The sequence below is a fragment of the Oreochromis niloticus genome, unplaced genomic scaffold, assembly GCF_001858045.2.
Source record: "Oreochromis niloticus isolate F11D_XX unplaced genomic scaffold, O_niloticus_UMD_NMBU tig00007510_pilon, whole genome shotgun sequence".
Classification (NCBI taxonomy): domain Eukaryota; kingdom Metazoa; phylum Chordata; class Actinopteri; order Cichliformes; family Cichlidae; genus Oreochromis; species Oreochromis niloticus.
Genome location: NW_020328614.1, coordinates 1091503 through 1163171, shown reverse-complemented (window position 1 = coordinate 1163171; position 71669 = coordinate 1091503). Strand labels below are relative to the sequence as shown.

At 41.6% G+C, this 71669-nt stretch overlaps 3 protein-coding genes and 1 long non-coding RNA gene across 4 annotated transcripts; all 4 read left to right on the top strand.

Moving 5' to 3' along the window:
* Positions 1 to 8372: 8372 nt before the first annotated feature.
* LOC106097800 (uncharacterized) lies at positions 8373 to 9975 on the top strand. The gene is made up of 4 exons (XR_002061576.2): positions 8373 to 8810; positions 8883 to 8968; positions 9041 to 9419; positions 9545 to 9975. It is a non-coding gene; the product is annotated as an uncharacterized LOC106097800 (long non-coding RNA).
* Positions 9976 to 19795: 9820 nt separating this feature from the next.
* Positions 19796 to 58296, top strand: LOC106097181 (alpha-2-macroglobulin-like). The gene is made up of 37 exons (XM_025904893.1): positions 19796 to 19862; positions 20201 to 20282; positions 20362 to 20542; positions 20641 to 20794; positions 22750 to 22802; positions 22908 to 22928; positions 23478 to 23643; positions 23719 to 23803; positions 23902 to 24052; positions 31266 to 31383; positions 31477 to 31586; positions 31674 to 31841; positions 32077 to 32304; positions 39237 to 39300; positions 39395 to 39540; positions 39947 to 40096; positions 40835 to 40978; positions 41085 to 41184; positions 41280 to 41415; positions 41820 to 42045; positions 42488 to 42614; positions 43566 to 43687; positions 43785 to 43836; positions 44096 to 44179; positions 47291 to 47467; positions 47718 to 47793; positions 48641 to 48797; positions 52184 to 52258; positions 54558 to 54720; positions 54795 to 54982; positions 55493 to 55705; positions 56201 to 56325; positions 57493 to 57583; positions 57671 to 57739; positions 57820 to 57925; positions 58073 to 58117; positions 58230 to 58296. Exons 2-36 carry the CDS (start codon positions 20203 to 20205, stop codon positions 58108 to 58110), a joined length of 4344 nt encoding a protein of 1447 aa, XP_025760678.1. The 5' UTR covers positions 19796 to 19862; positions 20201 to 20202; the 3' UTR covers positions 58111 to 58117; positions 58230 to 58296.
* LOC109201501 (uncharacterized) lies at positions 25672 to 27932 on the top strand. The gene is made up of 2 exons (XM_019357207.2): positions 25672 to 27647; positions 27762 to 27932. The coding sequence occupies exon 1, from the start codon at positions 25914 to 25916 to the stop codon at positions 27309 to 27311; it is 1398 nt and encodes a 465-aa protein (XP_019212752.1). The 5' UTR covers positions 25672 to 25913; the 3' UTR covers positions 27312 to 27647; positions 27762 to 27932.
* Positions 58297 to 61436: 3140 nt separating the features above from the next.
* Positions 61437 to 63211, top strand: LOC112845470 (uncharacterized). Its single transcript, XM_025904897.1, has 2 exons — positions 61437 to 62835; positions 63084 to 63211. Exons 1-2 carry the CDS (start codon positions 61602 to 61604, stop codon positions 63104 to 63106), a joined length of 1257 nt encoding a protein of 418 aa, XP_025760682.1. The 5' UTR covers positions 61437 to 61601; the 3' UTR covers positions 63107 to 63211.
* Positions 63212 to 71669: the final 8458 nt, after the last annotated feature.

Sequence of the window (71669 nt, the reverse complement as noted above, 5' to 3'; positions counted from 1 at the left end):
CGTTTTGCTTCCTTTTCATGTGTCCAGACACCCCAGATGTCATCCAGAGATTTGTAATAGTATAACAGTTTCAGGGGGGATTTTGCTAATGCCGTTTCCTTCCAATCAGCCATAAAAATACTGGCATACGAGGGCGCAAATGTTTTGCCCAATGCTGCCCCACTGATTTGTAGATGAAATTCATCATTAAATTCAAAGTCATTCCTGGTTAGGTTGATCTCTAAAAGCTGGATTAGGATTGTTGTATCTTTGTAACCCTTTCTTTTCTTTTTTTTAACACTTACCGTATTTTCACGACCATAAGACGCACTGTACTAAAAGGCGCAGTCTCAGTTATGTGTGCCATTACTGTATTTAACACACACATAAGGCGCACTGGATTATAGGGCGCATACAAGTACCGTATGCGTATTTAAAAATAAAGCGGGAGCAAACCTGAGTTCGGTACCTTACTCACATTTCTATTACCAGTAATCGTCATCATCAACAACACACAAGCATACAAGTGTGCATATTTAAAAATAAAGCAGGAGCAAAACAAAGTTTGGTACTCACATTTTTATCATCAATCAAACCCATCGAAGTCCTCATCCTCTGTGTCTGAATTGAACAGCTGCGCTAAATCTCCATCAAACATGCCAGGTTCACTTTCTTCACTGTCAGAGTCACTTTTTACAACAGTAAAAGAAGACTTTTCATACCCCATTGTGCGTATCGCTACTGTGCTGGTCCCCTTCTTCTCCACAGTGTGACTCACCGGGATGTCAAAAGTGAGCGGGACCTCGTCCATGTTTGTGAAGTGGCTGGGCTGGATGTTTCTGTCGCCGATGTGTTTGCTGCAGTAGGAGCGCAAGATGGCCAGCTTTTCCTTATACCGGTAATCCCCTGGAAGTTGCTGCGCTACTGTAGTCCTGGTCCGGATGGAAAAATGGCACCGTTTCATAAAACGAAAGCACCAAGACGGGCCTCCTTGGAAATGTTCAATGTTCATCTCTTCAGCTAGTGAAACTGCTTTTAGCCGAATGGTGACCGTCGAAACGCTTCTCCCGCTCGTTCTTTGCTCGATGATCCACCGCTCTCGAGTCTTTCCTCCAACTCGGGCCACCTCGCCTTATGTCCGCGGAAACTCAGCTGCGTTTTCTTGACCTGCCGGAGCTTGTTTTCTAGCTTCCTCCACTTGCGAACCATCGATTCGTTAATCTTAAATTCTCTCGCGGCTGCTCGATTTCCATGTTCCTCCGCGTAGCTGATGGCCTTCAGTTTAAACTGTGCTTCGTAAGCGTGTCTCTTTGCCATTTTCAGGGTTGTTAAAACAACGATGTCCTGCATAACGCACATACCTGTTCTTTTATACAGCTATGTGCGATAAAGTCAACGCCCACACTTCACCCTTTAGCGTTCTCATGGTGTTCTCTACTACGTCCTCATTACAACACACAGGGCGCACTGCGCTATAGGGCGCGCCGTACTTTTTGAAGAAAATCTAAGACTTTTAAGTGTGCCTTATGGTCGTGAAAATACGGTATATCTCTGATAGTCACTACACCTACATTGTAACCAGATCAATGTCTATGGTGAATAGCATTGAGTCCCCAGGGATGTCAAGGTTGCTGATTTTTGCCAGGAAATCTGGTGTATCCTTGATGTAGCTGGGATGCTTGTTCGGGGTTAGGTAAGAGGCAAGCTAGGTCTTATAAAGTAATTTCCGGTGCACTAGCAAATCATGGCCTGGCCACTGTTGCATTTTCCTTACCCCTTGTGTCACATGGGTCCATCTTATCCCAGATAGCAAATATTCATTGAAACAATGTTAAATCAATATCAGGCAATTCCACTGAATCAACATTGAAATCTGAAATTGAATTTACATCACTTTTGCACCCTCTGTTAATATTAAAACAATTTCAGAATTTGATATTGAATCATTGTTTATTTCTTAGCAAAAACAATTTCAAGTACAAAGTCATGGAAAGACAAAATTACATATACTCATGACTTTTTTTTAAGTCTTTGTAAACTTACACTATTGGATAGAAAAAAATACTTTACATAATATTACATAATATTTGAGTTATTTCAAATTTTTGAACCACAATATGTTTTGATATCACTGTATGCATGTACCATACAAATGTATAAAAGGGAAGAACATACATTGCTGAAATTGAAAATCATTATTTTGAAAAAGAAGTTTTACTTAGGCTGTCTTTTAAGATACAGTAGCTTGCAAAAGTATTCGGCCCCCTTGAACTTTTCCACATTTTGTCACATTACAGCCACAAACATGAATCAATTTTATTGGAATTCCACGTGAAAGACCAATACAAAGTGGTGTACACGTGAGAAGTGGAACGAAAATCATACATGATTCCAAACATTTTTATACGAATAAATAACTGCAAAGTGGGGTGTGCGTAATACAAAGAATACCCCTAACCCCCCGTCTTCATGCTAGACGGATTTGTTACAGACCTCCTAGGATGAGACATTCTTTCAATCTACAAATGATTATATACTTCTAAGCATATATAAATATATATTTCTAGGCATAAATGACAATCCAACAATACAAATCTAACAGTTATTATCAGTTAGGTGTAGATGGACTTGTGAAGCAACTACTTTTCAAGAATTTTTGAGAGAAATGGTAGATTGGAGATAGGACGAAAATTGTTAAAGTTGTTGGGATCTAGACCTGTTTTTTTTTTTTTTCAGGATTAGGGTGATGGTGGCAACTTTGAAGGCGTCAGGAACAGTTCCAGCAGTGAGTGAAGAGTGAATAATAGCAGATATGAGGGGAAGGAGAGGGGTAGACAGGCTTTGACAAGGACTGTGGGAATAGGATCAAGCTGGCAGGTAGAAGGCTTTGATTTGTGGATGAGATCAGCGATATCAGTAAGAGACGGAAGTTGAAAAACTGAAAGGAAGTTAAAAGGGGGTTGAATTAAGACGGAGGAGCTACATTGAGCAGAATTAGAGAGTCGCAGAAGTTAGATGAATAGATATGAGTGGGCAGAGAATCAGGTGGCCTGTAAAAGGAGTTGAATAATGAGAATAGGGTCTTGGTGGAGTCCTCACTTGAACAGATAATGTTAGAGTAATAGGCAGATTTAGTTTGATTGATACATTCCTGATAAAACAGAACATGATTGTTAAACATTTCCTTATGAATAGTGAGGCTGGTTTTCTTATAGAGACGTTCAAGCCATCGGCCTTTAGCTTTCAATAGTCGGAGTTCGGGGGTGTACCAGGGTGCTGAACGAGAGAAGGATACAGGTCTGTTTTTTTGTGGAGCAAGAGAATTCAAAATAGTACTGAGGCTATGATTATAATAAAATACCAGATCATCTTTTTGATTTGATTGATTTTATTGATTAGCATTCAAATATCTCAGTGAATATAGAATACAGAATAAAGATTACTACAAAGCAAAAAAGCACGAGACAAGGATAATCAAAAGGTATTGGCTGAAGCATTTTCTTATTACGCCAACCCTTATAACAAAAAATCTTTTGCATGCAGCTCCTGTACACAGGGCTCGAAGCAAAGAATAAAACAAAGCAAAGCAAAAACAAACAAACAAACAAACAAACAAAAAAACTTTCCACCTTAGATAACTACATCAAAGCAAAACAATCAAGAGTTTCAGAATTATTATTTTTGCTCTTTTCATTCTTGATTAATATATTTTTCTAATACTCTATTTTTAAACATGTTTTTAAACAAGGAAAATGAACTACACCTTTTTAAATCACTGTCATAACTATTCCACAGGTTAACTCCTCTAACAGAAACACATCTCTGCTTTATGTTTGTCCTTATCTTGTTTGTTTTAAAGACATCTGTTCCCCTTAAGTCATATTGACTCTCTCTGACTTTGAACAGCTTCTGAGTACTGTGGCAAAGCAAGTTATTTTGTGCTTTATACATTATCTGTGCCATTTTATATTCGACCAAATCATAAAATTTTAGGGTATTCAGATTAATAAAAAAAAATGTTATTTGGTTCTATATAGTTTGATTGATTTATAATTCTTATAGCTCTTTTTTGTAACTTGAAAATAGGAAGAGTATTTGTTTTATATGCATTACCCCATATCTCCAGACAATAAGTCACATATGGAAGCAACAGAGAACAATAAAGTGTGTATAATGATTTTTTGTTCAGGACATGCTTTGTTTTGTAGAGAATAGCAATGGTTTTTGACATTTTTGTTGTCACATGATTTATATGAGACTTCCAGCTCAGCTTATCATCAATTAGCACTCCAAGAAATTTATTTTCATACACTCTTTCAATTTCAATTCCATTAACCCTGATTATAGATACATTTACCATTTGTCTAGTGCCAAAAATAATCAATTTTGTTTTCTTTATATTTAATGATAACTTATTTACATCAAACCAGTTTTTTAATATATTTAACTCCTTTTCCGCTGTAGTCAGAAGCTGTTCTAGGTCTTTACCTGAGCAATACAGAGTGGTATCATCAGCAAACAATACACATTTTAACATTTTGGAAACACTACATATGTCATTTAGATATAATATGAATAATTTAGGGCCCAGCACAGAGCCCTGAGGAACACCACAAGTTACCTTCAACTGATTAGATTTTACATTATTGATTTCAACATATTGATATCTGTCATCCAGGTAACTTTTCATCCACTTATATGCTATCCCTCTTATACCATATCTCTCTAGTTTATTCATTAATATAGAATGATCAATTGTATCAAACGCCTTTTGTAAGTCTATAAAAACACCAACACTATATTCCTTATTATCTATTGCATTAGATATCCCTTCTACAAGTTCCATCACTGCCATCGAAGTGGACCTTTTCACTTTAAAGCCATATTGGTTATCACTTAGGAGATTATGCTTCTCTATATATTTATCAAGTCTATTAACAAATAACTTTTCTAAAATTTTTGAGAACTGTGGGAGTAGTGATATTGGCCTGTAATTGGTAAACTGACATCTCTCTCCGTTTTTATGGACTGGAATAACTTTTGCTATTTTCATTTGTGAGGGAAACACACCAGTTCGAAAGGACAGATTACAAATGTATGCGAAAGGTTGCACTATATATTCTATAATACTCTTAACTAATGTGAGATTATTCGGTTATCATATGTTACCTTATATATGTAATCAAAGTAGTTGAATTATGATACTGCTGTAGATCATATTATACCCCTTAATATAGAGTGTGTGATCAGTATGTAGTTTTAGTTTGCATTATACTTCTGACCTAAAAGAGTGTGAAAATCATTAGATCTATTGGATTGACCTGTATTATTCGACACTGTTGAATGTGTTACACTGTTTCTTGACATTTCATACTGCTGAATCATGAAGAGAATGTTGGGTGCAGAGGACCTTGTGCTGATAATAGAAGAGACAGACCACATTCCATACCCCCACCTTTACAGAGAGCAGAAAGACAGGGAGCCGAGGTCATAACTTAGGCGCCGTAAGAGAGAAAGAATGTGAATGTTTAGGCTTTTACAACTAGGTGGGGGCTACTAGAGGCTATAAGAAGCTGAGTAACCCGTCACCATTTTGAGACTTGCTGTGACCCTCTGCAGGCAGGTCTCCCCATCATGATGGTTCTTATGCTCTTAAGGGTTGAATTGTATGGAAATAAATAATTGTTGATTGAGCATTTATACACCGAGTATTGTCCTTCCTTCAGCCCAAAGATTAAAAGAATTGGGAGATTTTAACAACTTGGTGCCTGGTGACCCGGATCTTTGGTGTGCTGAGGAGGTGCAGATTTGGCCTGTGGTGAGATCGTGGGGCGAGGCGAACAGAGGGCCGGCCTAAACAGAAAGGTAAGCACAGCCTGTTGTATTATAAATACCAAATGTGCATATTGGGCTTTCCAAATTAATCTGGTCGCTGAGTTACACGTATTTTCACATTAAATTTGTCGGTGTCTGGTTTTACTAACAACATAAGTTGAGGCTGAATTCCAGTGTGTCAGATAAACTGCTTCTACCAAGATACTAATAACATACTACGTTGAGTCTAGTTGCAGCCCACTTTACCTTCCACATTTAACTTTGTCTAAGACTGGCTTCTGTAGCAATAAGATATTAGAATCTCTTTGGTTGATGTGGCCATAAGTCCAGTACATTGAATAGAGGCAATAATAAGCTTCCGCTGGTGAGAGGCGCTCTCTGTGTGTCTTACTGCTGGTGAAACGCGTTGTGTGTGTGGGTGTGTTTCTGTGTGTGAGACGCGCTCTGGGTGTGTTTCTGGGTGTGAAGCATGAACACAGGGACAGTGACGGTTGATGTGTGAATTGGAGGACACTAGAGCAAAGACACATTTTAGGATCAAAGGTTGATGTCTAGTGTACCTGTGGAAATTAATTTGTTCATGGTGTGGCAACCCCAGTCTGTGGACGCACAGGCCGGTCCAGCGTCGTCTGGGTGCCGAGGTGGTGACTTGGGAACTGAGGACTCCCGCATAGCTACAGAATAACACTGGAACGGCCGTGTAATCACGGGTTCACATTTATTCTGGACTAGAACAAGACACATTTTGCGATCAAAGGTTGAGTTCTAGAGTAGTCGAAAAAAAGAAAGGCTGAATTCCTCGATTCAGTGGTTGAAATTGTTGTGTGCCTGTCCCCTGACGAGTGTGAAATTAAATAAAGAGGGAATTTGGAGCCACATAGAGATAGACGGGCATAATTGGGTGTATTACTCTGTGGTGTAATAGAAATAAAAATAAAAAAGAGAGAGAGTAAGAGGTGTGTAGTGGAGAATTATTGAGAAGCAGAGAGAGGAATGTGTTGGGAGACTGGCGTGCAGTTTGCGCTGTCAAGGTGGGCGTGTTGCCTGCTTATCTGTTTAACAATGATGAAAATGATATTAAATAAATCTCTTCGTGTGTTAATACAGGAAGCTACGGACCTGGACCAACTGCCCCCACAAGCACAGCGGCCGAAGCAAAATTATAAGTAATGGGAACCACACCCAGCAAGAATCAGCAGCTGTGAAACAGACAGCAGCGAGGAGAGAATTAGAGGAGAAATGAAGGTTTTAAGAGCACATGAAATTGGGTTGAATTTTGGGGCCAACAGACTTGTGGAGGTTGGGAAGGCGTCCGGAGCATCACAACAAGAGGTGAAACAAAAACACACACAAGCAGAGAAATGTGAGAGAACGGCTCCTTTTAAGGTAATGCCTTGTTTGAGAAAAAGTTAAAATTAACCTGCCTGCCTACAAATGCACACACATGCAATGAAAAAAACAGCTTACACTCATGAACATGTGAAGATTTTCCAGCAAGGTTAAAGCAGCAAAAATTAACATACACCTGTTTTTTGTTTTTTTAATGATGAAGTTTATCCATTACTAACAAATAAACCCTCTGGGTTGCAGGACAACAATTTAGCTTCAAAGAAAAAAAGAAAATAAAAAGACTGGTATGACCAACTAATGATGAAATAACAAATTTAGTGGTTAACAGTCAAATTGTGAGATGTTTTCTGATGATTGAACAACACAAGTGATTACTGACGGAAAGAAAATTCTCTTTTGTGAGTTTAAACATGATCTTAAGAATTTGAACATGTGCATGTTGTCCTGTCAACTTGGTGGGTTATGAGTTGATTATATTGTGAGGAAAAAAAAAAAAAAAAAGGGGGGGAGAGAAGGCTGACACAGGGCCTGGCCCGGTGTTTCTCCCCTCTCGTTGTAACACAGCCAACACGACATCATTTTCCTGTTCGTACACTTCTGTTTGTTTTTGTTTTGGTTTTTTGTTTTTCTCTTTATGTTTAATTACAGGCTGCTTTGCCGGCCCTGAAAGCCGAGGCTGACCTGGACTCCTGCTCTCCCCTCTACGTGACCCTGACCAAATGCTGCAACAGCTGGACCCACAACAACAACCTGAAAATGTCAACAGTGCTGCAGGAATGCGATCTCATGCAGCAGAGACGGAGAGCATTAAAACCAAGGCCCGTTTCACTACACGGGGGAAAATTCTCCGACAGCTTCAGCTGACAGAGCTGTGACGAGACGCCCGCCAAACCCGAATGAAAAGTAAGGCCGAGCAAAAGAATGCTGACCTTGATAACTCTGCATTCAAACTGTGCAGGACAGTGATGGACCAACACGGCAGCGAAAAGGGCGTGACCGAAGGACCAACTGAGGTCAAAAGGCACCTCAGAATGGACAAAAAACACAGAAGAAGAAGATGCAGGTTTCACCTACGGTGAGCATGGACATTGGAGAAAGGACTGCCCCAATTGGGGTCAGAACCAGGACAGACTGAACTTTGAACAGCAGCAGCAGCAGCAATGGTCGCAAACGGACTGAAAAGGAGGAGGGCAGGACCCCAGGGCACGCTTCAGGCCATGGTTTACCCAAGACACCAGAACAGGAAAGTGATGAGCACAAACACACACATCTACATACACTGACTCAGAATGAAGAGAAACACATACACTGATTGCTTCAGTGAAAAATCACACACACACACACACTGAAATGCTGATTCACTGAGAAGTGATCCACACACATGTAGCCGGATGGGCTACTCGCCTTTCTTTTCTCTCTCTCGCTCGCTCGCTCTACTGCTCTCGCTCTCTCCTCCGCTCGCTCTTACTGCAAAACTAGGTCAATTGGGAACCCACCTGCATATTGATTGCAGGCTGGCATCAGGTATAAAGCTGAGCTGGTGCTTCTCTGAACTATTCCTCCCATGCATTCAGCGCAAAGCAGCAGTAAATGCTGGCACTCTGCGACGGACTGATCAGCAAGAGTAGATCATATGACAGCCACAGGTATGCTCTCGCTTAACCTCAGATTCCTCAGAGTACCTGAATTTGTGTTAATAGTTTTGCGGCCTGTTGTAGCGCGGCAGTTTATTTTATTCCGGCGTTGCGGAGAGAGGTGCTCGTGTGATCCCCACCAGTGAGAGTATAGCGCCTCCGGTCCTGGGGTAAGCCGTTAAAACTATTTTTTATTAGCATTCACAGCTACCAGAGGCTAAGGTTGCATTTATCTGTTTTAGGGTTTGATTGCTGCATTCATCTCTCCGTGGCAAATCGCCCCAACCTAAATCGGAAGAGTGAAACGCCTGCTTAGCCGTTGTTGTGAGGGCTCCTCCTCGGTGGAGCCTGCTGTCTTGTCTTGTCTTGTTTGGTTTTATTAAGTAGGCCTACCATTTCCTGGTTCGCCTGGTTTTATTTTATTTTATTTCTGAACTGTGGCGTGTGCCCACGCTTCTGTGATCGGGCTGAAGCAATCCTTTGCCCGAGTGTCGTGCCGGGAATTTTAAATTGCCTCCGTTGCTGGTCTTAGCCTGTGGGGAGCCAGACCAGCTGGCGATTGAGGCTGGGACGACTACTACCAGTACGAGTGGACCCGTGGGGCATAAGCCTTCCATTGTGGTGTGTGTGCGTGTGTGTGTGGTTTCTTTTATTAAAGTGTGTTTTAGTTTTTTTTATTATCTGTAGCGAGCCAGACACTCAGTGTCCCTTTTATTCTGTTAACATATTTCTGTGTTTTATTTCAGTGGACGAAGGACGTGCCAGTGGCCCTGGGACCTCAGGTGGTGGGTCGTTTTCACACTTTCTTTTGTACAGCACCGGGTGGGCTGCAGTGATTTTCGTTTTGTGTGATTTTCTTTTGGGTCCACGGCTGCTGGTAAGTCCAAGTTCCATGATTGTTTTATTTTCATTTTAGGACCCTGTCAACAATGACGCTACATCTTGGTTTCTAAATATTTTATTTATTTTTACTATAAATAAAACTGTTTTAATATTGGAGCCAACCTGCCTCAGTGTGCATCCTTGAATCTGTGTGGCCTCCTTTTATTCTTTTTTTTATCTATTTTTCTTAAATATATTTCCTGGGGGTGAAATTCCCCTAGGTGGCGTTGTCATTTTATTATTTCTTTTATAACCCCGCCGACCACTTGGTCACACACATACACATACACATGCACACGCTTGTGCAACGAAGAGTGATGCACATACACACACACACACGCTGATGCAATGAAGAATGCTTTGCTAACAAATGCTTATGCTGATATGCAAAATGCTGCACACAAATATCCCAATACATAATTGTTATGAGGAGCCATTGATTACCATTGATTACTTAAAATGTGTTTTATGTCACCCAGAGGATATTTATGTAGATTTTAGGGGTAAGGTCTGAAACAGTTTGGTTATGAAAACAATGTCTGTGCGTGATGTCTGTTTATGGTTCATGGCCTTGACTGGATTCTTTGCACAGCCTGATGAGGAGCAGAGGCACAGAGTGAAAATGTTGAATTAATAGTGTAAGTTTTAGGTCGGAGTACTGCATTTTCTGTGATTGAGATTTAATTCAAGGAGGAACAAAAGGTGCTACGGCACCTGAGGTTCTCATTCCTACACAATATTGTCCCGGCAGGAAGCAAAATGTTCCTGTGAATTTCTGGTTGATTTTTGGGTTTTGCTTAGCGCTAGCTTGATTTTATCAGTGAGCTTTGGCTTGTGTTCTTTCTCGTAAGCGAGAGAGGGATAGTTTTATGCTTGGACATGTCTGCAACGGGCCCTAGTTTGTGTTATTTTTATTAGTATTTTGTTGGTTACGTCTGTTTTCGTTTTTGTTACAGTGCACTGAGGAAAAACATCTGAGAGGTGTGATCCACCGGTGGTGATATTTTGTGAGTTCATGATTTAACAATCAGCGCTTTAAACCAGGCCTGAAAGATTGAGATTTAAAGCGGTATAAAATATTATTACTGTAAACAGTTGCAAAGTGTGTTTCTCCATGATTGTAATTGGCTTGAGAGAAATTCACTTATATGGGACACTGATCACGTGAGAAGTCCTGAGTCTAAAAGGATTGCAGCGAGTCAATCCAGTCCAAAAAACAAGGAATTGTTTTCTTTTAAAATGATGACGTCATCTTGCTGGTGATGGATACTCGAATAGGTCGCGCGTGAGACTCCATTATCAGCAACATCTGGTATGAATGTGTGTGAATGAATGCATGTGACTGGACTGTGATGGACGGACTAAAAGTTTTGACTGACTTGATACTGAGACAATGACTGCACCAACTTTAGGATTAGTAAATGCCAACAAACAATTCACCCAGCCGGCAAGAGAAGGGTGGATGCTTCGCTTTGTTTTGTTTTGTTCTTGCAGGAGCAGGAGGATAAGAGAGACCAGAGGAGGAGACGGTAGCTTCACATGAGAGTGTGGAACTGCAGATTAACCCATTGGTTGCTAATGCTAATTTTGAGTTTTGAGATATGATGTCACTAACCTTCTCTTTTGATTTTCCAGCTCCGATGAATTGACACATGGGAGTGTGTCAAAAAGGGGGAAGTTGAGTCTGAACATCAAACAATGGTTTTATGAACATTTTATGACCTTATTTGTGTGTTTGATAATTTAGGTATGGTAAAACTTAAGCTTATACTGTGTTAGACTTAGAAATGGTTCATTAATTTTTGATTTCTTTTACACACACATAGATAATGATTAGAATAAGTTCCTTGGTCAGAGAGTCCTGAACATGATATTTTAAACCAAATTTGCATCACTGGAAGAACAATGGATAACAACATTGGATTATCAAGGCTAGGGAGAGAGGTGTTTTGGTTTTCTGCTTTGCAGGGAAGTGAGCGGACACCAGACGAGGTCACGGAGATACGAGGACCCTTCACAGCAGAGACAGATGTAGGGACTCCCGAGACAGCAACTGGGGTCAAGTGTCATGGCGTTTGGGCTCCTCGAGAAGATGGATCCCATAAACACAGCAATAACCATGAAGGGGTTGGCCAAATCTAGGAACACCAGACCAACGAGGTTCGAGAGGCTCTTGGCAAAAAGGGGGACACGGCGGTGACCCCAAAATACACAGATCTTTGTTTGAAATCGGGGCAGAATAATCCCCTGATCTGTGCAACGACTAAAGGGTGGTCTAACCCCGGAGGTCGAAGAAAGAAGCTGAGAATCACCCAACTGGAAGATACTGGTAGCTGCAGCAATAAAATAAAGGTTAAAAGCTCCTTAGACAGAGGTTCTAGTCTGAGTACATTTGAAAGGTATAAGGTGGCACCAAAATGGGGGTGGGAAACTGGAGCACCAAAATAAAGCTGTGGGAGAACTGGAAAGTGATGGGAGTGTCATCTGTACTTGGTTGTTGTAATCATAGTTTTTCTTGCATTTGACATGCGCAAACACAGAGGTCATTCTACATATGGTCCACCCGTTAGAGGGGGACAGAGGGCCTCAGGACCAAGAAGAACTGGACCTTGCAATGCTGGAGTGTATGTTATAAGTGATCTCTTTTTAAGAGGGGGAATTGTGAGATTATTCTGTTATCATATGTTACCTTATATCTGTAATTAGAGCAGGGCGATATGACCAAAAATATTTATCACGATATACATTTGAAAATTTGCGATAACGATATAACTGACGATATAATTGACACTAGACAAAATACTTTACAACTCCACAACTTTATTAGTGCAAAAAACCCCATCAATGTATTTTCACTTAAACAAGCAGCTGTTTTTTTATGTGCAATAAAGTTATATAAAAATGTAACAGTGCAAATGCAAATTCCTTGCTGACAGTTTAACCAAAAGGCATTTCCAGTGGAAATTGGCCGACATATCCTCAGCATAACCATGTATAATATCCACAAAACTTAAAAAGAGGTTATACACACACACAATACGGTAATATTATGTTGAAGCACAGTACGTATCACTCCGCGAGGCGCCTGCGTACGATAGCCGTAATGCTCTGACAATCCATCAAGCCGTGCGTGCGGCTTCGTAGCTTAGCAAAGTCGTACTAAAACATTTGACAGATTTTCGAGCGCCGTGTACCACATAAAATCGTTTCGAGGTCAGTAAACACAACCAGAATTCATACATAAGGCACACGGGATTATAAGGGGCACTGTCGATTTTCAGAAAAATCAAAGGATTGATTTTAAGTGTGCCGTATTTTCCAAACAACACGGTAATAACGACGGCCCGCTAGCATGCGCTACCAAAAATAGTGCTTTGTTGTGTATCTGACGGACGAAAGCTAAACCAGTTCCACACCACTGAAGTTGCAGCATTTTTACAAACCAGTTCTGGTTCATCCGTTTCATTTAACGATCCACTTTCGCTCTTGTCATTCTGCGTCGCCGCCATGTGCGTATGTAAACATAGGCACTGCGCATGCGCGTTTTACCCATATTCTATCGCGATATTTCATTTTCCTATCGTTGCCCAACATTATACCGGTATTACCGGGAACGGTATGATATAGCCCAGCCCTATCTGTAATCAAAGTAGTTGAATTATGATACTGCTGTAGATCATATTATGCCCCTTAATATAGAGTGTGTGATCAGTATGTAGTTTTAGTTTGCATTATACTTCTGACTTAAAAGAGTGTGAAAATCATTAGATCTATTGGATTGACCTGTATTACTCAACACTGTTGAATGTGTTACACTGTTTCTTGACATTTCATACTGCTGAATCATGAAGAGAATGTTGGGTGCAGAAGACCTTGTGCCTATAATAGAAGAGACAGACCACATTCCATACCCCCACCTTTACAGAGAGCAGAAAGACAGGGAGCCGAGGTCATAACTTAGGTGCCGTGTGAGAGAAAGAATGTGAATGTTTAGGCTTTTACGACTAGGTGGGGGCCACTAGAGGCTATAAGAAGCTGAGTAACCCGTCACCATTTTGAGACTTGCTGTGACCCTCTGCAGGCAGGTCTCCCCATCATGATGGTTCTTATGCTCTTAAGGGTTGAATTGTATGGAAATAAATAATTGTTGATTGAGCATTTATACACCGAGTATTGTCCTTCCTTCAGCCCAAAGATTAAAAGAACTGGGAGATTTTAACACTAATTTCATGTCAATACCAAAACAGTCGGTGGACTTTTTATTTTTAAATGTCTTCACAATGTTAATTATTTCTCTATGAGTTACAGCACCAATAAACATGGAGGACACATTCTGAGTAATATGTTTATTTAGGTCATTATTATTTCTTGACTCTGGAATTTCTTTTGCTAAATTAAAGCCAACATTTACAAAGAAATCATTAAATTCATTTGCAATGTCTTTAGTTTTATCAAGCACAATATCTTTATCTTTTTTAAAATAGTCTGGATAATTCTTATTTTTTGAGCCCTTTTTGATTATACTATTTAATATCCTCCATGTTTCTTGTGTGTTACTTCTATTTTGCTCCAATAATGTGTGGTAATATTCTTTCTTACTTGTTCTTATAATATTTACTAATCTATTTTTATATAACTTGTACTTTATCTCAGCATCTTTCGTCCTCTGTTTTATGAATCTCTTATATAGATTATTTTTCTTTTTACATGCATCTTCTATCCCCTTTGTGATCCATGGCTTATTTGATCTGTGATGCTTTCTAGTGATTTTCTTGTTGTTCTATGCCGTATCATATCAAATGTTTGATTCTTTTTTTTAGTTTTAATCCCAAAATAATTTTGAAAAATTGCAAAAACAGGAAGATGATCGCTTATATCAGTTATAAGAAGTCCACCTACTATTTCATGGTCAATTTTATTTGTGAATATATAATCTATCAATGTAGCTGTATCAATTGTTATTCTACTTGGTTTTATAATTACAGGGAAAAGGCAGTTACTATACATTGTACTGATGAAATCTGTTGTTTTCTGATGTCCGTTTGGGTTTAGCAAATCTATATTAAAATCACCACAAATTATTTGCACTTTTTTATCATTTAGGTTGCTAAACATAGCAGCAAGCTTTTCACTGAATGTCTCAAGGCATGATCCTGGTGTCCTATAGATGCAACTTATAATTATATTGCTAGCTTTTTCAACATGGATTTCAATAGTAACACATTCCATTACGTCATCTATGATGCTTGACATACATTCAATCAGATTACATTTCAAAACTTTATCTACATATAAAGCAACACCGCCTCCTTTTTTATTCACCCTGTTCATTGTAAATAATTCGTATCCTTCCAGTCCCATTTCACTAACTTTCTCATTATCGAGCCATGTTTCTGATATTGCAATTATATTAAACTTTTTTAACTTACTTAAACATTCCGTAATTTTAGAAAAATTTTTATACAGGCTTCTACTATTGAAATGTATGACCGACAATGCATTTGCCATTTTAATATTCATATTAAATTGGTCATCTGTATAGTACTCACAAGTACTATTATTGTTATTGTAGAAGTGATTATCTGGGTCAATGTTACTTTCAGGGTCATGCATGTTGTGCTCTGCATAGTTAAACGTTTTGAAGTTCATCTTCTCAGCGTGTGTGGCAAAATAACCTCCTTGACAGTCCTTCTCATAATCAAAGTCTTCCTCTTCAATATCTCTGAATGGAAACCTATAATCTGTGTCCAAACTTGTCATTTATGTGTTTTTGTTGTTGTTTTTTCCATTGTTTTTTGAGCCATAAGGCCAGAAACACTTTCCATACCCATTGTTCATTATCCAATCGTCACTTTTCCAATAGATTCAATAGCAGATTCCTGATTATTTATATTGCTCTAAGTCTTTGAGTTCTCTTATCATCACAACTTTCGCTTCTTCTGGATTGCCATTTAGTCTTATCATTACTTTGCAGTTCCTCGTCCATGTCGCTTGTATCTTATTTTGTTTTCTCAGGCTGCGTGCCTGTCTTGCAATTTCAGCAGTCTTTTTCATTAAATGTTCATTTAAATACACACCGGTCCCTTTTAGCTTCTTTCCCTGTTTCAGTAACTCAATCTTTGTTTTGCGACTCACAAACCGAAGAATAATTGCTGGCTTTGTTTTACTGTCTTTTCTGGGGAGCGTGTGGCATGCTGCGATATGATGGCTCTGAATACTTACATTCTTCGTTTGAAGGAATTTTATCACTTGCTGTTCAAGCGTTTGCAGCTCCTCTACCGGGGCATCTTCACCGTCTTTACCTCTGCCAGCTGTTACTCTGGCGTAGGTTCAGTGTTGCGTCTCCAGTTCACTTATGACTAAGTCATCCATTCTTGTGTACTGTTCAAGGTCCTCGAGTCGCCGTTCCAAGTCGTCTATTTTCTTGTCCTTTATCAAGTTTTTTAGTTGTTTTATTTCATCCATTAGGTCATGTAGCATACCTTGTTGTTTAGCCACTTTGCTCAGTTCATCAGACATGAAATTAAGCGATTTCCTAATCTCCTCCAACTCCTCTTCAACTCCTGGGTTTGCTTTTTTAGGCGGCATTTTGAAAATGGTGAGATTGGTATTACCTTGTGATGGCCCGTTGAAGTCACTGTCGATTTACTTGTTGGTGCCTTGCTAGAGGAGCCTGGGCCCAGTGGTTGCTGGAGGATCCTGGGCCTGGTGGAGCAGGAGGATCCTGGGCCTAGCAGCTGCTGGAGGATCCTGGGCCTAGTGGCTGCTGGTGGATCCTGGGCCTGGTGGAGCAGGCAACATCTTGAATAGACAGATTGTTAAGAGACAAGCAGCTAGAGAGAGCAGAAGAACGGATATCAAGATTTATATTCTTGATATTCCAGAAAGACATTAAAGGAGAGAAGGAGATGATCAGAGACTGGCAGCTCATCAGCTGTGCAATTGGAGGGGGTAAGTCCAGAACAGCAGACTAGGTCCAAAGTATGGCCCTTAGTGTGAGTAGGGAAGTTCATGTGTTGTTTAAGGCTGAAGCTATCAAGGCAGGGTAAAAGGTCTTTGGTAAGAGGATGATCGCAGTTATCCACATGGACATTGAAGTCACTCAGCAGTATTATATTAGGGGGAAACAGTAGCTAGGTTAGTCAGCAGATCAGCAAAGTCACTTATAAAAACAGAATTACATTTTGGGGGGTGGTCAATGACAGCTATGACAGTTGGAGCAGGTCCTGAAAGTTGACAAACAACAGATTCAAAGGAGCTGTAGGTAGGGACAGACAGCGGCGAGACTTTCCAGTCCTCGCGATAAATTACCGCGAGGCCACCACCACGGCCGGACACACGAGGTTGGCAGGTGTAAACAAACCCCGGGGAGGGGGGGGTGGAGTCGTTAAGTTGTGAAAAGTCATTGGGCTGTTGCCATGTCTCAGTCAAGCAGAAAACGTCAAACTTACCGTCTGTTAGGAGATCCTGGATGAGATGTCCTTTGTTCGTAAGCGAACAAATATTAAGCAGGCCAAGCTTTGAGCTTCTCAAATTGTTGTTTAGGGTTTGAGAACCCAGTGGCTGCGCCCCTTCATCACCACTCCATTGTACTGCGGCAATTCAGTTCTGACCAACATGTCTTTAAGGTTTTTATTCCTCATGTGGGCCAATATGACCCTGTAATTTTGAAGTGAATGTAGATCAGACAGATCTTTCAAAATTTAGTTTGTTGTCTCTGTAAAGAAAGAGTGAGAATAAGTGGTGAAAGCGGGCACAAGTCAAGCTGGCCTTTCAATCCAGGCCTCCTCCAGTGTGCGCTGTCCCATCCCATTTGTCCATGGAACTGAATTTGTGTTGCTGGAGTCCGGTTTGTATTTCTCTGAGAAACCTCCGGGGGAGTATCCCCTTTTCCTGAGGCTGCGAACCAGAATGGTGATGGACTCCTGGAGAGCTCCGTGTTTTGGAAGGGATTCTGTGGAACCTGATTGAGATTTTTACAATGCCTTTGTTTTGTGTTTCCTTTTTTGTTGTTGTTGCTGTTCTGTTTGAAGATCACCTGCTCGGGATGCAACTTATTAAGAACCGCAACTGGCAGATGCACATAAACAGTTTTGGTCAAGTTACTTGAAAATAGTAATTAGTTATTAATTACTTCTTCAAGAAAGTAAACCAGTTACTTTACTGATTACTTATTTAATTAGTTACTTAGTTAGTTACTTTTTAAAAACACGTCACACAACCGGAATACGTAATAAAGCAATAGACCTTTCAGCACAATTCTATTTTTTTCTGTTTAATCATATAAAATGTAATCAAATGAAAAAGTCTGTGGGGGGGATCCGGGGGTTTCTTTGTGAAAAAATCAACTACAGCAAGAAATAAAGACAATATAGAAAATTTAAAAAAAAAAAAAAAAAAAAGGAAAAAAAAAGAGGTAAAGCAGACATTCCCTTGGTGCTCGCTCAGATTTGAAGTTCAATTTTGTAGAAAGAAGTTTTCTTCCCATGCAGAGTGTAGCAGCAGTAGAAGCAAACTCAAAGTAATGTCAGTACTTCTAAGCTTGAAACGCTACATGGTCGGACTCTCTCCTGCACTGCATGTTATCCATTGTTGATTTACACAAGTCTGTTACCACGGACATCGCACACTCGTACGTCATTGTCACAAACTAAATCACGGTTATCGCAGTGTGCTTATGGGAAAGTAACAGTAATCTAATTACTTTTTAAGAATCCCTTACATTACTCATTACTGGAAAAAAGTAAAGGGATTACTTGTATCACGTTACTGCCCATCTCTGCACATAAGTATGTCATTGTTTTAGTCCAGAGTTACTCATACATGCCTAAGAAATGCTCCAGCTCCTCATATAAGTGAGGTAATACAGTTGCAGGTGGATGCCAGTAAGGTGGGTGCTAGAGCTGCTCTTCTGCCTAGCAACACCCTTCATGTTTTAATTCAGCGGTCCCAAACCTTTTTTGCGCCACGGACCGGTTTATGCCCGACAATATTTTCACGGACCGGCAATAAGGTGTCGCGGATAAATACAACAAAATAAGACTAGTGCCGGTACCGAAAAAAAGAAGATTTATTCATAACACACGTGAAAAGACCCAGGAAAACCGAGTTGACGATAAAAACGATAACAAAATAACGCTGAAAACCGATAAAAACCCTGAAAACCATACATTTCACACCTGAGCCTCAACTCTCGCGGCCCGGTACCAAACAACTCACGGACCGGTACCGGTCCGAGGCCCGGGGGTTGGGGACCGCTGTTTTAATTAACCGATGTGCACGAAATAAAATTGGTATTTACTGTTTTAAAATTGATTTCATGAAAGTATTTAACTTCATTTGGCATAACGAACTTTATTGCAGAATTCATTAGTGTATTTATTGACATAAATGAACATGCTGTTTAGGGTCCTTGGCCACATGTTTCAGCACATTAATCATGAGTGAGCTCATATCATAAATACATGTATCATAATAAATATCTAATAATATCATAACAGCAGCAGATATTCAGTATATCAGTACACTTCAGTCCTTCATGGGTTCAGTGCTGTTAACTGTTTTTTCTGTTATTTTCTGGATTTGTTAATAAGGATGAACACATCTGTATGTCTGTTTAAACATGCCCCACTGCAGCACATTAGTAAGACAGAACAAACAAAAATCCTTTTCCCGTAAAGGCAAATCAAACATGGCAAATAGAATGACATGGGGTAATACTGCTGGGTCCAGAGGGTCAGAGATAATGACTCATTCTCAGCAGTTTTACATCTCAGTTTAAAAATGAGAAAACATATCCATCCACACTCAGCAGTGTGACTGTCACTGCAGTTATTTCAGTGGGCTGAAGTTTGATCTGTGGTGTTTACTAAAGTGCAACAAATAGCTGTTTAACATGTTTCATTTTTAATTCGGACAGAAACATTGTTATATTCGTCTTTTAAGCAAATATAGCAGTCTGTGACATCACTGATGAATCCATCAGTTGTGTTTGAGCCTGTTATCACTACACAAACGTTTGTTTAGTCTTTCCCGAGAAATAACGTCACAAACATGGCAGTCAGACATCCCACGCTGGGTAAAGGTCACGGTTGGTGTTGGTGGCTACACTTACTGTAACTCCCAGTGATTTTAGAGAATATCAGTAGTTACACACTACAGTGGGATAGCCCACCACTGACGGTAAGAAAATGCACATTATTAAGTAAAACAGGCACATTCGAAACAGAAATAACTTTTTGTAACAGCCAAATTAAACTTGGAGCTGATTTAGAAACATCACCTCGGAGCACTGTATGTTACTGTAATGTTTTACACTGAATGACAAACTTTAGTGTTGTCTATAGTTTAGTGTTCAGTGGTGAAAGCAGGATTGGGATTTTGTAAATGTGTAAGTGATTGACTTTGTGGAGATCAGAGTACATGAGTGCGTTTCAAACACGTGGCTGTTACAGTGTATGTGGGTGGGGACGATCAGCCGATATTTAGCAGAAGGTGACACTGAGGATTGTCACAACCAGTCATGGACCGTCTCTGGATCCTGAGCTGCACTCTGTGTGTCCTTCTGAGCTGGATGCATGTGGATCAAGCGGTGGCTGAACCGTGAGTTTGTCTTCAGCGTGTTTTTGTCTGTGTGAGTTGTTCACTGCAGTAACTGCTGTATGTGCGATGCTGTATGCAGCCAGTACCTGGTGGCCATTCCTGCAGTTATTGAAGCTGGAGCTGAGGCCAAATTCTGTGCAACTCTCCGACAGCCCAGTGGGACTCTGGTCATGACTGTCACTTTGAAGTCCCGAGAGAAGAACACGACCTTATTCACACATACGTCAAATGAAGAATTTCAAACCTGTGTTCAGTTTAAGGTCCGCAACCAGCACTTTCACACACAAAGTGTGTTTGTTAGTTTTTATTGTAAGCATTATTGGCTTTAACGACTATCTACAATATCCCACTGTTTCAGGCTCCTTTGGTACAAAAGGAGGTGCAAATTTTTCAGGTGGAGGTACGAGGAGACACATTTTACTCCAAACAAGTCACAAAAGTGATGATCCAAGCGTATGATCCCTTCACATTCATCCAAACAGACAAACCCATCTACCTTCCTGGACAAAAAGGTGACAATGTGTTGTTAAGTTATATATAACATGTAGTTCATCCCCTATCAAATCATCACGAGCCAGCTGCTCCACCATCTCCAATTTGTATAAAAAGTTTTATGGTCCAAAATTTGGACACACATACAGTGATTGATGTGAAATGTTTGCTTCATATAGCAAATGTTTTTCAAGATATTTAATACGGTCGATCGATCGAGATGTTTGTTCGCACTTTGAATCCCGACTCCATCTTTGAACATAACTACCGTATTTTCCGGATTATAAGGCGCACGTAAAATCCTTTATTTTTCTCAAAAATCAACAGTGGGCCTTATGTATGAATTCTGGTTGTGTTACTGACCTCGGACAGATGGTACACAGCACTCAAAAATCTGTCAAAAAATGTTTTAGTACGACTTTGGTAAGGTACGAAGCCGCACCGCTTGATGGATTGTCGGAGCATTACGGCTACAAGAGTCAGAAGCCTCACGGACTCGGCGTAATCTGGGTCCTAAACGCCATCTGCTTCAGGTCCTAAAGTCAAACGAACACTGCGGCATCACTGAGAGTTAAAAACTGTCTAAATTCTTTCCTCTTAATAAAATGATCAGTGTTGCTGCTTTACCAGGTGTAACAATTAAGTTTAACATCCAGTCATCCATGAAAATAGAATTTATTAAATTTAACAGAGTTAGAAGTTAGCAGGAAGTTAGCTCGCTGGTTTTGCTAGCTACCTAAACATGATATAGCATGTTCTGACTGAGAGATTTCTGGATAAAAATAAAATGTACAGCTCTGCTATCACTTCCAAAAATAAATGAAGACAGAAAACTAATCAGCAGTGATGTTAGTAGGTAGGGTTACTGAAGTTGGGCTAGCTGGTATATAATGATGTGCTATGTGATCGCTAGCGACACTGCTATGTTAGCATAACATAAACACAGTGAAGCTGGAGGATGAACGCTAACTTTTTTCCACTCGATAAAAGTTCCCAATGGTTTTTGAAGAATGCAATCGCATGGAAAGATGCTTTAAATGGACCAAACCTCAGTCAGGAGAACAACCGAGATAATCCATCCACAATACCAGGTTAGTCATTATTATACGATAAGATAACCTTTATTAGTCCCACACGTCAGAAATTTGTTTCGTTACAGCAGAAAGTGGACAGTGCAAAGTTACATAGCAAAAATTATAAGGCGTTTAATGCGCCCTATAATCCAGTACACCTTATGTATGAAAACAGACCCGTTTCAGACCCGTTCATCGTCAGTGCGCCTTATGGTCCGAAAAATATGGTGTTTTAAAAATCTATAAAAGGAAAAAAAAATCCCACAAGTTTCATATTTGAGCTCACACTAATGAAGAACTTCACGTTGCAAAAGACAGCTACTGACAACGAATGGTATGCAGTTATTACACAGTGATGCGAAATAAAACATGCAGAATACTCAGAATGCACAACTTTCCCCAAAGGCCATATTATATTTTCCATTTTGAGACCTGTTGCTGTGATGGAGAATTAGACAGTAATTCAGCTTAACTTTGTAAACGGGGACAGATAGCAAAAAATGAATCATGTCTGAGTCAAATTCTTTTTATGTGACAGTTTAACGGTTTTAATTTTTAAAACTTCATAATAAAATAAATATGTTTGAACATGGCTTTGGAATTCAAAGTACAAAAAAATCGTGAGGGAAGAATATGGAGGGCCTCGGGTGCCCAAATGTATTAAGCACATAATTAAATAATGAATTAAATGTGTCATTAATTAAAATATAAATTAGCAATATCAGTTCAATTTCAATAAATTAGATATACGTATATGTCTTATACATGTTAGTCCATTATCTGAGATCTGTCTTGGCTTGCTGTGTAGGGTGACCAGTCAGATCTGTTTTTGATAAGTAGCAGTGACTTTGTTTTAAAGTATAAAGAGAGAAACAGAGGTAACCTCTCAATTTTTCTCAAAGTGAATTTCAGAGTCGTTACGATGGATAATAAAATGCGACCTGCCAATCAGCTGGTGAGTTTTTGAACAGTATTATTAATAATGCTGTTTGGAATTTGGATGCAGTGATTTACACAACAGTTTCTTAACTCCACCTGTCTTTCTTCCTTTTTCTTTCAGTATGATGTCATTGAACTTCAGGTAAGAGGGCGTCTCCAGAAAAGGCTTTTACTTCTCTTGTAAATGCATCAACACAACACTGAACACATGCAGTCAGACAGACTTGAAGGTTCCCTGCTCACTGCTTGCATACACACTGCTTCTGCAGTATTACTCCAAGTTACTGACAGTGCAAGGTTTAAAAATTGGACAAATTGGGTTGCATGTATGTAATACACACCGTGCAGGGGCCTGTTCTGTCACTTGATGCCCCACATGTAAAAATAAAATGACAGTGATTAAATCAAAATAATAATTTTGATTTAATGACTCCACAAACACAGCCACAGCTTCCCTGTCATTACAGCTTAGGTTTCTTTATATCTCTTAATTTTTAAACATTTATAAACAAGTGCTTCACATCTAGAAGGGGACAAAGCTGGCTACAAATGAAGACAGGTCATTTTTAAGTCCCTCTAAATTTATATTGTCCAGTTTTAGCTCTAATGTTGTTGAAAAAGAAAATAAAGAATCTAGTTGGTACTGTATTTACACCTGTGTATTAGCTGTCACTGTCATTTGATTTAACAGGATCCAAATAGTAACAGGATTGGACAGTGGCTAAATGAAACATCCAATAGCAGAATACTGCAGCTTTCTTACTCCTTGGACACTGAGGCCCGTGAGGGACCGTACCAGATCATTGTGTCAATGGGTGAGACAAAAATATCTCACAATTTTAAAGTGGAAAAGTATGGTAAGTCAGTCTTATTTATTTTTAAATTCTTTGTTGTAATGGAGTGAAAATGCTGACATTCATATTTTTCCCCAGTTTTACCCAAATTTGATGTGACAGTAAATACATCTGAAGAAGTGAGTATTGGGCAGGAAGACATTGAAGCTGAAGTGTGTGCAAAGTAAGGAAAAGTTCTTTCAGGACAAATTATGTGTTGTTGAAAATCTGGAGTTTGGAGAGCAAATGACTCACAATGTTTATGTATTTTTCTTTAAACAGGTACACGTACGGACAGCCTGTACCAGGACGTATTACAGTCAATGTGTGCAGACCTATTGATAGCTACTTTTTCCATGGTGTATCGGTGCACAGTGAGGATGATTTGGCCCTATTGCAGATAAGTGCACCCTGCCACACAGAGACAAAGCAGGTACAGTTATGGTTTTATTTCTCTCTAACCTTTTTTCCCTGATACTTTGGGTACATTTAGGCCACTGCATTAGCATTACAGCATGCAGGTTGCCTGCTCTAAGATCTAAGAACTTCAAAAATACTCTGATCAGACTGCGACACCTAAACAAGCTGAATGAATATACACATATCCAAAGATTCAGCTTCTGTTTAAAGTTTGAACAATTTAGACTGATTTACTGAGTTACTGCTCAGTGTTGGGAAGGTTACTTTTAAAGTGTATTCCACTACAGATTACAGAATACATGCCCCAAAATGTATTTTGTAACGTATTCCGTTACGTTACTCAATGAGAGTAACGTATCCTGAATACTTTGGATTACTTAATATATTATCATTCTTTTCACTACTACATAAATGAACTATTTTTGTGTGTTTTATTACTATTACTGAAGGCTACTCGCCATACCAATACCAACTAGATTTTTAAATCTTAATATAAACGAGTAACAGTAGGTGGACATTAGGTAAGGCTGCACTTTTTGCAGCGATCTCATATAGAAAACTATTGCGCGTGTATATAAAACAGGTCAGCGACTCCGAACAGTAGTAAAGGGACCTCTGGCTAATACGTCGGGTTCATGTCGGGCTCGTAGCTGAAAACCAGCTTTACTTTGTTGTCTGGGTCAACTTTGCTTGCGAGAGACAGAGAGAGGCGTTGAAAGGCTGCTCCAACGGAAATTATTGTTTCGGAGGAAAACACGAACACAGAGTACAGTCGAGTCTCAATACAGTGGCTTGCAAAAGTATTCGGCCCCCTTGAACTTTCCCACATTTTGTGACATAACAGCCACAAACATGAATCAATTTTATTGGAATTCCACGTGAAAGACTAATACAAAGTGGTGTACACGTGTGAAGTGGAACGAAAATCATACATGATTCCAAACATTTCTTACAAATAAATAACTGCAAAGTGGGGTGTGTGTAATTATTCAGCCCCCTTTGGTCTGAGTGCAGTCAGTTGCCCATAGACATGCCTGATGAGTGCTAATGACTAAATAGAGTGCACCTGTGTGTAATCTAATGTCAGTACAAATACAGCTGCTCTGTGACGGCCTCAGAGGTTCCCGGGAAGGATCCATCTAAACCTAGTTACAGACCAATCGCTCTTACATCAAATGTGTGCACGTTAATGGAATGTATGATAATGGCAAGACTGTCCTTTGAACTGGAAAGAAAAGGGGCTTTAGCCAATTACCAAAGTGGTTTCAGGACAGCTCGGAACACAACTGATGCTATTATTAGACTTGAGAATGTTGTTAGGAAAGCGCAGGCCAATAAAGAGTCTGTTTTGGCAGTGTTTTTTGACATAGAAAAGGCATATGATATGTTGTGGAGGGATGGGCTTTTAATCAAGTTGGTAAATGGCCTGTATTTATATAGCGCTTTAATAGTCCCTAAGGACCCCAAAGTGCTTTACACATCCAGTCATCCACCCATTCACACACTGGTGATGGCAAGCTATGTTGTAGCCACAGCCACCCTGGGGCGCACTGACAGAGGCGAGGCTGCCAGACACTGGCGCCACCGGGCCCTCTGACCACCACCAGTAGGCAACGGGTGAAGTGTCTTGCCCAAGGACACAACGACCGAGACTGTCCAAGCCGGGGCTCGAACCAGCAACCTTCCGATTACAAGGCGAACTCCCAACTCTTGAGCCACGAAGTTGCATAAGTTGGGTATTGGTGGCAGGACATTCACTTGGATCCAAGATTTTTTATCTGGTAGTGCGAATTGGGTCTACAATTTCTAGTCAGTGCACGGTTGAGAATGGGACGCCACAGGGCAGTGCGATTAGTCCCCTGCTTTTTGTTATAATGATCAATGATGTTTTTTCTGATGTTCCTGAGGGTATTGGGAGGTCTTTGTTCGCTGATGATGGTGTGTTATGGAAAAAAGGAAGAAATATTGAGCACCTAGTGGGCAAGGTTCAGGAGGCTGTAAATATGGTGGTTGAGTGGGGATTTGACTGGGGATTCAGGTTTTCGGTGGAAAAAACAAAAATGATGTTCTTTACCAAAAGAACAGTGAGTGAGACTTTGCAACTGAAACTGTATGACAAGGTAATTGGGAAAGTGAGCTCTTTTAAGTACTTAGGTGTTGTGTTTGATTCAAGACTGACATGGAGGGAGCATATTGACCGGATTGAAACCAAATGTAAAAAAGTTGTTAATGTTATGAGGTGTGTAGCTGGGAGGGGTTGGGGAGCAAGCTCTTCTGCTTTGAAAAGACTTTACCAGGCATTAATTAGATCTGTCTTCGATTATGGGTGTGTGGCATATGGTTCAGCAGCTCGTTCTGTGTTGAGACGTTTGGATGTTCTGCAATCGGAAGCCCTTAGAGTGTGCTGTGGAGCTTTTAAAACGTCTCCAGTCAGTTCCCTACAGGTGGAGATGGGAGAAATGCCCCTGGATCTTAGGAGGAAGCAAGTATCAGTGAATTACTGGGTTCATCTTGGTGGGCATGGTGACGCACATCCTACAAAGGAGGTACGTTTGGAGTGCTGGGAGTATGGAAGAAGTCAGAAGGATCATTTTGGAAAGGTAGGGAATCAGTGGGCTAAGGAGTGTCATGTGTATGAACTTAAAATCTGTCCTGCAGTAGTGTTCCCTGTGGTTCCTCCATGGTTATTGGAGACCCCTCCTGTGGACTGGTACTTGCTGGATCTGAAGAGGAAATTGAAAGGAAGAGTCGATCTTGTTTCAGCATTTCATTTTCACAGCTTGAATGAATACCCTGGATGTATTCATGTGTTCACGGATGGTGCTAAAAGTCCAGATACTGGAATTACAGGGTTTGGAATAGCAGTTCCGTCAAAAAATATTGAAATAAACAGACGCACTTCGGATGGACTGGCAGTGTACACGGTTGAAATGGTAGCAATTTTGGTAGCATTGAAATGGATAGAGTGTTCAAAACTCAGGCAGGTGGTAGTATGTTCTGACTCAGCAGCTGTTCTTTCAAGTCTACAATCATTTTGTTCGAAGACAAGGCAGGGTATGCTGTTTACTATTCTGGAGACTATAAGCAGAATAAGGTGTTGTGGTGGCAATGTTCACTTTCTTTGGGTGCCAGCTCATGTAGGAATCAGTGGAAATGAAAAGGTGGATAGGTTGGCAAAAGGAGCGTTGGCTAAACATAGGACTGAGATGGAAATTAAAAGCAGCGGATCTGAAGCAAAAGGTATTGTTTGGAGGCAGGTTGTTCAGGAGTAGCAGGAGCGGTGGGATTCAGGGAGTAAGGGCAGGCACTTGTATCATTTTAAGAAGGAGGTGGCAGGGTGTAGGTTGTATAGGGGTAATAGGAGAGAAAAGGTGGTCATTACCAGGCTTAGACTGGGACATTGTGCATTAAATAAAACACTACAGATGATAGGAAAACATGAGACGGGGCTTTGTGGAGTGTGCCAGGAGGAGGAGGAGACGGTAGAGCATGTAATACTGCGGTGCAAGGGTTATGATGTGGAGAGGAAAGTTCTGCAGACTAGATTGAAGGAGCGGGGAATTGGGGAATTTAATCTGAAGAGTGTGTTGGAGGGTAGTAGGGCACAGGTGAGGGAATTGGTGGGGTTTTTGAAGGCTATAGGTGTTTATGAAAGAGTGTAAGGTGTTTTTTTTTGTGTTTGTTTGTTTGTTTGTTTGTTTGTTTGATTGATTTGGATACAGATTGTAAGCTCACTGTCTGACCCATACTCCGGAACAGTAGGAGGCGGTAATGCTCCTTTACATTGGTTGCCAACCGCCGTTAAACACAAAGAAGAAGAAGAAGGCCTCAGAGGTTGTGTAAGAGAATATTGGGAGCAACAGCACCATGAAGTCCAAAGAACACACCAGACAGGTCAGGGATAAAGATATTGAGAAATTTAAAGCAGGCTTAGGCTACAAAAAGATTTCCCAAGCCTTGAACATCCCACGGAGCACTGTTCAAGCCATCATTCAGAAATGGAAGGAGTATGGCACAACTGTAAACCTACCAAGACAAGGCCGTCCACCTAAACTCACAGGCCGAACAAGGAGAGCGCTGATCAGAAATGCAGCCAAAAGGCCCATGGTGACTCTGGACGAGCTGCAGAGATCTCAGGTGGGGGAATCTGTCCCCACCTGAGAATCTGTCCATAGGGGAATCTGTCCATAGGACAACTATTAGTCGCGCACTGCACAAAGTTGGCCTTTATGGAAGAGTGGCAAGAAGAAAGCCATTGTTAACAGAAAACCATAAGAAGTCCCGTTTGCAGTTTGCCACAAGCCATGTGGGGGACACAGCAAACATGTGGAAGAAGGTGCTCTGGTCAGATGAGACCAAAATGGAACTTTTTGGCCAAAATGCAAAACGCTATGTGTGGCGGAAAACTAACACTGCACATCACTCTGAACACACCATCCCCACTGTCAAATATGGTGGTGGCAGCATCATGCTCTGGGGGTGCTTCTCTTCAGCAGGGACAGGGAAGCTGGTCAGAGTTGATGGGAAGATGGATGGAGCCAAATACAGGGCAATCTTGGAAGAAAACCTCTTGGAGGCTGCAAAAGACTTGAGACTGGGGCAGAGGTTCACCTTCCAGCAGGACAACGACCCTAAACATAAAGCCAGGGCAACAATGGAATGGTTTCAAACAAAACATATCCATGTGTTAGAATGGCCCAGTCAAAGTCCAGATCTAAATCCAATCGAGAATCTGTGGCAAGATCTGAAAACTGCTGTTCACAAACGCTGTCCATCTAATCTGACTGAGCTGGAGCTGTTTTGCAAAGAAGAATGGGCAAAGATTTCAGTCTGTAGATGTGCAAAGCTGGTAGAGACATACCCTAAAAGACTGGCAGCTGTAATTGCAGCAAAATGTTGTTCTACAAAGTATTGACTCAGGGGGCTGAATAATTACGCACACCCCACTTTTCAGTTATTTATTTGTAAAAAATGTTTGGAATCATGTATAATTTTCGTTCCACTTCTCACGTGTACACCACTTTGTATTGGTCTTTCACCTGGAATTCCAATAAAATTGATTCATGTTTGTGGCTGTAATGTGACAAAATGTGGAGAAGTCACTGTAGCTTACTTACAGCTGGGCTCGTCAGGCACTCTTCTTGGCTGCAGTGGTTATTATTATATTTACATGCTTCCATCTGCTGTTTCTGGTCGGTAACAACTCGTACTTTTCGGCTCTCCCCTTTTTCTCCCTCCCTCATTTTCACAGACACATAAACGGGTATAGCAGTCCATTCTCCCCACAGAATACACTGCCCATGAGGCTACATTCCTCAGGGCTATGCCTGTAACACTCTGCCTATTGCCTTCACATAAAATAGATTTTTGAATAAGAATTTTAAAAAATATTTCTTCACTCACAGCTGTAAGTAGGGGTGACATTGGCCGCGAGATTGAGACCCAGGCATTAGAGCCTCTTAATGCGTGTTTTGTTTGGGTTTCTACCGGCGTGGAATTACCAAAAATAGAGAGAGCAAAACTTAACATATGAAACAGGAAAAGACCGCTGTGTAATCCATTTATTTCAACAAAGTAACTGTATTCTGAAAACCACCTTTTTAAGCTTTAACTTGACGGAATGGCATGTATTCCGTTACTCCCCAACACTGTTACTGGTACAGTACAGTGTTGTTTTGTCTGATTGTGTTATAAACATAGTATTTTAGTAGTTTCCAGGCCACATTATGGCATCATAATACAGTGCAAAGATATTGAGCCACCCCTAGTTTGTTTATATGTTGCAGGTACATGGGAAATAGCTACAGTGGTTTACTGAAACATGCAAACACAAATGGAAATGCAGCCTGAACTCTCTCAGGCAAGCTTTCATGAGTTCAAGCCCTGCTGTTGTTGGCCTTTGTTTTAGATTCAAAGAAGAAAATGGGAGTAAAAGATGTGTTTTTGCAACAGGCTGCTCGACAATAGGATAAAGTTCAAACTGGTTCTTTGCTAAGTTGTCTGTTATGTGTAGAAACAATAATCCCTTGAGGCAGGTGTCCTTGTTGTGCTTTGATGGTTCATAGGTCAACATCAAGTGCCTGATCCAAATAAAGGAATGAAAAAAAAAAGTTCTCTAAAAATGATCAGGTATGGGGACTGAACTGGAAATGACTGTAAAAGCTGCCAAAGTCTCAACACAAACTGCTCAAGCCCATTTTAAAAAATCCCAAGAAAGTTTAGCTAGTTGGAAGCCAACAAACAAACACACAAAAAGGTAGTGGGTGAAGATTTTTTCACAGTACTGTATAATGTATATATAGTAGTACTGAGATTTTGAGGATGTAAATGAGATACTGCTGGGAAATTTAAATGATACAGTGGTTTTGTGAGGTGATACCATCATACTGCTCTACAGGCCCAGGTCCAAAGGATGTTTGGGATGTTGTGGAGGATACAGCGTCTGTGTTTTCCAAAAAGAATTTCAGATTTTGAATCATCTGAGCACAGAGCAGTTTTTGTCGTTTTAAATGAGCTTTTGCCCAGAAAAGAATGCAGCGTTTCCACTTCGCATTCACATTTGACTTCTTCTGCGCGATGGAGCTTTAACCTGCGTTTGTGGGTGGCACGGTGAACTTTGTGTGCAGATATTGATTTGTGAAAGTGTTCCTGAGGCCATGCAGTGATCTGAGTGGCAGAATGACGACAGTTTTTCATGCATTGCTGCCTGAGGGCCTGGAGACTGCAGCCATCTGATAGTGGATTTCAGCCTTATCCTTTGCTCGTTTTGATGACATTATGCGCTGCAGATGATGAGATATTCCCCGTCTTGATCATTTTACATGAATGAAATTATTCTGTTATTGTTCTACAATTTGTGGACACGGTCTTTTGCAGATTTGTAAACCTCCGCCCATCTGTATTTCTGAGAAACTCTGCCTCTCTATGAACAGAGGCCTGTTGCCAGGTAACATAATCAGCTGCAAAATGTTCCTTCAGCTGTGTTAGTTTAGTAACACTGACCCCTCCAGACTTTTGTCCCCCCACCCTACATTTTTGAACCATATTGCTTTCGTCAAATTCAAAATGAGCTCATATTTTTCATGACTCTGTAAAATCTCATAGTTTGAACATTTAATATATTTTATAGATTCAATTGTGAATGAGATTCGATTCTAATTTTGGTTTATTCTAGTAAGATTGTATCGCACACAGCAGTCATTTTCTTTCTTTATTGTTCTTTCCAGGCAGACAAGACTGGCTGTGCAACGTTTTCCTTCAACATGTCAATTTTTACTAAAGTTGACCAAAAGGTGCTTCAAGATGTTCTGGATATCAGGGCCAAAGTGGAAGAAGAGGGAACAGGTAAGGTTTTTTATTTCTTTAAAATGACACATCAATGTGTATTTAACCAAAAAGGCATTCACAGGATTGTAACATGAAAGTTTTTACATTCAGGTATTTCACACCCTCAAGAGAAGAGAGTTACGATTTCTTATGTCCTTGGAAAAGTGTCTTTCATTAACATGCCCAAGGTTTGGGAACAGGGATCTAATGTGGAAGGAAAAGTAAGCCTAACATGTTGTTTTCAGCTCAGTTTGTCACATTTATGTTATTTGTATTTTCCATTGATAGAGCATTGTGTGTTTCAACAGGTCAGAGCAGTGTACCACAATAATACACCAGTTTGTGACGCACCGGTCTACCTGTTCACGGGAGAAATGTGGCAACCACGCTCACTACAAAATCTGACAACTGACAGCAACGGTGTGGCCTCATTTTCTTTCAGCACTGATAACTTTGACCAGGATATCCAACTCCATGTGAGCTGACACACTGAAACAATGTGTAATTTAATGCAGCCATCACAGCAGCCTGAAGCCACAATTGGTTTCTGATAGGCTGCAAATGTCCAAATACCTCCCACAGTAATAAGCTGCAATCCTGAAACAGTTTATGACTCATCTTCCTCCACCTTTGCCTTGCTTATAAAGCCTCATTGTCCAATGTTATTTTTAGATCAAGTTTTTTACATTTTTGTTTCTTATCAACAACTAGGCAAGCCTGACACCAACAGTGGGCTACTCAGGATATAGAACTGCATACTATGACAGGGGATTTCACATATTATCCATGTCCCAGCCGTCTTCTCCTGATATTAAAACAATCAGCTCTCTAGAGGTACAGACGAACGATAAAGCAGTGCCCTGTGATGCAGAAGAAGACATATCAGTAAACTACACTATAGTGGGAGAGTCTCCAGGGTCTGTGGATGTCATTTATCTGGTGAGTTATCTCTGGGTTTACTACAAAGTTGAACATGACCAGACTTTTTGTGTGTTTGCTAAAAACCTACTGTTGTAAAACCCATCATGACTGAAGAAGACACTCTCAGTTCATCATGAGAATCCAGCAGCCTCGATCTATTTCAGCATAAATACTGATCCAGCCCAAACTATATGCTTTAGCAAAAAGGACATTTGAAGACTAATCTTAAAAGTAGAAATAGTGTCTGTCTCCTGAATCCAAAGTGGAAGCTGGTTTCACAGGCTTCGTGTCTGGTTCCTTTGTTTTGTCCCTTATCATTTTCTGTCAGCTTAGTAATTAGCCTCAGTGTTTAGTCCTTTGTTCATGATATCCTCAGTGTTCTCTTTCTGCTAAGTATTTAAATTCTTAGGCCTTCTTAGTTTTAGTCATCTGGGTTCTGCTCTCAGTTAAAGTTGTTTGTATTCTAGCCCTCATTATAGTTATTATGCTTTTCCTGTGTTCCCCCTGCACTCTTGACTGATTGATTGATGAACTTTATTGATCCAGAAGGAAATTGGGTTAAAGGCTGCCAGCAGTCCAGCGCCATCTTACCCTTCCAGCCAGACATATGTTACACCCCTGAAACCAGGGGGAAAAGAATCACGAGAGTGATTATGACTTGCGTCTCTCACGCAGTCGTTTATTGCAGTTAGGAGAACATGCGAAGGCCCCCTACTGGAGAATAGAGAAACTACTAATCCATCCCAGAAAAAGCTTACTAGCCAATCAGTGATGTATAGATTGCAGTTCTCTTAAGTAACATAAAGCCATTAATATAACCATTAATATTATAATATAACCTCTTAAACATTTTCTTACCATATTTACATTATTTTTGTTCTTATATCAACTGATATGAATTAGTATTAACTGAACAGTTTTATATGCAGTAGTTCTTCAACCTGTCACGCTTACATTGCACAAACATCACATGGGGACGACAGGTCAGAAGAATTAGAACAATGGAAATACACAATACACGAGGAAAGACGAGGAGAAAAAAGACCCACCCAGACTGAGCCCCTAAAGGGAGATCGGTTTGAGAACAGAAAGAACACCTCAGCACATGAATCTTCAAATCTCACAACATAAAAGACATCAGAGGCATTATTAAGAAGAGAAATCTTGGTCCTAATGTTCTTTCTAACTTCAGGCCAGTTTCTAAACTCTCTTTTGTGGTGTATTCGACAGAAGAACGGAGACGGAGCTTATTTTATAATGGAACGTGTATTCAGCAGTAGTTAGCCATTCAGTACATACCACAACACTTTCTTCTTCCTCTCTCCTTCTATATCTATCAGTCACAGAGCCCCCTACTGGTAACTGAGTATATGTTCATATTCAGTCCCCCTGTAAAGCAACCCTTCACCATCTTAGCAGTGTATGTAAACATAACATCTCTCCTCATTCTCACAGAATTCTACTACCTCAGTATTAACTTAGTATGGTAACATTACTATTTGCACATAACATTATCAGTAGTAGATTTTGCAACCAGACAGCATTTTTAATACTGCTTGCTGAACCTTCTGGGTGTTTGAACTATACCTGTGAACTTAAAATACCCATCTTGTCATGGTGCCTAAATTGTTCTTTATAATGAATACTTGTACAGTTAAGGTTACTGTAGTAACTTAACAACTTTAAGTCACGAAAAACTTCACAAAATAAATCATAGTAAATCAATCATCTATTATACTTGGCCTCCGAACAAGCTGTATAGAACTTAACATTACGATCCAACAACTCAACGTTGTTATTTTCCCATTTTTTTTAAACTTATTTCATTACATAATCCTTGGTCCAAGCTGGTAACTGTCTCAGTCTGTTAGGAACAGAATGTCTTTTAGGACTTTCTCTTGTGTTGTTTTCAGCCTCTTTACTAGCCTGCAACGGCTCAGCATTCTCTGCTCGGCAGAGTGAGAGCTGCATTCCATCTCTTTCCATCACTCAGATGAAGGTGCTCAGTCCCGTCTGTTGCTGCACTGACAGTGGATCAGTGAACTGTCTCTCTCCCTTCCCCACTCGGAAAGGCTTACGTATCCGGACCCTGTCACAAGCTGGGGAGGTTTTGCCCCCCTCTTACCATCAGTGTAGCGTTTACTCCTGCGCTGCTGGTGAAAGACTCTTGCACTGATTTGGTCATACTGTCCTGTGTCTTTGGGAAATGGCAGGACATTCAGCTTTGTTCTCATTGGTCTCCCTCTGAGAAGCTGAAACGGAGCAGCTCCAGTTGTTGCATGAGCTGTAGCGCGGTAATTCTGTAGCATCTCCGTTACGGCGGGCTTCCACGGCTTCTGGGACACCTGTGCAGCTTGAACACAGTCCTTCAGTACTCTGTTAAATCTTTCAACACACCCGTTCGCTTGAGGGTGGTACACACTTGTTCTAATGTGCTTGATGCCCCTTTCCTTCAGGAAATCAGCAAAGGCAGATGAAGTGAATTGTGGTCCATTATCTGTCGTAGGCTCACAAGGGTTTCCCTCCCGTGCAAAGACTGAAGACAAGAACCTAATAACAGTGTCTGTAGTAGCTGATGAAGCAAGGGCTACTTCTGGCCATTTGCTGAAGTAATCGACCTGTGTGATAGCAAACCTGCAGTCCTGTGGCCCACGGTCAAAAGGTCCAACAATGTCAACGGCCACATGCTGAAAAGGACCATCTGGAAACTGAACCGACTGTAGGGGAGCAGGAACAGTTTTGGCCGTTTTGTCACACGCTTGACAGACTGAGCATGATGACAGAATCGCATGGACTTGAGTATCCATGAATGGCCACCAGTAAAGCTCTCTGAGCCGCTGCTTTGTGCGAACTATGCCCTGGTGACCTTCGTGTGCGAGGCATATCACCTTTTCTCGCAGGGACCTTGGGACCACCGGACGTGTCCCCCGGAAAAACAACGGTGATTCCACAGCCAGTTCATGTCGCACCAGGAAATACGGCTGCATCTCAGCTGGGAGAGACTTTTACACCTTAGGCCAGCCTGAGCGGATAACCTGTCGTAGCAGAGAAAAGTCAGGGCAGTCCTCACATTCAGCTTTAAAATCCGACAACAGTGTTGCTGTCAAAAGAGGAGAAACTTCAGCTATCTCCAGGAGAAGGTCTTTTTCAGCATCGATGTCAGTGCTGGAGTACGTCAGGGGAACCCATGAGAGGCAGTCTGCCATGACATTCTGAACACCAGGACTGTACTGCACACGTACTGAAAACACATCAACCTTGCAGACCATCGTGCGATTCTCATGCCCGCTCTGTTCATACCTTTGGTGCTGAGAAGGGTAGTAAGAGCTTGGTGATCAGTACGAAGCGTGAATCTGCGGGCCCATACATATGTACGCCATCTTTCCACTGCCCAGACACAGGCTAACACCTCCTTTTCTGTGGTGGAGTACTTCCTTTCTGCAGGAGACAGAGTTCAGGAGGCGAACGCCACAATCCGCTCCACTTGATCTGGCTGCAACTGTGTCAACACAGCTCCTAGCCCGTAGTCTGATGCGTCTGTGGTGATAAAAGCAGCTAAGTCAGGGTCATAGATGGCAAGTGCAGGACTTTTCAGAAGGAGTTCTTTCAGGTTACTGAAGCTCTCATGTGCTGCCTCATTCCACTGGAGTTCAACCTTCATGTCTGTTTTCAGCAACTGTCGCAGTGGCTCCACCAGTGTAGCATAATCTGGAATAAATGTACTGAACCAGGATGACAAACCCAGGAACGAGCGCAATGCAGCCATATCCTTTGGAGCAGGAGCCCCAGCAATAGCAGTAAGGTGATGTTGGCTTGGACGTAGGCCTTCCTTTGAGATTACATGGCCCAGGAATGTAATGCGTGACTGGCAGAAGGAACTTTTCCCAGTGTTAATCTGCAGGCCGACGTCTCTGAGACGTTGGAGAACAGCTTGCAGGCGTGTATCATGCACCTCCTTTGATGTTCCATAGACGATGATGTCATCCAAGTAGTTGCGAACACCAGGCAGATCTTTCAGGACCGTTTGCATCATTTTCTGGAAAGCGACGGTGCTGATGCTAGGCCAAATGGAACACGTGTGAACTGGAACAGTTCCTGATGAGTGATGAAAGCAGTCAGCTTGCGGGTCTCCGGATGCAAAGGTAATTGGTGGTATGCTGAGCTCAGGTCAATCTGGCTGTAGTGAGTGGCACCCGCCAACTCAGAAAACAGATCCTCCATATGAGGAAGAGGATGGCAGTCTGCAATGATACTTTTATTGGGTTCACGAAGGTCAACACACAGTCTCAACTCCCTTTTGCGCTTCTGGGCCACGACCAGAGGACTCACCCACTCAGCTGCATCAATCCTTTCAATTATGCCAGCTTTGAGTAAGCGAGAGAGTTCCGCTGATACCTCTGTACGTACACTTAATGGCAGGCGTCTCAGCTTTTGACGTACAGGCTGTACATTGTTATTTACCTGTACTTTATGGATGAACCCTTTAACACATCCAAGTTGGGCTGGTGGAATAGGATCAACATTGTATACAGCAGACTTCCGGTTAGTAGAATCAGGCTCATCCGCAGTTTCATCCTGAATGCGGTCCACTTTGCCTCCGACGATGCAGACGTTCAGTGCTCTAATGAGGTCAAGGCCTAATAGCGGGGAACCAGCTTTGACAATGTAGAAGGAAGCAGGAACTTTTTCATTCTGTGCATGTAGTGCAACTGATGCAGGCAGACAACCCATCACAGCTAACTCATCTTTAGCATAAGTAACTAGTTTGACTTTAGGTCGCACCAGTGAACAGTCTGCAAAATACTGTCTGTAGATAGTTTCTGGCAGAATAGACACAGAAGCTCCAGTGTCTACTATCAGCTCTACCGTCTGAGAACCACCTTGTACAGTTTCAATGTCGACAGTGCAGGTAAGCTTATCTTGAATAGCTGCCATCATTGTAGCATCTTGCACGCACAGTACTGCCAACTCTGGAACCACTACTTCTCTCACTTCACTGACTGACGACTTACATACCTTGGCAAAATGTCCCTTTTTCCCACAGTTGTTGCATTTTGAAGAAGCAGCCGGACAGTTTTTATCATTAGCTAAGTGCTTGTGAGAACCACACCTGAAGCACTTCCGCTGCTGCTGCTTTGAACCTCCCCGTTTGCGCTGGTCTGGAGTGCAGCCTTTAGCAGGGCGAGGTCCCCTCTTCTGGTGAGAGTGAGAATTTGCCGCGTCGACTGTCTGAACTGGCGTGGTCGGAAACGAGCCGGGTGTGGAGAGTAGAGTAGCGTTTTTGACTGCTGCTTCCACCTGGCCTGCAATAGTTAGAGCCTTATCCAGTGTGAGATCGTCCTCCAGTAACAGTTTGTCTTTCACAGCGCTGAGATGAGCGTTGAAGATTAACTGATCTCATATCATTTCACTTTCCATTTGTCCAAAGTTACAAGATGAAGCTAACGATCTCAGAGCCACCACATACTGAGAAACAGTCTCATCCGCTCATTGAATACGCTGTCTGAATGTATGACGGCACGCCACGACATTCACTTTCGGCACAAAGTGCTTCTCCAGTGCGCTCATGGTGTCAGCATATGTATCACCTTGCTCCGGTAACGTGTAGAATAACTGCTGTCCCTCTGGGCCCAAGCAGTGTAGCAAAACAGCGCGTTTCCTGGCATCCGGCCATGCGTCTCCCGTGGCATTGATTACTAGCATGTAATTGTCGAATATTTTCCACCATGTAGTAAATGGAATCGGCGGCTCACCCACATGTGAAAGAAAAGATGGTGGACTCGGAACTGATGCACTCATCCTCGTCGCCAATTTGTGGTGTATTTGACAGAAGAACGGAGACGGAGCTTAGTTTATAATGGAACGTGTATTCAGCAGTAGTTAGCCATTCAGTACATACCACAACACTTTCTTCTTCCTCTCTCCTTCTATATCTATCAGTCACAGAGCCCCCTACTGGTAACTAAGTATATGTTCATATTCAGTCCCCCTGTAAAGCAACCCTTCACCATCTTAGCAGTGTATGTAAACATAACATATTTTATGTCCAAAAATTTGGAAAAAGTTGTTTTCAAGCAACGTCAGAGCTTTTTAGATGTTTGTGGCATTTGTGAAGCATTCCAGTCTGGTTTTAAATCTCGTCCTGAGACTGCACTTTTACGAGTTTTTAATGATCTTCTTTTAACTGTAGACTCAGGTTGTTCTGTTGTTTTAGTTCTTTTAGATCTGACTGCTGCCTTTGACACAGTTGATCACAACATTCTCTTATGGAGACTCAAACATGTTGTTGGTCTTAAAGGCTCAGTTTTATCATGGTTTAAATCATACCTGTCAGAGAGCTCATGTTCTGTTGCTATTGGGCAATGCCCCTCTTCCTCTGCCCCTGTGTGTTGTGGTGTGCCACAAGGCTCTGTTTGGGGTCCAGCTCTGTTCTCATACACGCTGCCTTTTTTATTTTTATTCCTATATTTAGGAAATACAACATTCCCTTTCATTGTTATGCTGATGGCATCCAAATTTGCTTCCCCTTGAATCTGGATGTCTCTGTCCCACTGCAGCCTTTGCTTAACTGTCTGCATGATGTTAAAGACTGGTTAACACAGCATTCTCTCACCCCAAATAAAAATAAGACCAAAGTTTCTGAAAGTCATGCCCCTTGGATAAGTTAACTGATACCCTCGGTCTGCTTGCTTGTCATCATTCTCACACTGTATGAAATCTCTGAGTGTTTTTGGATAGCTCTTTAAATTAGAGAAGCAAGTGTCGACAGCTGTGAAAACTAGTTTTTATCAGTTACATGAAATAGCCAAAGCAAAGCCATAAAAAAACAAATTAAAAAGCAAATTAAAAAACACATTGAATTAAAAGGTGTCAAAACTTTTCACTGGTAGTGATGTCCACAGATATCAGTGCTAGTTCATTCTTGTTTTTAAATGATGTCTGTCTTCCAGGTGTTGTCCAGAGGAGCTGTCACCATGCAAGGACAAAAACAGGTTGAAGTGCAAGACAGATCGGGTAAAATTCCCATATTTCCACAAATGCCACAGCCAAGCATTGACTTCGACCTGTTTTGTTGATCTGTGGATGTATGTTTGGACCTGTGTTTCAGTGACTGAGGGCCAGGTGTCCTTTAAAGTCAGAGTGTCTCCTGAGATGGCTCCAGAGTTCCAGGTTGTGGCTTATGCCGTCCTGCCAAGTGAGGATGTAATTGCCCACAGTGCTGACTTCTCTACTGACAAATGCTTCAGCAACAAGGTGAGTGTAATTCTAGGGGTGTGCTGTGTGTTTGGTGTCTGCAGTTATGCTCTGGTGTTCAAATCAAAGTCAAATTCAGTTGGCTAAATCACCTGAGGATTTCTAGCATCGGTAAATGGACTGGTTGTTGCACAGCTGTTTCTACTCTACCTGAAGACTCAAAGTGCTTCTTTATATGACCTCATGACCTGCTCACTCCCATTTATGCAAGCACCTTTTTCAATGATGATGCAAGTCCTACCTATCTAACACTGACACAGTGTTCATACAGTGTCCAATGTAGTGTACAGCCATCTCATGGGACTCATGATTTGTCACTCACCACAGTGAAGCAGCACATTTAGCCAGCAGTGAGTGGGGAGTTATCACAGTCACTAAACATCTACGGGTGTTTTGTGTGTGTCAGGTGTCAGTGGAGTTTTCACCGTCTTCAGCCGTCCCAGGTGAAGAGACCAACATGCAGGTGACGGCCCTGCCACGTTCTCTGTGTGGTGTGAGCGCCATCGACAAGAGCGTTCTCATCAAGGAGCCTGGGAAGACTCTGGATGCAGATAAGGTAACTGCTGATATTAACACCAGTGAGATGGACACATCCCTTATTTCCAGAGCCCGTAGTGTCACAAGTTACCAACAGCTCACACCTTCGCTCTGGTACTGATAAGTACTCTTTGGGCAGGCGTACATTCAACTGTTTTAAACAGTTCAATGCTGAGTTTGTCTTAAAGCAAACTAGTATAAAAAATACAAGGTTACAAATGCATGTGTCTGTGATGGCAGTTTTGTAAGTGTGTCACCTGCTAGTCAGTGTCTACTTTATTGAAAAGACTTCAACTTTACATTAAAACTGCTCAAATACATTAGTGTTTGTTGATGTTAAACATATAGCAAAACCAGGAAAAAGTGAGACTTAAAGGAGGTAAAGGAGCTACAGAGACAGCTTCAAATGGAGAACACTTACTGTAGCCATATAAGTCACAAAGAACAAACAGTTTATAGAGAAATTGTACAACTTCTGTAAGTTGTTTTTTAAACAGATTTCTCAACTACAACATGTCACATCTGTGGAGGCTTACTGCTAACTTGATCATTTTTATTTATTCATTTTTTAAGAACCCTTCTTAGGTAATCTAGCATTTCAGTTGAACCTAATCGGTTCTAGTATTTACACCAGTACTTCATTTAAGAGTTTAACAAATATATGGACCAAATGGGACATTGATCATGATAGATCAGTCAAAACTTCATAGGACTAAAAATGTTTGGAGGTTTTGCTGAACTGTACTTTTCTTTTCAGATATTTGACTTGCTCCCACTCAAGAAATCCTCAGGTATCCCATATGAGGTTGAAGATGCTACAGAATGCCTTAATGTGAGACCAAAAAGATATGTTTTGCCGTACCCCAGTCAAGAGCAAAATGACGCCTATGCAGTTTTCCAGGTAAAATACATGTATACCTGTGAGTCAGTCAAACATAATGTAAATGCAATAGTTTTTATTGTTGCACCAGTTTTTGCTGATCTTTGTGTGCTGCTGAAATATCTAGAAAGTTGGACTGAAGATGGCAACAAACTTGCTTATTCGATTGCCTTCATGCCTCCAGTTCAAAGGAAAAGTCTACCATGATGGCCCTCGTGTCTACTATGGTGAATCATTTGCTTGTTTGCGTTGTGTTTTTGATACAAATTTTCTTTGTTTTTACCAAGAAGAAAACAGGTAATTATTTTCCCTGTTTTTTTAGATATGGCTCCAGAGGTTAGATATTTTTCTGATCGTGGTCTGGGATCTGCTGGGCATCTTCCTCCTGAAGCTGCGCCATTAGAGACAGTTCGCTCTTTCTTCCCTGAGACTTGGATTTGGGATCTGGTGGAAGTTGGGTAAGTATCTGCTGTGAAGAGATCTGATGCATGTCAAATAAAAAAACAAACAAACACTAAGTATATACGAGTACATTTAGAAACCTAGAGGGTATGTGAACTTTCTGCTGTCTCCTTTGCACACGTGAATAACATGAAAATAAAATAATTGTGAGTTTTTTCTTAAGCATGTTTAGTCATGTTTAAAGTGGTGCTTTGTTTTGGTGGGATATATTATTTCACTGTCATCAGTAACGTGGAGCTCTTTCACTTTGTCAAGGTTCAAGAATGTAACATATACAAGAAGTTCACACTGCAGGATGTTCTTAGGTCATAGTAACTTTACTATCATACAGGTCGCTTACACACATATGGACATGTTTGATTATGTTACAGAATATGTTTGTGTGTATCTGCTACTTCAGAGATGATGGAAAAAGGGGCGTGTCCCTGACTGTCCCAGACACCATCACCACCTGGGAGACGGAGGCTTTCTGTTTGTCCTCTCAGGGTTTTGGTTTGGCTCCTCGTAAAGAAATGAAAGTCTTCCAACCTTTCTTCCTTGAACTCACCATGCCCTACTCCATCATCCGGGGGGAGCACTTTGAACTGAAGGCGACTGTCTTTAACTACCTGACCAGCTGCATCATGGTAATGAATGATTAAAGAGTTTAAATACATTTCTGTTCATAGCCAAGGAAAACCATACTGAAAACATTACTGTCTAAGCAACAATTATATCATAGTTATTAAAATACAATAGAAAATATTTTTTTCTTTGGCAATATAACCATGCAGGATGCAGGCCGTTCTTGAACCAACCCTCCTCTAGCTTTCTTTGTGCGCTCATGCACCTTGTAGAACAGAGTTTAGTGTGAAAGCTGTAAGAAAACAGATGGAGGGAAACGATTAGGAAGGGAGTGATTAAAGTATCCAAGTCAAATGAAGGTCTACTTTGATCATGAGTTCATAACCTCAGACTTGTGCATTCGTTTAGATGCTTAAAAATGTGTTCACATTTGAACTCAGCTTTAAATGTAGCCATGAGATTGTTGAGCTAGTTTAAAATATAATGTCTGTGTTCCTCGTACAGGTTACTGTCACTCCTGGGCCGTCCTCAGATTACACCCTCACGCCTCTCTCTGGTGATCTATACACGTCCTGTTTGTGTGCCAACGAGCGCAAGACCCTCAGGTGGACCATGATCCCAACAGCCTTAGGTGAGAATCAGACTTTGGTCCTCCACACTGCCAGGAAACCGCTGTGTGGCAGACTGAGTACGACCCAAGTGCAAGACCCAGAAGGCAGGAAGTGACTTAAAAGCAGCTTTAAGAAAAAAGAATCCACATAAGATGGCTAAATAGAATAAATGGAGATTAAAACATTAAAGAGAAATTATAAAAACACTATGTGAGAAATACTGTTGTAATATAAGTTATCATAATAAAATGAGTGAATCTGAGACCCAATAAACTTTATTCATGGAATTTAGAATGCTGTATGTGCATTAGACAACAGTGAGTGTGCAGCGTAGAGCTAGGACATGTAGACAGTCAAATCCAGCTGCAAATCGAGGTAAACCAAGAATATAACCCCTGTGTTTGGAAGGCTAAACGTGGGGGTTGTAGGGAGTGGGGCAGAACTTCTATACCTCCAGTCTGAGGGTAGCAGCTGCCTCCATCCTCATGCTTTACTTAATGCAGCTGTCTTAGCCAATTATAAGTCATTTTGAAACCTTCCTTTCAATTCTCATCAGTTATTTACATTATGCATGCTTCCCTTGGACAGAATCATTAGAACAGACTGTTTGCAGTTGCATTGCCATGCAAATGATTTCTTCTTAATCTTAATTAGACCTTATGATTTGCAGTACTTTGGCCTCCAACAGGACTCAGCAGCAACCCTGACATCATTTTGGACTGTTTTTTTTTTTTCAGCTCATGTTTTTCATGCCTGATGCAGTAAAATTTCCAATTATAATTTATCTTACCTTCGATTTAGAACCAACATTAAATCTAGAGATCTAGATTTAGATCTAGTGTGATCACAGTTAACTGTCTCCTTTTGTCCCAACACATTTCCTTCTAGTTTCTACAAAATCTGTAAAATAACCTCAGTAACCTTTATTTTAATGGAGAGATAAAGAAGGTGACCTGTGCTGCTGTTTTTAGGGGCTGTGAATGTGACTGTGTCTGCTGAGGCCGTAGCGTCCCATGTGTCATGTGATAATGAGGTTGTGAGCGTGCCAGACAGAGGTCGCATCGACGTGGTCACCAAATCTCTCATAGTGAAGGTCAGTACCATAAATACAAGACCAGAAAAACATTTTTACTCATAAAATTTCAATTGTTCCTCATTTTAAAGATAATTTTGCACGTCCTCTTCCTCAGGCTGAGGGAACTGAGATGACAAAGACGTACAACTGGCTTCTTTGTCCAAAAGGTCAGTGTGATGTCCATCAGCAACACCAGTTAAATAATGTAAATAAACAAATGACCTAAATAAGCAGTGGAGTGCATTGTATAAATAAAATGTTAATTTTTTAAAGTAATAATGTTAATAAAAATGTGCCAAATTTTCATCTTTTACTTTCACAAAATGTAACGATATGTGCTGAAGATCAGGCCACCTGGTGACTTTGAACAGTGACTCTGTTGCAGTCGTGACTTCCTGATTGGACTTTTGTTGTGTCTGTACACAGGAAGCCCGCTGACAGAGGAAGCAGAGATACATCTGCCTGAGAATGTGATAGAAGGATCTGCCCGCACTTCTGTATCAGTCCTGGGTAAACCTCATGATTTCATCTCAATTTTGATTCAGCCAAATAAAAATATGGCAAGTTAAAGCTTTGTTAAAAAGGCAAATAGCAAATTACTAAAACAACAGAAAATAAGAGACATCATGTTCAAGTAAAAGTAAAAACCGTATTCAGCTTTTAAAAGATGATTTCATTTATTAAAAGAAAAAAGCGACCCACATCTTCCTGGCCTTATGTGAAAAATAAATGGACCCCAAAAATCAAAAGGCTGGTTGTGCCATTGTTTGCAGGAAGAACTGCAGTCTAGCTTTTGTCATAAGTGTTTTTTGAAACGCTGTGGAGGAGTTTTGGCCCAGTCACACCAGAGGGTTTTCCAGCGCAATCGTTCTGGTCATGCAGAATCATGTCAGTAGGATTTAAGTCCAGATTTTGACTCGGCCACGTTCTGGCGTTCTGGATCATTTTCCATCATAACCCTCTGGGGTCGACGGACGCGCCGGCGCGTCAAAATCACATGACCAATTTAAGACGACACAGCTACAAGATAGTGATGGGAATTCCGGCTCTTTTTGGAGAGCCGGCTCTTTCGGCTCGGCTCACTAAAAAGAGCCGGGTCTTTCAGCTCCCAACCGGCTCTTCAGGTTGTTTTGTTGCTTTAATTTATTTATTATCAACAACAACATAAAATTATGCATAAAAGAAATTACTAATGTAAAAAAAACCGCGGATTTATCTATATGTTTACATATAAATATATACGGTGGCCCCTAGAGACAAAGCACGTAAATTCCAAAACACGTACAAACTCAAAAACACATTCCTAGCGTTAACTGACCTTCCAAATCAGAGCTACCTAGATCACTTAAATTACACAATTGAAAACATATGTGTATTGTTTGTGTATTTATACACAAGCACTCATATATATATTCAAATAATTAAAAAAAAATGTTCATTTACCTGTTACTACCACACACCAAATCTGGTCATTGGTACTTCCTGGCTTATGTAGCCACTAGGTAACAAAAGCTCAAAACTGCGCCGAGCATCCTGGAGCACTTCTGGTGTGTTTTGTATGTGCTTCTGAGTTTTTACGTGTTTTGGAGTTTGTACGTGTTTTGTCTCTAGGGGCCACCATAAACATACTTTTATTTATTCACTCCACATAAAATGTAACAAATAAATCATATAATACAAAAAACTATTTACATTTCAACTTATAACTATTTAAATTTTCAGCTTTTTCCTTTTAAACAAATTTAAAGTGAAACAACACAAAACACTGCAAAACGCATGTCAGCCAATCAAAAAATGATATGGCAACATGTGGCACTTGGTTATTTAGGGAGAAGGGGAAGTTTTAGTAGGCGAGCGAAAGAAAGAGAGAGGGTGAGTTTTCATATGTGAGACATTAGTGACGTTTAGCATGTTTGGAGGCTGTAGTTAGTGTGTTGTGTAGTTATTGTTTTGTATTGTGTGTCAGTTAGACTGCTGAATGTCACATTTGCTCCAAAAAAGCCACCAAAGGCAGATCCCAGTTTAAACATTGTTCCCACACGGAAAACAGGACTGGTACCCATCCTGCTGTCAGACCTGCAGGTTTTAGGCCTGTGGTGTTCTCCTCTGTCTTATACTGAACACAAACTATTTTTTTGGACTGGCACAAATAATTTGTGTGCCTTCTTATTTGATGCAGAACACCTGATTGTTCTGTAAATAGATTTAAATGGTTATATTAAAAAAACGCCTGAGGCCTGGGCTGCATTTTTAGGCAAATAGTATCATATAACTTTACAAAACTTGTGCATAATTTTTAGAAATGTACAACTTTTATTTGCATTTCAAGTTATGAAAATAATTTGTTAAACATGTTTGTGGGTTTTATAGTAAAAAATATAACTTTTTTCTACTTTTTTCTGAATTTAGATCAGTTGTGCTAATATAGTATGCCAAAATGAAAAAAATCACTCAAATTTTAGATATTTGAAGTTGTGCTGAAAGTAACGATACCAAACAAGGCAAGATAAACAGTTTTTAAAGGTGAGATATAGAGGTAAAATCAAAAGTAGTCAAAAACGGCCAATTATACCCTGACCTCAGAGGGTTAATTGCCCAAGTTTGAGATTTAAGGCACAAACTGATAGCTGGACATTCTCCTGGTAGAGAGTTCTTCCCTCCAGGTCGTGGCGTGCTACTGAAACAGCAGAGGCATGATTTAACACTGGGCACCAGACTCCTCCGTCGCTAACCACCTGAACCCAATGCCCCACCCCTCCCCTGCAGCTGAGCCGCAGACACCCCTACGCCTCATAGCCCCAGAGCATCACACTGCTACCACCACTGTTAGTATGATGTGATGTTCTTTCTATGAAATAATGCGTCACTTTTAAGCCAAATGCAACAAAACTCAAAACTTTTTCTCTTCAGTCCATATAATATTCTCCCAAATATCTTGTGGAGCATGGAGATGTTTTTTGGCAAATGTGAGATAAGCTTTTGTGTTCTTTTTGGTCAGCAGTGGTTTTGTCCATGAATGCTGTTTTTGCCCCGTCTCCTTTGTATTGTTGAATCGTAAACTCTGACCTTTACAGAGGAAGGCAAGGCCTTCAGTTCTGGGTGTTCTTGGGATTCGTTTGACTTTTTCAGTGAGTCGTCGATGTGCTAATGGAGTAATTTCAGCCACATCTTTTCTAGTTTCCTCAGTTTGTGGATAATGGGTTCCAACATGGTGCACTGGCGCTCCAAACCTGTAGAAATTGTTTTTTTAACCCTGTCCAAACTTATAGATCTCAAGACCTCTCGCCTATTTTTGAATTTCTTTTGGTCATGGCAACGGCGTGTTTCTTTTAGCCTGCTTCCCTTTGTCAAACAGATCGTACTTGAGTGATTTCTTGATCCAGCAGGTCTGGCCTTAATCAGGTCTGGGTCTGGTTGGTGAAATGAAACTCAGTCTTCTCAGAAATATTTGGTTAATCACAGTCAATCTACGATTTTCAGTTTCAGGATGTTTTTTCGCTCAGCAAATGAAATCATCATTTAAAATTGCATATTGAAATTATTCAGGTTACCTTTGCCCAATAATACAAAGTTGTTTTACGCTAGTTTTGTTAGTTTTAGTGAATCAGTGTTTTTGATCAGGTGACATCCTCGGCCGGGCTCTGAAGAACCTGGATGGATTGCTGCAGATGCCGTATGGATGTGGGGAGCAGAACATGGCTCTCCTGGCCCCCAACATCTACATCCTCCACTACCTGAAAGGCACACAGCAGCTCACCACAGCCATCATGGAAAAAGCTACTAACTTCCTCACCAGTGGCAAGTTTTTATTGTTTCCTCTAAGAAGGAAATCATTTGAATCACTTCAACACACACGGTTCAAGAAACAAGCCGACATGAGGCAGAACATTAGCCACAGTTTTTGGTCAAATGTGTCATTTTCCTCATCTGTCAGCAAGAGTCGTAGAATTTCCCAAACCTTCATGTACACATGCAGATCCATAAACAAATGGAGTCCAATCATCACCATAGCAACAATGTCTCGATCATTGTGTCCCTGTTGTTACAGGATACCAAAGACAGCTCAACTACAAAAGTGCTGATGGTGCTTACACCACATTTGGAACAGGACCAGGAAACACTTGGTGAGAACATCACTGATCAAACATGTCATAAACCAGAGAGCATTAATAACATAAACATGTCTACCTCTAATACTTTAAATAATTCTCCATTTAATCCTTTGACTAAGATAACATTACCAATAACTTTTGCTTAATACTGTGTAATTTAGTAGGTAGGAAGGAGCATTAGAGCCACATAAAAAATGTTATTGATCATTATTAGAATAAAGTCAAATTTTAAAGATTAAAGTTGTAATTCTACTTAAAAAAGTCTAAATACTATTTCAATATTAAAGTCTTAATACTGTTTTGTGAAAAAAGTCAAATTCAAATCTAAGAAAACAGTTAAAATGATTACAGTTGTTGTTTCAAACGACTGCTATACCCTGTATAAAATGCCTTGAGTAGATGTAGTGAAATAAATCAGTCGTCTTGTGATACAGCATAGATCCTCTTTATTCCACGAGCGTGTAACCATCGGTATCCTTGCATCTGTGCATTAGCAGCAATTTCCTTTTATACAAATCTAACCACATGCAGATTTCTGCACCACTTTCTGCTTTTCAGTGTACTTATACTTACTGCCACACGGTTTTTATTTGCTACAAGTGACATCAGTTCCTCCCTTGTCACTAAAACTGAGTCTGAAGTACGATTTCACTAATTCAGAGGGTAAAGCAACCGTGGCAGTTTGTCCTGAAATAACTCGCCCACATTTTGGCTTTTTTCTCAAAATACATTTTCAAATTTAATCTTGAAATTTCAACTTTATTTTCAAAATGATCAGTATTTCTTTCTCTTAATGTGACCTCACAGCCAAACATTTCCATCGTTGTAAGACGTGTAAGTGTTGTTTTCTTTTTGTCAGGCTGACTGCGTTTGTGGTAAGAAGTTTTGCCAAAGCTCAGTCTTTCATCTTTATTGATCCCAGAAAGATCGAAGAGTCTAAGTCCTGGTTGCAACATAAACAACAAGAAAATGGCTGTTTTGAAAAGTCTGGGAAACTCTTCAACAATGGAATGAAGGTAACCTGCAGTTCTTTGCTGTTAGACTGTGGAAACAGCCTCCAGTGTGGACGCACTTTAACAAACTTTATCAATAATGTCATGCATACATGGAAAACACTGTATTAAATACTGTAATAGCTCACACCAGTACATTCTATTATTTTATTTAAGAAATAATTCCCATACATCTTGCTCCATTCACACCAGCACTGCCTTCTATGTAGCATTATAATAATAATAATAATAATAATACATTTTATTTATAGGCGCCTTTCAGACCCTCAAGGTCACCTTACAGTAGCACATAAACAATACCATAAAAAACATTAAAAAAGATGTATATATAGCAAACATGGTAAATAAAATTTAGACATAAACAATCATAAAAGCAAATATAAAAACTGAGCAAGGTAAAAATGGCCTAAGACAGATCAGGTGTATGCAATTCTGAACAGATGGGTTTTGAGTAGTGATTTAAAAGAGGTGAGACAGTGTGTGGTCCGTAGAGCAAGTGGAAGTGCATTCCAAAGTCTCGGGGCAGAACAACTAAAGGCTCTGAGTCCCATGGTAGTCAGGCGAGCAGGTGGAACAGACAGAAGGGAAGCTGAAGAAGAGCAGAGTGTACGAAGGGGTGAGTATGTATGGAGAAGATCGGATAGATATGGAGGGGCGAGGTTATGAAGCGCTTTGAAAGTGAGAAGCAAGATCTTGAAATTGACACGGAGGTGAATTGGGAGCCAATGGAGCTGTTTAAGAACAGGTGTTATATGTTCAGTGGATCTGGTTCTGGAAATAATACGAGCAGCTGTATTTTGAACCAACTGCAGTTTATGGAGGGATTTATGAGGTAGACCATAGAGAAGAGAGTTACAGTAATCCAGACGAGATGTGACAAGAGCATTGACAAGTATGGCGGTACTGTGTGGTGTGAGTGAGGGACGAAGACGGTTAATATTACGGAGATGAAAGTAGGAAGACCGAGTGATATTATTTATATGTGCTGTGAAGGACAGAGTGCTATCGAGAATGACACCAAGACTCTTAACCTGGGGGGAGGATGTGACAACAGAGTTATCAATGGATAACGAAAGACTGGTTGGAACTGTAGTCAGTTTTGATCTGGTGCCTATTAAAATGAATTCTGTTTTATTGCCATTAAGTTTAAGAAAGTTGTGCGTAAACCAGACCTTGATTTCACTTAAACAGTCAGAAATGGATGTAGGTGGGAGAGTAGCTGTGGGTTTGGAGGATAGGTAGAGCTGGGTGTCATCTGCGTAGCAGTGAAACTGGATGTTATGCTTCCTAAAAATATTACCTAGGGGTAGGAGATAGATGATAAAAAGTAAAGGACCCAGGACAGAGCCTTGGGGTACACCGGAATTAACTGGAGTAGATACTGATCTGTGAGGGAGTAATTGAACAAACTGTGAGCGGCCAGAGAGATAAGAAGTAAACCAGGCGAGTACTGTACCATTGATGCCAATAGATGCTAATCTGTGAAGGAGGATGCGGTGGGAGATAGTATCGAAAGCTGCTGTAAGGTCAAGGAGAATGAGGATGGATATAAGTCCAGAATCAGCTGCAAGCAGAAGATCATTGGTGATTTTTACTTTTCAAGAATTTTTGCTAGGAAAGGGAGATTTGAAATTGGCCTGAAATTATTTAGATTGGAGGGATGTGAACCATTCTTTTTCAGTATTGGAGTTATTATTGCAGTTTTAAGAGAAGAAGGAACAGAACCAGATATAAGAGAGGAGTGTACGATATTAGCAATCAGTGGGGCAAGAGACGGGAATGAGAGTTTAACAAGATTTGTCGGCAGTGGATCAAGTTTACATGATGATGACTTTAAGTTAGTAATTATGGAAGATAGCTGAGTTATTGTGGGAATTTCAAAAATAGATAGAGAGGATGACAGCTGAGAAGGGCAGAAAATGCAGATAGAACAATTGACCATTTCACAGGACGAAGGCAATTGTTGATGGAGATTCTCAATCTTGGTGTAAAAAAAAGTCCATAAATTTGTTGCAAACTGCGGCAGAGTGTGTATGTATGGCAAAGGTATCTGGGGGTTTAACAATATTATGCAATGTAGAAAACAAAGTGCGAGTGTTTCCTTCAGCAGATTCAATAACAGAGGTGTAGTAAGCAGATTTAGCATGATGAATAGCTTCTTTATAGTGTTGTATATGGCTGAGATACATGTCCTTGTGAATAGTAAGTCCTGTTTTCCTGGAGAGACGTTCTAGGCGGCGTCCAATAGCTTTAAGTTGGCGAAATTCAGATGAATACCATGGCGCAGAGCGAGAGAAAGAAACGGTTCGAGTTTTTTGGGGAGCCAAGGTATCTAAGAGGTTGATAAGTTCATTGTTATAGTGAGATACCAGGTCGTCTATGGAAGCTGAGGCATCAATGGTTGGTAAGTTATTAATGCCATGGGAAAGAGCTGATAGATCAATGCCCCTAATATTTCTAAAAGTAATTGAGCGGTTTTGTTTATTTTTGTATAGTGGGAGACTAGCATTGAATAAAACTAATTTATGGTCTGAAAAAGGCATGTCCAATACAGCACAATTTTTAGGGGTGACACCGATACAGCAAACAAGATCCAAAATGTGTCCTTTGGAGTGTGTGGGAATGTCCATATATTGGTGTAAGCCAAAATTGTCCAGACAAGATATAAAATCTCTTGTGGCTGAATTTGATGTGTTGTCCATGTGGATGTTAAAATCGCCCAGCAGTAGTATATTTGGAGATAAGAGTAGGGTTTCAGCGAGAAAGTTAGAAAAATCAGTTAAAAAGTCAGAGTTGATTTTAGGTGGTCGGTACACAGCAACTAATACTGTGGGGGTTGGTCCATTAATTTGAATCAGCATGGATTCAAACGAGGAGTAGGCAGGAGCAGAAAGAGAGGTTACCTTGTACTTGCTGTTGTACAGGATCGCAAGGCCACCCCCACGTCCCGACACACGGGGCTGGCAGGTGTAAACAAATCCAGGCGGAGTAGTCAGGTTGAGATCGGCGTGTGCATTCACACATATTTATACAAAATACAAAGTATGCACTAGAGACCAACTTGGGATCAGTATCTTGCCCACAAATATTTGGCATGCAGGCTGGAGCAGCTGGGAATCAAACCATCAGCCTTCTGATTAGTAGATGACTACACAAACTGTTTATAAGTTTGGGGAAACCCGAGGTGAAGAAACATCCATCTCACTGGAAATACAATATCCAGATGAACAAAATCAACTTCCTGTTCATCTCTTTAGCTGGATGTTTGAACATGCATCAGGACATTCATGATACTAAAACCACATGCAGCTAAAAATCATTTTCATGACTTCATATCCCTGAATGTTGGTGCACTGATGATAAGTGTCTATGATGTCTTCTGCTGACAGGGTGGTGTATCTGATGAAGTGACTCTCAGTGCGTACGTTACTGCTGCCTTCTTGGAAATGAATACATCCCAACATGTGAGTAGACTCAAAGAATATCAAGATATTTAAACAAGAAATGAGTACAGAGTAAGTAAGTAAAATTTATTTATTAAGCGCTTTTCACAGACAGACAGTCACAAAGCGCTGTACACAAATATTAAAATAAAGTTTTTTAAAAGAATCCACAGAGTCAAGCAAACGTAATTGTAGTGGTAAACTATTCCACAGCCTTGGTGCAACAGACTGAAAGGCTCTGTCCCTTTTTGTCTTCAGTCGTGTGCGGGTAAGAACTAAGAGACTGAGTCTGTGAGCGGAGATGACGAGCAGCAGTGTATTTTATAATAAGCTTGGATAAATAATCTGGAGCCTGGCCATTTAGTGCTCTGTATGTTAAAACAAGAATCCTATCCAGCTGATGAGGCTTAAAGGACATATGGAGCTGAATGTCATCAGCATAAAAATGATAAGACAGGTCGCTAAAAGATTGAATGATACCAGCTAAAGGAAGCATATAAAAAGAAAATAGTAATGGACCTAAAACTGAACCTTGTGGGACCCCACAGGTCAGGGCGGCAATGTCAAAGGTGAACCTGTCAGTCCTAACAGAAAAGGTCCTGTCTGACAAATAGAAACAAAACCAGTCTACGGCAGAGCCAGATATACCAGCAAAACCCTTGAGCCTGTTAAGTAGAATTTTGTGGTCGATGATGTCAAAGGCTGCACTAAGATCAAGCAGAATGATCACAGAATAATTCCCTGCATCAGATGCCATTAATAGATCATTATAGACTCTTAGGAGAGCGGTCTCTGTAGAGTGCTGCTTTTGAAAGCCAGAATGAAAAGGGTCAAGAATGTGTAATTTATATAATAGAGACCTGAACTGATTTTCAACAATTTTTTCAAGTAATTTACTTAAAAATGGCAATTTTGAAATAGGTCAGTAATTACTAGTAGAGCTAGGATCAAGATTCTGTTTTTTTTTTTTTTTAACAGAGGAGTTACCTCAGCATGTTTAAAATAAGATGGAACACAGCCTTGCCTCAGTGAACTATTACTGATGGATAGTAAAGTGGGACCAATGCTGATGATAGACCCGGACAGGACAGAGGGAGGTAATATATCTACAGAGCATGATGAGGATTTCATTTTACCTAAAACTAGAATTAAGTCATTAAGTGTGATTGGAGAAAGGAGGAGATAGAAGCCACTGACATCAAGACAAGAAAGCTCCTTACCATGCATGGAGGGTTTCACCCCAAGTCCAGCACCCTGAGGCTGTACGCTAAGCGGAAGGAAGGGGGCCAGGGACTGGTGAGTGTCAGCACCACAGTCCAGGATGAGACAAGAAACATCCACGAATACATCGCAAAGATGGCCCCAACTGACAGCGTGCTCAGTGAATACCTCAGGCAGCAGAAACCCAAGAAAGAGGAGGGAGACGAGGAACCATCATGGAAGGACAGGCCCCTGCACGGTATGTACCACCGGCAGATAGAGGAGGTGGCTGATATACAGAAATCCTACCAGTGGCTGGACAAAGCTGGACTGAAAGACAGCACGGAGGCACTAATCATGGCAGCACAGGAACAAGCACTGAGCACAAAATCCATAGAGGCTGGGGTCTATCACACCAGGCAAGACCCCAGGTGCAGGCTGTGTAAAGATGCCCCTGAGACAATCCAGCACATAACAGCAGGGTGCAAGATGCTAGCAGGCAAGGCATACATGGAACGCCATAACCAAGTGGCCGGCATAGTGTACAGGAACATCTAACCTGGAAGTCCCGAGGTCAAAATGGGAGATGCCCCCTAGAGTGGTGGAGAATGACCGAGCTAAGATCCTGTGGGACTTCCAGATGCAGACGGACAAAATGGTGGTGGCTAACCAACCGGACATAGTGGTGGTAGACAAACAGGAGAAGACGGCTGAAGTGATCGATGTAGCGGTTCGGAATGACAGCAATATCAGGAAGAAGGAACACGAGAAGCTGGAGAAATACCAAGGGCTCAGAGAAGAGCTCGAGAGGATGTGGAGGGTGAAGGTAACGGTGGTCCCCGTGGTAATCGGAGCACTAGGTGCGGTGACTCCCAAGCTAGGCGAGTGGCTCCAGCAGATCCCGGGAACAACATCGGAGATCTCTGTCCAGAAGAGCGCAGTCCTGGGAACAGCTAAGATACTGCGCAGGACCCTCAAGCTCCCAGGCCTCTGGTAGAGGACCCGAGCTTGAAGGATAAACCGCCCGCAGGGGCAAGATGGGTGTTATATGTATATATATATATATGTACACTACTGTGGACCTTTGTCCATTAAAGTTCTTTGTTGTGATCTTTTAAAGGATCCTGTGATGAACAAGAGCCTGGCTTGTCTCAAGGAGTCTCTCAGTGACCTGAGCAACACCTACACTACAGCTCTGCTGGCCTATGTGTTCACTCTGGCAGGAGACGTGGAGACCCGAGCTCACCTTCTGGAGCACTTAGACACAGTTGCAGTGAGGGAAGGTGAGTCATCCTTTAGCAGGACATCATTCAGGCTTTATTAGCATCACTGTGACTGTTATTGTGTGTGTTTGTAGGAGGTTTCCTCTACTGGTCTCAGACAGCAGCAGAAACATCAGCCTCCCTGTCAGTGGAGATCAGTTCTTATGTGCTGTTGGCCAAACTCAGCGCCTCCCCGACTGCTGAGGATCTGGGATATGTCTCTGGTATTATCAGGTGGCTGACTGGGCAGCAGAACTATTACGGAGGCTTCTCCTCCACTCAGGTACGACACCACCCGAACAGCATGAAGCTCATCTTTGAGTTAATATACAGTCTTAGACAAAATCAGGGACAGAAGAAATAATACTGAAGCTTTCATTTTTCTATCAGATATGTAAAACAGATTTGTTTTAGCCAGGCAGGGATGTTTTTATTCTTTAGTTAGAATATGACATTTAAGTTTTGTCTAAAAATTCATTGTTTTAACAGAATAGCAATGTTACCTCAGACTTCTGTACACTAACTACACGTAACAGCCTGTAAATAACAGATCACCTGCAAGTTTAGACCTGTAATTTCTATACTTTGATGATTCTCAGTTAAAGATATTTTAACCTGTTTAATGTTTATTTAACCAGGAAGTGAAAATTTGAAAACTTGAGATTAAGGATCTCTTTTGTGAGAGGGTTTCAAAGTGACACGGGCAGTTTTAACTTAATGTCTATTCCACTTAAGCCCATGAAATATGGAGACATATGTTGTGTGTGTTAACCACAATGAATCCATCCTGTAGGACACGGTGGTGGCTCTTCAGGCTCTGGCTCTCTACTCCACTCTGGTGTTCAGTCCTGAAGGTTGGAGCACAGTGACAGTTCAGGCTCCCAGCAGTCAGCTGACATTTGATGTAACTCAGAGCAACAAACTGCTCTACCAGGAGGAGGCGCTGCAGGACGTGTCAGGAAAATACAGCCTGGAGGTGAAGGGCACTGCATGTGCTTCAGTGCAGGTCAGTGACAGCATCATGTGACAAGCTCCTGGTTGATGTCAGAGAAAGGCTTTCTTCTTTTTCTTTTTACTCATAAAACTTTAGAGAGCATTAGCATTTCCACATGTAATAAAGCTCATCTTGCACATTATTTTCATACACAATAAAGACATCAGACCTGGCAGTAATAACTGTAGAGAGGACAATGCTATTTCAAACTAAATTAGAGAACTGAGCAAAAATAAATGAACTTTCTGTCTGTATCAGAATCAGGGAAACTATTTATACCAGAGAGAAACTGAGTTGTCATAGCAGCAAATATACAACAAACATCAAGCACTCGTATAAAATGAGTGTAGATATAACAGAGATACTCATATTAAGATGAATATAGACATATAGGTATGAATATAAAAGTATGTGTGCAAATATGTGTCATGGTGTAGAGCAGTGACAGCAGGGTGCACTGAGGTGTGATTAGTTCTGTTCCACACGTGACCCAAGTGTGTTTCCCAGATTTCTGCCACCTACAACATCCCAACACCTGCTGATGTCACCACTCTCAGTGTGAAAGTCCAACTAGAGGTCAACACCACCAGTGAATCTGCTAGACCCAAATTCACTGTGAAAATACAATCGCTGTAAGTATGTGACAGGTTAGAGGAGTGCTCTTTACCCGTGTGGAGGAACTGCTGGTAGATGAAAAGCAAGTGTGCAAACAGGTCAGTATAGAGCTGGGCGATATGACCCAAAATTCATATCTTGATATTTTTTAGCTGGATGGCGATATAAGATATATATCTCGATATTTTTTTAAAGCCATAAAGTAAGAACAAAAAGAGAGTTCTTAGTCAAAGCTGTGTCCCAGATGTCACACAGGCACTTTTATTAACATACAGCATAGATGTACATGAAATAAACTACTCAAAAATAAATTATGAGCATTTATTAAATAATGATGCTCCATAAATAAAAGAAAACTATGTCGTTTTGTGCATAACAAAGAGCTCACAATTGTGCAGTCAAAATGTAAACTAAAAGACGCTGAGCATAATAACAGACAGATTTCACAGCTGCTCTGTTCCCAACTTCTACTGCGTGACTGACAGCCTGGAGTTTGAAATCCGCTTCGTAACCATGTCTGTGAACAGGAGCCATTTATGGTCCTTATACACACACAATACGGTAATATTACGTTGAAGCACAGTACGTATCACTCCGCGAGGCTCCTCGGTAGCCATAATGCTCCAACAAGCCATCAAGCGGTGCAGCTCCGTAGCTTACTAAAGTCGAACTAAAGCATTTTTTGACAGATTGCTGAGCGCCGTGTATCACATGAAATCGGTTCGCGGTCATCAAGCACAACCAGAATTCACACAAAAGGCGCGCAGTCAACTTTTGAGAGAATGAAAGGATTTCAGGCTGTGCATGGCGTTAGCGTGGCTAGCTCGTTAGCGTGGTTAGCTCGTTAACACGTTGACGCCCTCCAGCCCCACGCACGGGGCGATGCGCAGTAACTTATTAACGGAGATTTGCCTTGTCCATCTTGTCGCTGCCTGCAGGTGAAGCGATGGGGGAGGAGGGGGAGTTGTGTTCAGTGAAGGAGAGGCGAGGTCGAGTAACGTTGCGTAAAGACAAAAGTGGACGAAAGAGAGGCTCCGCAACTATAATTATAACGTAACATAGACTATATCGATATAAAGGATATTGTCACATCTTATATCTCGTATAAAAATATATCGATATTTTTAAAAAACTCGATATATCGCCCAGCTCTAGGTCAGTATAATCACACTGTTCAAACACAGGTACAGTGGAAAGGAGAAAACTACAAACATGGTGATCCTGGACATCAAAATGCTCTCTGGATTTTCCCCAGACCCCGAGTCTTTGAAGAGTGTGAGTAATTAGACAGATTCTACCAACGAGTGTGTCTCATGTGATAATTGTGATGATAATAATAAAAATGATGTCATCTCCTCACAGCTCAAACATGGCCTCCTGGTGAGTCGTGTTGAACAAAAGGAGGATCATGTTCTGGTGTACTTAGAGGAGGTAAGTGAAAGTCACCGTGGGGACACCAGATGATGATCTTTGGTACAAACTGTGTCTGCGATTGTTTCTGTCTCGTCCAGTTATCAAAGGACACGCCCATCAACCACAGCTTAGACATCATCCAGGAGCTCCCAGTGGACAACCTGAAGCCAGCCGTGGTCAAGATCTATGACTACTACCAACCAGGTCCAAGTCTAGCTAAGCTTTACTCCAACAGCACACTGACACACGTCAGAGGATTCAACAGACTGAACAGTTCATACAAGCTGATGTTTCCATCAGTGGGACACAGAGAAATGACACTTTCATGTTTTTCTACCATGTTTCTGTCAGGTGACCAGGCTGAGACCCAATACATGTTTGTCTTGTGAGCTGCAGGTAAGAAGCTGTAATAACACACAAGTACACCTTTCACACACATTCATGTTCACAGCATCAATGAAAAGGACCAACTTTGAACTTTTACTAACTTTTATTCTTCGTCTCACAGTTTGAAGAAGGTGTGGCTGGTCCTGAGGTTTCAACCTGCATTTGAATAAAGATACTTTTTCTGCTCACATGTGTGTATGCGTGTGTGTTAACAGCTCCAGTATTATTAATGCTTCTTTAATAACATGCTTCATTATTAACAATAGGCAGAATGGAAAATATAGTGCTGTGAATGCACCCCTGAGACTGGCCTTATGCCACATTTCTGTCTTTGTGCAGGTTTAGGCAAAAACAAAATGGTGCAAGTGGGCAGAACATTAAAAAAGCAAAACGTGCTCTTGGGAGACGTTCAGTGACAGCTGGCAAGTGACGTCCACGGCAATAAAAGAAAGAAACATAATGCGTGTGTGTGTGTTCTTGTCTAGCTATCTTTGTGAGGACCGAAATCTGCATTCTACTATACTTGTGAGAACCAGCAGTCACTTGTGAGGACACACAACCCGGTCCTCACATTTTTGAAGGCATTTAAAGGCATTTTTGAGGCTCAAAACGTGGTTTTAGTGTCAGGGTTACAATTAGGTTATGGTTAGGTTTAGGGTAAGGGTTAGGGTTAGGCATTCATTTTTAATGGTTAGGGTTAGGGTAAGGGGCTAGGGAAACCATTATGTCAATGAGGGTCCTCACTAAGATAGCTGAACGGGGTTGTGTGTGTGTGTGTGTGTGTGTGTGTGAGCCTTTAACATACAGAGTGTGTCTGTGGAATCCAACAAAGCAGCGGCTGTTTCGGTTGTGTACTTCATGTACTTCATGTACTTGCGTGTTTGTGACAGTGGAACAACATCACAGCTGTTTCCTCCCCAAAGACTGGACACCTTTAACAGTGTACAGGATACAACAGCCAACCATAAATGCTAACTGTACATGAAACTGTAAAAGTACACAATGACGTCATTCAAATAACATCTAATGGTACATGTACATTTATACACAGCACTTCAACTAAATGGCTGTTCCTAACAGGCTGTGTTAACAAATTAGTCTCTGTTTGTAAAACATTTTAATCATTTTACAGTTTTATTAAACTGTGTGCATGTTTCATACTTCACTGTGTTACATGGAAAAATACAAAGATCAGTTTCAGAGAGCTTGTTAGAACAAATGTATCATTATTAATAGTCTTGTAACGTTGTGCACACAGTCACTACATGAATCTGTGACTGTTTAGTTCAGTTTGAACGTTTGCCATTAAATAACCATAAGCCTTCTTCATACAGCTGACAATTCTATGACATTAACAGCTCGTCCTGTTTATGACAAAGCTCTGACACGATCTGCTCCAGCTGCTGTTTCATTCACTAAGCTGCTGTTGTTCTTCCAGCTCTCAGAGCTGCTGCCTGTCCTTGTCTCCTCATGAGGACATTTATCATTCATATCTGTCAGTGTGCCTTAAACACATTCACAGTATCTCTCTCTGTTTGTGTAAATATGGAGAAAACACAGTACATACAGAGAAATGTACATGTATGCTGACAATAAAGATTCTCTTTTATTGTAAAATGCTGAGATGATTATTAGACATGGTGGCTCAGCAGAAGCCTGCACTGAGCGTCTATATGACAGTAATCACAAAGTCCTCCCACTTTCACTGTGTTGTTTCCTTTGTGCTCTTGTTGCTTTTATATAAATGACAAAGAGGTGGACAGACTCTGCAGCCCTGATAGATGAGTATGTTTGTCAAACAGCTGTAAGAAAAATTCTGTCTTACACTTTCGTTACGATCAGCTGATTTCTGTTCGTGTGTCAGAGGATTAAAATAGTGGTGCAGTCTGCAGCGTGGATATGGACTTTACTGAGAGCGTAATGAGAAAGTGGAGTCTGCTGCAGGAGAGAAACACCTGTGTTATGCTGTTAACACAACTTTGGCTCTTCACAAGCACATGCACAGACAGCTAACACTAAGCTAGCCAGGAGCCCAGAATGATGTGAAAGCTGAGTGAATGTTGACCCCAGACAAGCACCGTGATAAAGTGAGCAGTCAGGCTGCAGCCGTTTCTAACTCTTCATGTTTCTACAGTAGAATCCAAAAAGTCTCTTTGTGCCAGATTTCATCTTTGATTTGTGTTCATACCTAAAACTAAGAGAACGATCATGTCCTCATCAGGGATCTGTGTTGGTGTGTGGGGCTGTAGCTTTATATTGTTAAATGGTGATTATGAGACACATCATTTTACAGAATAACATTAACCAGTAGTATAACCAATGTCTTTCTCCTGGGAGTAATGAAGTACTGCATTACTTTTAAGAAAAGTGTTTTGTGTAATAATGATTTTTTGAGTAATGGCCCAACATTGATCACAACAAAGAGGGGACACGCCTCCAAAATGCACAAACATTTGAGCATGTGGCATGTAATTCACTTGGATGATTTTAATGTCTTTGATATGCTGCTTAGAGATGGCGGAGACTCTCAAAGTGGAGCCAGTGAGAATTGAAAAGAGAATCAATAAGTGATGTATAATGGGAAATGCTAAATTCTTATCAAGAAGCAGCTACAGCTGTTCAAAATCCCACAACGCTGGCCGACATGATAGATGATTGGCAGGGCTGTGAGTACTCAGACTGTGTTTCGAACACAATATGGATAACATCTTGGAGAAGAACAACTGGAATTGAGAGAATTGGTGACCAGTGATGGACATTAGACCATCTGTAAAAATTGGATGCAGTTGTTCGCACTAGACCTTTACATTCACCATCTTCACTCATGCGGCTATCCCACTGGCGCCAGCTGAAGGCCTGTCAAGGTCGAAGCTGACTGGAACAACAAATTCTTCTATGATAACAGGATTGTTGTCAGAACTCTGTCCCTCCTTCAAGGTCACCCGTGTCAACCGAAGATTGTTGACTTTTGCTTAACCGGGTGAACGGACACTTTCTCTTGGTTGAACACAGAACACACACACACACACACACACACACGCACACATATGCATGTACACTGACACAGACCTGCACTCACCCCCCCCCATATCCCACGCCTTCTAAGCTTATGTCTTTTACGTTGTGAGACGTGATGATTCATGTGCTGATGTGTTTTTTTCTGTTCTCAAACTGATCTCCTTGTTGGAGCTCAGTCTGGAGGGAGTTCTTTTTTTCTCTTTGTTTTTCCTCATGTTGTGCATTTTCCATTGTCATACCTCTCTGACCTGTCTTCCCCATGTAATGTTTGTCTAATGTATGTATGGTCGGAAGGGTAAGATGGCGCTGGCAAAGGTCGGCAGTCTTAACCCAATTTCCTTCGGGTCAACCTTCAAGATCAATTTTTTGTTTCCTTAAGATGGCGCCGAGTATGGCAACCTCGTCACGAGCTCCCCCAAGCAACAGCTGTTTTTTGTGTTTAATTTTACTTTTCCTATTTTTTCACGAGTAGCACATGTCTCCTTGTGTACGACCGACAAACCTTACTGGACCTAAGAGACGGACTTTCTCATCACTTTCCGGAGTTCAAGTTTTGCAACACGGACCCTCCGTTTGCAGACCCCCATTCATCTCACCTGAGGCGCCTTTGTTCTCTGGCCCTGGAGGCCGCAAACGCCGACGCAGAGGGAGAAGATCTGGCGTTCTGGTTCGACTGAGACGGCGCACTAACAGACCACTGCTACCCAGTTTATTACTGGCTAATGTGCAGTCTCTGGACAACAAGCTGTGCGAGCTTCGGGCACGGATCTCATTCCAGCGAGAGATGCGGGACTGCTGCGTGATCTGCCTCACAGAAACCTGGCTATCGGACAAGGTACCGGACTCTGCAATACAACTACCGGGGTTCTCTGTGCACCACGCGGACACGTCACAGGATCTTACTGGGAAAAGCAGAGGCAGTGGTGTGTGTTTCATGATCAACAACAGCTGGTGTGATTATGCGAATGTGCATCCGGTCAAATCCTTCTACTCACCGGACCTGGAGTACCTGATGATTAAGTGCCGGCCATTCTGGCTACCGAGGGAATTTACAGCAGTGATTATTACGGCTGTTTACATTCCCCCACAAGCCGACACTGACCGAGCACTCAGGGAACTGTACAGCGCGATCAGCAGTGAGGAAACCGCATATCCAGAGGCGGTGTCTATCATGACCGGGGACTTTAACAAAGGAAACCTGAAGAAAGTTTCACCAAAACTCCACCAACACATCAATTTCAACACTCGTGGAGACCGGCTATTTGACCACTGCTACACTTCCTTCCGGGATGTGTACAAAGCCCTCCTCCATGCCCCATTCGGCCAATCAGATTACCGCTCCATCCTGCCCCTGCCCGCCTACAGGCAGAAGCTGAAACAAGAAGCTCCAACCCTGAGGGCGGTGCACCGTAGGTCGGACCAATCGGAGTCTACGCTGTGGGACTGTTTTGATCACGCGGAACGGGAAATGTTTCACGTGGCTACTAATGACATTGATGAGTACACAGACTCAGTCTGCGGATTTATCAGGAAATGTGTGGAAGATGTCGTCCCATCCAGAACAGTTAAATCCTTCCCAAATCAAAAACCCGGGATTAACAGAGATATTTGCACGGCACTGGTGAACACCACTTTTGCCTCCACGAACACATTGGACTACAAACACGCACATTGCCAACTCCGGAAGACGATCAAAGTAGCCAAACGTGAATACAGGGACAGGGTGGAACAACAGTTTGACAACGCTCGGAGTATGTGGTAGGGACTAAACACAATCGCAGACTTTAGAGGGAAAACCAGCACACCGCAGACCACGGCCTCTCTGTGTGAGGATCTAAACGTATTCTACGCTAGATTTGACACAGCGAACACCATGAGACTGGACAGTGTGCGCACCGCGGATGATGTCAGTGCGCACATTGTGTCTGAGGAGGATGTGTGGATGTGCTTCAGGAAGGTGAACGCACGCAAAGCTACTGATCCGGACGGGATTCCTGGCCCCGTCCTCAAGTCATGCGCGGCTCAGCTGGCTGGAGTGTTTACACACATCTTCAACCTTTCCCTCTCTCTGTCTGTAGTCCCAGCCTGCTTCAAAATGGCCACCATCGTCCCTGTACCCAAATCCTCCACCATCTCCTCATTGAACGACTGGCGACCTGTAGCCCTGACCCCCATCGTGAGCAAATGCTTCGAGAAGCTGGTCAGGGACTTCATCTGCTCTGCACTACCCGACTCACTGGACCCTCTACAATTCGCATACCACCACAACACGTCCACTGAAGATACCATAGCCCTGACACTACATACCGCCCTCTCACACCTGGAGAAGAGAGACACGTATGTCAGAATGCTGTTTGTAGATTACAGCTCAGCATTCAATACCATCGTTCCCTCAAAGCTGGACAGGAAACTGCAGGATCTAGGACTGAGCAGCTCCCTCTGCAGCTGGATCCTTAACTTCCTGTCTGACAGACCAAGTGGGATAAACGTATATTCTTTTTCATCCTCCTTGCTTTTGGGGTTCTGGAACGTTTTGTAAGTTTCTCAGGAACGAACGGCAATAATCCCTTTTTCTTAACACTAGAAACAAAGTCCGTGTGGCTTCTAAGTAATTGGGATTGGCTGCAAATCCTATGGAAAGGAAGCAATTGTGACCAAATTAGTTCTTGTATGTATGTAGCGGTAAAAGCTGATCTTACACAGTAATGCATAAGATAAGATAAGATAAGATAAGATAACCTTTATTAGTCCCACACGTGGGAAATTTGTTTTGTCACAGCAGAAAGTGGACAGTGCAAAAGTTATGAAGCAAAAATTAGAATAAAATAAAATAAGAATAAATACAGTACACAACTGTACAGAATAGAATAAAATAAAATACTATATACAGTAGAATAAAATAGAATAAAATATACAATAAGATAAAAATAGAATACAAATGCTATATACAACTGAGTAAAAATACAACGATGCCAGAAAAGATTATTGCACATTAGTGTTATTGCACATTTGTGGATGTGTGTGTTTGATCAGTTGAAGTCTTTGTTGTGGAGTCTGACAGCAGTGGGGAGGAAAGACCTGCAAAATCTCTCCGTCCCACACCGTGGGTGCCGCAGCCTGCCACTGAAGGAGCTGCTCAGTGCTGTCACAGTCTCATGCATGGGGTGGGAGATGTTGTCCAACAGGGATGACAGCTTAGCCGCCATTCTCCTGTCACTCATCACCTCCACTGGGTCCAGAGGGCATCCTAGAACAGAGCTGGCCCTGCGGATCAGCCTGTTCAGTCTCTTCCTGTCCCCAGCAGAGATGTTGCCGCCCCAGCAGACCACACCATAAAAGATGGCTGAGGCCACCACAGAGTCATAGAAGGTCTTCAGGAGTGGGCCCTCTACTCCAAACGACCTGAGTCTCCGCAGCAGGTACAGTCTGCTCTGCCCTTTACTGTAGAGGGCGTCTGAATTATGAGTCCAGTCCAGTTTGCTGTTCAGATGAACACCAAGGTACCTGTAGCTGTCCACAGCCTCAATGTCCATACCTTGGATGTTCAGTGGTTGCAGTGGAGGATGTTTGTGCCTGCGGAAGTCTACCACCAGCTCCTTGGTTTTACTGGCATTGATCTGGAGGTAGTTCAGCTGGCACCAGTCCACAAAGTCCTGAGTCAGTCCTCTGTACTCCTTGTCGTCCCCATCAGTGATGAGGCCGACTATTGCAGAGTCATCAGAGAACTTCTGCAGGAAGCACTGGGTGGAGTTGTGGGAGAAGTCTGCAGTGTAGATGGTGAAGAGGAACGGAGCCAGAACCGTTCCCTGTGGGGCCCCCATACTGCAGACGACCCTGTCCGACACACAGCCCTGAGTCCTCACATACTGTGGTCGGTCGGTGAGGTAGTCCAGAATCCAGGTAGTGAGGTGATGGTCCACTCCTGAGTTCTCCAGCTTGTCCTTCAGAACTGAGGGAAGAATGGTGTTGAAGGTACTGGAGAAATCAAAGAACATGATTCTCACAGTGCTCCCAGCAGTCTCCAGGTGAGCGAGGGAACGATGTAGGAGGTGAATGACGGCATCATCCGCTCCAATGCCAGGCTGGTAGGCAAACTGAAGTGGGTCCAGTGATGAGCTCACCAGGTGCCGAAGCTCCAGGGTCTTCATCAGGTGGGATGTCAGAGCCACCGGCCTGTAGCTGTTGAGGTCCTTGGGGCGTGAAGTCTTTGGCACTGGTACAACACAGGAGGTTTTCCAGAGCTGTGGGACTCTTCCCAGCCTCAGGCTCAGGTTGAAGAGGTGCTCCATCACACCACACAGTTGGTCCGCGCAGGACCTGACGACCCTCGAGCTGATGCCATCTGGACCCGCTGCCTTCTTGGCTTTAATCCTCCTCAGTTCCCTCCTAACCTGGGTGGTTGAGAGAGACAGGCTGGAGCCTTGTGTTGAGTGTGTATTGGATGCTGTTGTTGGGGGTGGGGAGGGGTGAGCAGGGTGAATAGAGGAGGTGTGAAGTGTCTGAGGTGTCAGAGGTGGAACAGCAGCAGTGGGGGTGGGTGAGTCTGCAGCCGATGTTGGAGACTGCCTCATGGCTGAATCAAATCTGTTGAAGAAATGATTCAGTTCATTTGCCCACCTCACATTCCTCCCAGGCAGAGAGTTCTGATGTTTGTGGCCTGAGATGGTTCTGAGGCCTCTCCAGACTTCACCAACATTGTTTTGCTGAAGCTGGTTCTCCATCTTTTGCCTGTAGCTGTCCTTCCCATTCCTTATCAGTCCCCTCAGCTCTCTCTGCACCCTTTTCAACTCCTCTTTGTCTTTGGATTTGAAGGCCCTCCTCTTCTGCTTGAGGACAGCTTTAATTTCTGGGGTAATCCAGGGTTTGTTGTTGGAGAAACACCGTACAGTCCTGGTAGGTACAGTGTTATCCACACAGAAATTAATATAGTCAGTAATGCATGTAGTAAGGCTGTCGATGTCCTCTCCGTGGTCGTCACAGATCACCTCCCACACAGTGGACTCAAAACAATCCTCAAGAGCCTCCTCGCTCTCCTCCGACCATCTCTGCACTGTGCGGGTGGCTGGTGGCTCCCTGCGCACTAAGGGCTCATACACAGGGACAAGGTGCACCAGGTTGTGATAAGATCTCCCCAGGGGAGGGAGAGGTGATGAACTGTATGCCTCTTCTGTATTGGCATACAGTAAGTCTAGTGTTTTATTGTCTCTGGTTGGGCAGGTCACAAACTGGGTGAAGGTGGGCAGTGTGGAGTCCAGTGAGGCATGATTGAAGTCCCCTGATATTATGAGAAGGGCTCTCGGAGATTGTGTTTGCAGTCTGCTGACTACAGAGTGGAGAGAGTCACAGGCTGCATCCGCGTTGGCCGAGGGGAGGACATACGGTGTTATCACGATAACATGTGAGAATTCCCGGGGCAGGTAGTACGGACGCATGCTAACGGCTAACAGCTCAATGTCTCTGCTGCAGAGTTGTTCTTTTACAGTGATGTGCCCAGGGTTACACCATCTGTCATTCACAAACACTGCCAGTCCCCCTCCTTTCCTCTTACCGCTGTCTCTCGTCCTGTCCGCTCGCAGCAGCTGGAATCCCGGTAGTGTCACGCTCGTGTCCGGAGTTAGCGGTGTTAGCCACGACTCCGTTAGCATCATGATGCTACATTGCCGGTACTCCCTCTGTGACCAGGTTAGCGACGTGAGCTCATCCATCTTATTGGGCAAAGATCTTACATTTCCAATAATTACATGTGTGTCTGTGTCTTTAAAATATACCTTAAGGTCCAGCTTGTTTGTCGTTCGAAACTGAGGTCCTATAAAAGTAATGATGTCTAAGAAGTTGACAGAATTTTTGTACATGTATTTTACTTGTGATGATTGTGATGATTATTGAGCAGGTCAATGACTATTACTGTTACTTAATGTCTCCCAAGAGCACGTTTTGCTTCCTTTTCATGTGTCCAGACACCCCAGATGTCATCCAGAGATTTGTAATAGTATAACAGTTTCAGGGGGGATTTTGCTAATGCCGTTTCCTTCCAATCAGCCATAAAAATACTGGCATATGAGGGCGCAAATGTTTTGCCCAATGCTGCCCCACTGATTTGTAGATGGAATTCATCATTAAATTCAAAGTCATTCCTGGTTAGGTTGATCTCTAAAAGCTGGATTAGGATTGTTGTATCTTTGTAACCCTTTCTTTTCTTTTTTTTAACACTTACCGTATTTTCACGACCATAAGACGCACTGTACTAAAAGGCGCAGTCTCAGTTATGTGTGCCATTACTGTATTTAACACACACATAAGGCGCACTGGATTATAGGGCGCATACAAGTACCGTATGCGTATTTAAAAATAAAGCGGGAGCAAACCTGAGTTCGGTACCTTACTCACATTTCTATTACCGGTAATCGTCATCATCAACAACACACAAGCATACAAGTGTGCATATTTAAAAATAAAGCAGGAGCAAAACAAAGTTTGGTACTCACATTTTTATCATCAATCAAACCCATCGAAGTCCTCATCCTCTGTGTCTGAATTGAACAGCTGCGCTAAATCTCCATCAAACATGCCAGGTTCACTTTCTTCACTGTCAGAGTCACTTTTTACAACAGTAAAAGAAGACTTTTCATACCCCGTTGTGCGTATCGCTACCGTGCTGGTCCCCTTCTTCTCCACAGTGTGACTCACCGGGATGTCAAAAGTGAGCGGGACCTCGTCCATGTTTGTGAAGTGGCTGGGCTGGATGTTTCTGTCGCCGATGTGTTTGCTGCAGTAGGAGCGCAAGATGGCCAGCTTTTCCTTATACCGGTAATCCCCTGGAAGTTGCTGCGCTACCGTAGTCCTGGTCCGGATGGAAAAATGGCACCGTTTCATAAAACGAAAGCACCAAGACGGGCCTCCTTGGAAATGTTCAATGTTCATCTCTTCAGCTAGTGAAACTGCTTTTAGCCGAATGGTGACCGTCGAAACGCTTCTCCCGCTCGTTCTTTGCTTGATGATCCACCGCTCGAGTCTTTCCTCCAACTCGGGCCACCTCGCCTTATGTCCGCGGAAACTCAGCTGCGTTTTCTTGACCTGCCGGAGCTCGTTTTCTAGCTTCCTCCACTTGCGAACCATCGATTCGTTAATCTTAAATTCTCTCGCGGCTGCTCGATTTCCATGTTCCTCCGGGTAGCTGATGGCCTTCAGTTTAAACTGTGCTTCGTAAGCGTGTCTCTTTGCCATTTTCAGGGTTGTTAAAACAACGATGTCCTGCATAACGCACATACCTGTTCTTTTATACAGCTATGTGCGATAAAGTCAACGCCCACACTTCACCCTTTAGCGTTCTCATGGTGTTCTCTACTACGTCCTCATTACAACACACAGGGCGCACTGCGCTATAGCCTCTTCAGCCCCAAGGGGGTTTCTGAGCTTCCTGCTCGAAAATGCAATGCCTAAATTAAATTGATTATTTCTCTGCAATTACAAACTCTGTCCTTACAATCTTGGTATCAAAATGAAGCTAACACTTGGGACATTTAATCAGAGGTGTAAATATTAAAGCAGATATTACTGTGTCAAAGTTACTGAGACTGGAACACAGAAAAAGTAAGTAGATTTTATTCTCGCCTAATTTTTTTTTGTAATTTTTAGCATATAACCCTTTTAAAAATATGGCTCAGATCATATTTGGTTCCAGAAATCCAGTAACCAACATATAAGCATAATCTATGCAAAGATTTGTGTTTCTAAAGTAAAACAGTGAAAAACTACAGCCCTGTCAATATATGAATATCCAGACGTTGTACAAAAATGTCCAATTTTGGCACACAATTGGACACCATGCCAGTTTATTTTTTTAGGTATTAAAGAGCAGAAATTAATAAATTTTATTAACAGGCCTAAAAATGCTTTTTTTTAAAATATATTTTTGAAGAATTAACCACACATTTACATGTAATGCCCCTTTTCTGCTGTGCGCTTCATTGGCCTCTGGTCCTTTAAATTCTGATGGGCTGTAACCTTGGTTTCTTTTGGTCAATTTGCATGATTGACACCTCTTTTTAATCGTTTTAGCCAATAGATTCAAAGTAACGATGCCACGTTCACGTCACTTCAACCAATCAGACGTTGTAATGCCAAAACCCACGTGTGTCCAAATTTATTGCATGTGGCGTCTGTCCAGTCACGTGTCTGTAGGTGGGTCTAAAATGGAGGTTGTTGACGGAAAAACGGCTCTGATGCGGCTAGGTTGGCATGGTAACTACCTGCTATCGTGGCTACCGGCTACCGGCGAAAATAACGGAGGAAATCGGGACGGTTTCTGTGGTAGCGCATTTGCGCAGCTGTGTTTTTGTGGTCTTCTTTTGCGGCTAATTCAGTGAATTTTGGTCTGATCGTGGTCAAACTTGCTGTGTGCAGTCAGTGATAGCCCTGGAAGCTAACCAGCCTATTTTTAACCGGTTATATGAAGTGTGAAGAATTTCTGGTTCGGTTTCGCGTGTTTAGCGAACTTCTGCGCATTTACGTAACTGCTCGTTTAATCACGGCTTGTTTTCGGTGTGTTTGGTGGTTGTAGAAATGGTTTATATGACATTTTAGCTGAGATTCTGAGGTTTCTGTGGATACCACACATGTCTGGATTCATATTTCTCAACCGGCGTTATAACCGATTAAACGTGATCTCCTCCTTTTTTGCCCCCAATGCCGGGGGCGTGGGGCTGAAGAGGATAGGGCGCGCCGTACTTTTTGAAGAAAATCTAAGACTTTTAAGTGCGCCTTATGGTCGTGAAAATACGGTATATCTCTGATAGTCACTACACCTACATTGTAACCAGATCAATGTCTATGGTGAATAGCATTGAGTCCCCAGGGATGTCAAGGTTGCTGATTTTTGCCAGGAAATCTGGTGTATCCTTGATGTAGCTGGGATGCTTGTTCGGGGTTAGGTAAGAGGCAAGCTAGGTCTTATAAAGTAATTTCCGGTGCACTAGCAAATCATGGCCTGGCCACTGTTGCATTTTCCTTACCCCTTGTGTCACATGGGTCCATCTTATCCCAGATAGCAAATATTCATTGAAACAATGTTAAATCAATATCAGGCAATTCCACTGAATCAACATTGAAATCTGAAATTGAATTTACATCACTTTTGCACCCTCTGTTAATATTAAAACAATTTCAGAATTTGATATTGAATCATTGTTTATTTCTTAGCAAAAACAATTTCAAGTACAAAGTCATGGAAAGACAAAATTACATATACTCATGACTTTTTTTTAAGTCTTTGTAAACTTACACTATTGGATAGAAAAAAATACTTTACATAATATTACATAATATTTGAGTTATTTCAATTTTTTGAACCACAATATGTTTTGATATCACTGTATGCATGTACCATACAAATGTATAAAAGGGAAGAACATACATTGCTGAAATTGAAAATCATTATTTTGAAAAAGAAGTTTTACTTAGGCTGTCTTTTAAGATACAGTAGCTTGCAAAAGTATTCGGCCCCCTTGAATTTTTCCACATTTTGTCACATTACAGCCACAAACATGAATCAATTTTATTGGAATTCCACGTGAAAGACCAATACAAAGTGGTGTACACGTGAGAAGTGGAACGAAAATCATACATGATTCCAAACATTTTATACAAATAAATAACTGCAAAGTGGGGTGTGCGTAATACAAAGAATACCCCTAACCCCCCTCTTCATGCTAGACAGATTTGTTACAGACCTCCTAGGATGAGACATTCTTTCAATCTACAAATGATTATATACTTCTAAGCATATATAAATATATATTTCTAGGCATAAATGACAATCCAACAATACAAATCTAACAGTTATTATCAGTTAGGTGTAGATGGACTTGTGAAGCAACTACTTTTCAAGAATTTTTGAGAGAAATGGTAGATTGGAGATAGGACGAAAATTGTTAAAGTTGTTGGGATCTAGACCTGTTTTTTTTTTTTTTTCAGGATTAGGGTGATGGTGGCAACTTTGAAGGCGTCAGGAACAGTTCCAGCAGTGAGTGAAGAGTGAATAATAGCAGATATGAGGGGAAGGAGGGGGGTAGACAGGCTTTGACAAGGACTGTGGGAATAGGATCAAGCTGGCAGGTAGAAGGCTTTGATTTGTGGATGAGATCAGCGATATCAGTTAGAGATGGAAGTTGAAAAACTGAAAGGAAGTTAAAAGGGGGTTGAATTAAGACGGAGGAGCTACATTGAGCAGAATTAGAGAGTCGCAGAAGTTAGATGAATAGATATGAGCGGGCAGAGAATCAGGTGGCCTGTAAAAGGAGTTGAATAATGAGAATAGGGTCTTGGTGGAGTCCTCACTTGAACAGATAATGTTAGAGTAATAGGCAGATTTAGTTTGATGGATACATTCCTGATAAAACAGAACATGATTGTTAAACATTTCCTTATGAATAGTGAGGCTGGTTTTCTTATAGAGACGTTCAAGCCATCGGCCTTTAGCTTTCAATAGTCGGAGTTCGGGGGTGTACCAGGGTGCTGAACGAGAGAAGGATACAGGTCTGTTTTT

Excerpts from the sequence above, each read along its gene's own strand:
- LOC106097181 (XM_025904893.1), top strand. The coding sequence starts at position 20,203 with ATGGACCGTCTCTGGATCCTGAGCTGCACTCTGTGTGTCCTTCTGAGC. Across the intron at positions 20,795-22,749 it reads CTACCTTCCTGGACAAAAAG|TGAATTTCAGAGTCGTTACG; the intron begins GTGACAATGTGT and ends TTTTTCTCAAAG. Across the intron at positions 42,615-43,565 it reads CATGATCCCAACAGCCTTAG|GGGCTGTGAATGTGACTGTG; the intron begins GTGAGAATCAGA and ends TGCTGTTTTTAG.
- LOC109201501 (XM_019357207.2), top strand. The coding sequence starts at position 25,914 with ATGATCAATGATGTTTTTTCTGATGTTCCTGAGGGTATTGGGAGGTCT.
- LOC112845470 (XM_025904897.1), top strand. The coding sequence starts at position 61,602 with ATGTCTCCTTGTGTACGACCGACAAACCTTACTGGACCTAAGAGACGG. Across the intron at positions 62,836-63,083 it reads GATCAAAGTAGCCAAACGTG|GTGAACGCACGCAAAGCTAC; the intron begins AATACAGGGACA and ends TGCTTCAGGAAG.